Source organism: Phyllostomus hastatus, unplaced genomic scaffold (assembly GCF_019186645.2).
Source record: "Phyllostomus hastatus isolate PE091 unplaced genomic scaffold, TTU_PhHast_1.1 phas_scaffold_397, whole genome shotgun sequence".
Classification (NCBI taxonomy): domain Eukaryota; kingdom Metazoa; phylum Chordata; class Mammalia; order Chiroptera; family Phyllostomidae; genus Phyllostomus; species Phyllostomus hastatus.
The window spans coordinates 6,823,511-6,891,203 of record NW_025334029.1 but is presented as its reverse complement, the minus strand read 5'-3'; the positions used below and the strand labels follow the sequence as shown (position 1 = coordinate 6,891,203).

General features: G+C 43.7%; 2 protein-coding genes across 2 annotated transcripts; one reads left to right on the top strand and one right to left on the bottom strand.

Moving 5' to 3' along the window:
- Nucleotides 1-11,318: 11,318 nt before the first annotated feature.
- Nucleotides 11,319-13,301, top strand: LOC123807053 (protein EOLA1). The gene is made up of 2 exons (XM_045820508.1): nt 11,319-11,590; nt 12,430-13,301. Exons 1-2 carry the CDS (start codon nt 11,338-11,340, stop codon nt 12,681-12,683), a joined length of 507 nt encoding a protein of 168 aa, XP_045676464.1. The 5' UTR covers nt 11,319-11,337; the 3' UTR covers nt 12,684-13,301.
- A 14,326-nt stretch (nt 13,302-27,627) lies between these two features.
- GABRQ (gamma-aminobutyric acid type A receptor subunit theta) lies at nt 27,628-48,906 on the bottom strand. Its single transcript, XM_045820528.1, has 9 exons — nt 48,499-48,906; nt 46,371-46,459; nt 40,590-40,657; nt 38,521-38,741; nt 36,685-36,767; nt 36,037-36,174; nt 35,306-35,458; nt 33,788-34,023; nt 27,628-33,216 (listed from the first exon to the last, which is right to left on the bottom strand). The coding sequence occupies exons 1-9, from the start codon at nt 48,645-48,647 to the stop codon at nt 32,434-32,436; spliced, it is 1,920 nt and encodes a 639-aa protein (XP_045676484.1). The 5' UTR covers nt 48,648-48,906; the 3' UTR covers nt 27,628-32,433.
- Between the last annotated feature and the right edge of the window lie 18,787 nt (nt 48,907-67,693).

The following is a 67,693-nucleotide window of genomic DNA, read 5'->3' as shown; positions in this document are numbered from 1 at the left end:
CCTGATCTAGGTGACCAGGGATCCAGGCTGCGTCTCAACATGGAGCCACCATATTTGCTGGTGAATCGAGGGAGAGAGCATGGAACTGGCATACTGGCTGTCAAATGTGTGGATGTGATAAACGATGCTTCCGATCATGTCTCAGTGGCAAAGGGTTGTCACATGGCCCTTCCTAACTACAAGTGGACTGGCAATGTAGCATGCACCTTGTTCAGGAAGGAGAGCAAGAGAAGAAATGGGTGGGCACTGAAGTCCCTCCCATGCACTGTCACATTGTCGGTGCTCATAAGAAAGCAACCATCGTAATTGGTTCTGACGACAACCATCCTATTGCTTGGAGGACTTCCTGTGGTCAGATTTCTCTTGAAAGTCTCTGAGTTTTTAAGTGCCTACTATGTGACAGATGCCTTCAAATACAGAACCACATCTAACTGTAAGAGGGTCATGTAAATCTCCTCAGGGAGGGTTCCCCTTCTTCATTCAATAGTGCCTTTCTTCACTTCCCTTTGCAATACTGTAATATTGTCTATAGTATCAGTTGGCTGAGAATGCTCTCCTCCCTTCGGATGCATGGGTAACTTTTTAACCTGTGAGTCTCTGCTACCCTCCATATGAGTGAATTGCCCAAACACCTGCACAGGTGCATTTAGACTCACTGAAAAAGACACAACTTTCCTGTGGGGCAGGGACCAGACAAGAGACAGAGGGAGGGTGGCTAATTATTTTTTTTTCTTTTTAAATTTCACCTAACAAGTCCACCAAGGAACCATTTCTCACCTCCTAGGAGGATTCCGTGGTGGGGGGGGGCGATGTTAAATATTTTTAGAAGAAATTATGTTTCAGTCCATGTTTGCTCCTCATCTACCATTTATATTGAGGCATTAATTTCTGGCCAGCTAAATAAGCTCTTTCATCTGTGCACATGTTCAGCTCCCAGCTTCAGATAAGAATCCCATTAAACTCCTACTACAAGCACTGGGGTGGCTTCATAAATCCTCTGTGTATCTTCAGGGTTCTATCCAAAGGCCCAGTAGAATATAGGCACAATCAAACTGTGCTCACAGCCCATCTGGAAAACAGAGACTGCATTGGAAGAGTCCCAAGGAGGGATGACAAGGTATCTAAATATCAGGTTCTAAAGTAACACTTTCCACTTAAAGGGCTGTGGCTACCAGACAGGATCGAGGGTGAGCTATGGGAGAGCAGGGGGCTCCTGCAGGGAGTAGGAAGCCTCTGTGTCAGGGCGAGGGCAGGAGACCTGTGCAGCCTTCAGAGGAGATGGCAGGGATGAGCATGTCGGCATACCAGGTTCCAGTGTTGGACAGGAGGGGACATGGGGAAAGGCCAGGAGAAAGGTGCTGTCGTGAGGGAAAGTGCCAGGACTGGTCAGAAATGCCGGCACCTGGCAGACTCACCTCTCAACATGCCTCAGACAATCCCCCAAATTGTGTTTGATTCTCATTGCCACCTTCCTTCCTTAGGCCTGCTTTTACTACCTGGGCCTCAGGGTCCTGCTATTTGTTTGTCTTGAGAGATGTCATGCATAGTACTGAGAAGAGAAATGATCTGTGACGTAGAAGGTGGGCCATGGGCTGGGAAGAGCGGGGATATCATGGACTTAGGGGACACCCCATCACTTTCCTTATATGACTGTGGCTCCCACACTGTCATTCTGTAGGTGGGTATGTCCTGCTTATGCTTGTGTCACCACTACTTGCACAGGGCCTTCAGAGGACAGAGGTTCACTGAATGTCTGGGGAGTGAATGAACCACTGAGCAGGGGTCATCTTTATTCAGATGAAATGTCTCCACTTTCTTTCTTTCTTTTCTTTTTAACTAACTAACTAACAACTAGTTAATTTTATTGTTGACACTATTGCGGAAGTCTCACATTTCCCACCCCACCATGAATGAACCAAGCAAATCCAAGGATACTTAAATAATGTCTCATAGTATGACAGACGAGAAGGGATAAGAAGCAAGAACTAACAACCCTTTGCTTTTATTTCTTTATTTCTTGACTCCATTGACTGAACTGCTGAGTTATTTCATAGTTCCATGGAAATGCTGTTCTAATGCCATGTTATCTCCTTCAGGATCACAAACTTGGACAAACACAAATATATGGTGTGAGCAATGTCATTCACAAACTTTGATGTTGAAGGTTATTAAACCTTCTATTAAAAGGAACGATATATGGAAAGTTCCCAAAGGAAACAAAGATCAAATTCTAAGTTATCACAGAGAACAGAAATCAAATGGTGCTACAGCTCTTATTCCCCCAACTCGCCCTTAGCCTCACTACCTAGAACTCTGACTGCTCACTCCTCAATCACAAAGTGGAGAATGAGCCCCACTTCATACCAAGCGAGCGAAGCTACTGAACATGGGCCTGAAACGCGCCTGTATGCAACTCTGGCTCAGGCCCCCTCTTCCTCATCACTCTCAGTCCCTTCAGACAGAGAAGGGAAGGCACTGGGATCCCTGGCATTAACTCTGACCAAAAATTTGAGGGCTTTCAACTTGCTGGTTTCAGCATGGACCCTGGGACCCCACAGAAACTCGGAACATGCAGGATCGCTTACTGGGCACCTGCCGGTACACCAGGTACTTTTCCTGCACCCACACTTTGGTGACGAGCTCCCTGCGCTCCCCATAGATCCAGTGCTCCTTCCCATCATGCATGCCCATGACATCCAGCGCCTCCCAGACTTCCTCCTCAGTGGCACAGTCGCCCTCCATGGCGATCACCCATGGAAGTGTGACCAGGAGGCCAGTGTTGGGAAATCTGTGCCCATCGCTCACCATCTCATCAAAGGTGAGGTCCAGAGTGCTGACCAGGACAGAGGGGTGCTCATTGGGGCCCACTTCCTTCACTTCGATGGCAAATACAAGCTGCATGCACTTCAAGTCTTGGCTCAGGATCTCAGGGAAGTGGTCCTGGTACTCTCTGATGATGCTACTCAGAATTTCTGCCTCTGTGGTGGGCTTCTTTAAATGACACTTCAGGAGCAGGAACTCTACCATTTCTGTCATCTTCAACTGTGGGGCTTTTTTTTTTGTGCATGGAATTGGCATCTTCTGGGACCTCCCATGTGCTGGGCACCTCCTTTTCTTGGCTACTGGAGCCCTCATCTTCATATTGGTTCCATGGAGGGGCTGCCATGGCACAGAGGGGAGGTCAGGCACCTGGAGGACTCTGGAGAGGACTTGGTGTCTCAGCAGCAGCCACCCCCTCTAGTGCAGGATGGAAACAGGATTGAGGGGGAGGAAGCTAAGGAGGAGGGAGACACAGCCTCCTCTTCTGCATCCCCAAAACAGCTGCTCCTCCACCTGGGCCCCTCTGGGGTCCTGATGGTCTTCCTCAAGCTTGCAGAGCTCACTCATTTGATGGCAACGCATGGTGACTCTTGGTGGGACAGCTATTGGAGTGTGGGAAGAAGGTGGATGATGGGGGCCCACGGGCCTGTGGGAGAGAGGGAGTGAGAGAAGTGTCACCTGAGAAACACACCCTAGGCGGCCCTGACAAAGGCAACTTACAGGCCCCCACTTTACGGTTGCTCTTGGGCCTCACAGGGGTCACTCCTGATCAGCCTGAAGAACTAAAAACCTGAAGTAGGAAGTGAAATGACTGCTCTGTGTACAGAAGGCCGAGCCCACAGTTCTGGGGCTGACGATGGGGCATGGAGGTGTCAGGTGCTGTGGGATCCCCTCTGATCTGGTGTGGGGGGGAAATCCCTGTGTACATAATCATAATCAGGGTGGACACCTCACCTACACTCCTGGCACTGCCGGGCCTTCCACTGCTCTGTGACCTGAGAATATGTAGCCCAGACAAAATTTTTTACCTCCTGGAAGCTGGAACCCCAGTAAGAGGAAACGAAGCAGCACCTCAGCATGCAGATGGCAAGCACAGACCTGGGATCTCAGTGCTGACAGGAGTGGTGGTGGAACTCTGTGCGGTCCCCTCTGTCCTGGGTGGGTGGTCCTTTCCTTGCACACTCAGGATCCTCACCTTTCCCCTGCCAGGGCCTGGCCCCTCACTTGCCTCCCGCTGGCCTGAGACTAAACTCTCAGAACAAGACCACACTTCCCTGACCCCGAAGAGAAGAAAATGAGGGGGCTCCACATCTGGTCACACCTGCCCAGAGCCTCACATGGGATCAAGAAGAAGTGACCAAAGTTTTGGGTCCATCTATCTTGGGCTAAGGTTCCAGTCATTTCCTCACCAGGACACCCTGCAGGGTCTCAGACAACTCACTCTGCTGAGTGAGCTCACTCTACTTAGACTTAGGCTGCACCTCCAATAGATACCAGAAGAGGAAGTGAGTTGAGCCATTCCATGCACCATTCTGAGTTTCCCCATGGCTGACAGAAGGGGTTGGGTAGATCTTGGTTCCCATGTGCTCTGGTTCCCCTCATTCTTCACCTTGATTCTTGGCAAGTCCTGGAATCCTGCCCCAGTTGACCTGAGTCCAGACCTTCAGACCAAAGCCCTCCTCTCCCTGAGAGGACCGATCTGAAAATGAGAAGGGGCTCAGGCTGACAGCACTGCCTGGGGCCTTCAGGGCTAACACTCAGAGCAAGGCAGATTTCTGTGGAGCCCACTCTTGTTCTGAAAATTGGGACACCCCCACTCCCCCTTCTGGGTCCTCACCTTGATTCTTGGCAGAACCTGGGACTCCTCTCTCTGTTGAGCAAGTATACACCCCGAAGACATTGTCCTCTCAGACTAAGGGCCTCACCTTCCTGGGAGCTCTGAGACAAATGTGAACAGGAGGCCCATCTGTTCCCCAGTCTGCACAGGTTCCACCATGACTGACAGCAGGGCCTGGGTCCATCTGTTCTGAGTAGAGTGTCCCCTTAGTCTGTCCTCAAGATGCTTGCCTTTCTTCCTGGCTGGGCATGGACAGAACTCCTGACGACCAGAAATCACCCTGACTAACTACCCTCAGTGAGAACCTGTCAGAAGAAGCAAGCATGTGGAAAGGGAGAGCATGTCACATCCAGGCACCCCTGCTTGGGGACTCCCGATGGTTAGGACAGGGGGACTGATTGATGCTGTGGGGTCTCTTACTTTTTAAAACACAGCATATTTTATTTAAATAAACCCACCAGTGGGAGAATTCATTGCCTTTACTTAGAAGAAGGCTCTGTAACATTATCTGTTAAATCATCTGTGCAGCTCACCAAAATGCCTTTACTTGGAAACATCAATATTTCCTCATCACAGTTCCCAAAAGCACTTTAAAGTCTCAAAATTATGTGTCTCCTTTGGCTTGCTTCTCTCTTGCTTTGAATGTACCCAGGCTTTATTAATGGTACACTTCATATCATCAACTCCATCTTCATAAATTTTCATTAATGTTAAATGTACCTGTGCAGATCACCAAGGAAGGGTTCAGACCCTTCCCGACCCTGGTAAAAACTCAGCCCTTCTTTTCACGAACTGGTCGTCCTTTCTGACCAAAGCTCTCAACTTCCCGAGTGCCCTGGGACAGGATCGAGGTGGAACCACCTCCACAGACCCATGCCAGGGGTTTCCCAAGACTGACGGCAACACAGAGTGGGTTTCAGGCTTCCCTTTTGTTTGAAGGGTGGTAGCCTCAGCCCTCCCCAAGGAAACCATGCTTACTCATGGAGGGCCTGGGACCTTTCCTTTTTGCTGAACTGAGAATGCCTACTGCAAGCCAAGGCCACCCTCTTGCAGACACCCCTTCACAAGGAGAAAGTGGGGGAGGAGTCTCTTCCTGATATCCTCCAGGCCTCCCAGGGCTGACTGCTGGGGTTTTCTGGTGTGTGAGAGTTGGCAACGTTTCTGCCTAGGGTGGAGCCCTCTCAGTCCTCCCTGAGGGTTCTCACCTTGAAGCCCATAGGGCCTTGGACCCCTCCCTCTCATCACCTCAGCTACATCCCCTCAGACCGAATGCCCTCATCTCCCTGAGAACTCCAAGGTGGACTTCAGGACACATCACATCCACTACCATGCCCTGAGCAACCCAGCTAGCTGTGCCAGCAAGGCCTGAGCCAGCTGGTCTCTGTTTTGCTGGGGTGGGAGGTGCCCTCATCTTGCCTCAAAACCCCACAATTTGACTACTGGCACTTGCATCCAGGCCCTTCAGGACAATGCCCTCACCTTCCTTTGCCACTCCTCAGGCAGAAGTCTGGAAGCAACCCACACCAACAGCCCTGCTGTGCGGCTTTCCCTGTGTTGATGGCAGGGAGAGGGAACAGTGGGATCCCTTCAAGGTTTGCTAGGGGTCTTCCTAAGTCCTACCTGGAGTCCTTACCTTGTGTCCTGGCAAAGCCTCGGCTCCATTCCTCTGCCTGCCTGGAGCCTGACCCTTCAGACCTCAGGTGCCAGAGGCCCCTAGTCTTCCCTCGGGGTCCTCACCTTGACTCTCAGCGGGACCTGAACTCTCCCCTCTAATAACCTGAGGGCCTGCTCCTTTTACCAAGTCCTCATTCTTTCACAAACAGATGCCCAAGTCAGGAACAAAGCATGTGGTCATCGGGCCTGGGGGCCTCCCAGGGTTCACAGTAGGGGTTATGCAGGCTCCTCTCTACTGTAGGGTCCAGAGTCCCTCAGTCCTCCCTTTGTATCCTCCTCACCTTGACAATGGCAGGACCTGGGTCCTCCCCTCTGCTGCATGTGTCATTCCTCCCCCTGAATTCCCAAGGCTGACATCAGGTATGGGCTTCTGTGGTGTCTTCTCTGGGTGCTCATTCATCGTTGAGCCTCCGAAGACTTTCAGCAGTGAAGCCTTCTGTGGACTCCTTTCTGTTTAGGGGTCCTTGATCCCCTCAGTTTTCCCTCAGGGTCCCCACCTTGACTCTGGCAGGTCCTGGGCCCACCCCCTGCTCACCTGAGGCTCTGCTCCTTACACCAAACCCCAGAGCCTCTCAGAAACAGATGCAAAAGTGAGGAAGTGCCACGTGACTCCTGGGCAGTACCTCTGTATCCCCTCTGTGGACCTGAGGCCCTACAATTTTCATCAAGTCCCAAGTCTCACTCAGACCTGGATACATACGGAAGTCAGGAAATGCTGCACTTGGTCATTTGCTATGGAGAGCTCCCATGGCTGAGAGCAGAGGTGGGCTTTTATGGGGTCCCCTAGGTTGTGGAGTCCAGGGTCCCCTGAGCTGACCTGTGGCTTTGCTCCTTACACGGGACCCCACAGTCTCTCAGACCTGGATACAGAAGTCAGGAAATGCTACCTGTGGATGCTCCACCCACTCAGCCTCCCAGGACTTCATTCCGGTGTCTAGGGTCACCTATTTTCCCCTCAAGGTCCTCAAGTTGACATCAGCAGGACCTGGGGTCCTCTGCTCTGCTACCTGAAGCCCAGCTCTTTATACCACCGCCCCTCCCCCCGGGTCTCTCAGACCCGATGCAGAAATCAGAAAACACCTTGTGTGGTCATCCCCCCACCCAACCCTCCCACCTTGTCCCCTGAGACCTGCCAGATTGATACCGCTCAGGGGCCCAGGCGCCCGCCGTCTCCCTCAGGGTCTTCACAGTTGACTCTGGTCATGTCCTGGGCACACCCTCTGCAGACCTGAGAGGCTGAGCCCTTACACAGAGCCCCCCGGAGTGTCAGAACCAGAAGACATGGAAGTTATGAATCACCGTTTCTGCTCATCCTGCCCACTGGGCCTCCCAGGACTGACTGTTCTAGGGTTCAGAGTCCCTTTGTCTTCCCTCCCGGTTCTCACCTTGAGCCCTGGCAGGTCCTGGGAACCTCCTTCTGTTAAGCAGGAGGCCGAGCCACTCAGACCTAGGCCCTCAATGCCTTGAGACCCCCAGGTGAAGTGTGGACGTCACATCAGGGCACCAAGCCCAGAGATTCCCAGGACTGCTGGCAGAGACTGAGATGGATTTCGTGGGGTCCTCCAGGCCTCCCTCTGGCTCTCACCTAGATTCCAGGCAGAGTCGGGGCCCTGCCCCCTGCGCCTCTGAGGTTGCTCCCCTCAGACCTTGTCTTGCCCTCCTGAGGAGGTGAGGGCGGGTGGGTTGTGGGAAATAGTACTCAACCAGACAACCCAGCCCCAGGACTCTCAGTGCTGACAGCAGGGGCTAACCTGGGTTCTGCGATGGGGTGGGGGGCGGCTCTCAGTCCTTCTTCAGGGTTCATACTTTCAATCTGTGCCGGACTGGATTCCTTCCCTCTAAGGACCAGAAGTGGGCCTCCCAGAGGCAGCCCTCACCTCTCTCGGACGTCCCATGCAGAACTCACTGGAGGTCACATGCGGAAAACATATCTGAGCCCCCCAGTGCTGAGAGCAGGAGTGGTGCTGGATTGTATGGGGACCAAAGTACTCCCTCTGGTCCTTGCTTTGATCTTGTGGGAACTGTACTCCCAAACTCTGCAGACCTGAGTCTGTGAGCAAGGCTATGACCCCCTACTTCCTTGAGGAAGTGCTCAGGCTTATGGTGTGGTGATGTGAGGGGAGGTGAGAGTTTTCTCCTCTTGAACACAGCGTCTGCTAGGCTGTAAGGACACCACCCGCCTACATGAAATGATTTTCTGTGCAGGCTAGCTGGGCCATCATGTGGTCCGTGACCAGGCAGGGGAGGAGAGAGCCACTGCTCTGATTTGGAGAAACAAACTGTGAGTGAAAGGCCAGGGTCATGTGTGTTTCCCATTAGTTGGAACCCCCTCGGTCCTGATGGTTTCCAATCCCTGCTGTGTAGAAGACTGTTCTGGTATATTAGCCAACATTGCTGTCTTGTTCCTAATGACCTTTTCTCATTATCCCTCTTGCCCTCATGCAGGTGAAGAAGCAGAGACAAGTGGAAGAGTGTTTCTTCCTCAGGCCACTAAGCAGGTTCTCTGCATTGTGTGACAGGAGGGCACTCAGCCCCCTCCGTGCCTTCACTGTTACCTCAGTTCTCCCTGGGGGTGCCACCCACACAGTTCAGGTCTCCTTGTTGTGATTTTGTGGGGTTGGTGAGAAAAGGGCCAAGGGACTCAATGGTGGAAACCAGGCATATATCTCAGCAGAAGAAAAAGAAGCGGCCAGGCCACAGGGGAACATCTGGCCTCCGTCATAAATAATCCAAACCCGATGACTAGGGCAACCTTTGTCACCCGTCAGATGGGCAAAGGTTAAGCACAGTGATGATGCTCAAGGCCGACAAGCATGTGAGGAAATGGCACCAGGCCCATGGTTGGTAGAGCATACATGGGTGAGCTTCGGTGGAAGGCCGTTTGCTGGCATGTATCAGCATCTCAGAAGTGCATGTGTGTGACCCAGGCGTCCTCCCAACAAGTCTTCAGTCAACGAGTGTTTGTGGTAGTGTCCTTTAGAGTGGCAGGAAGTGCAAAGCAGCCTGTGACTCTTTCTTCATCAGTAGGAGAAACTCAGTAAATCGTGGGGCAGCCAACAAGGGGATACCATGCAGGCAGCAAAAAATAGGCTAGAAGAAAATGTACAGAGGTGAAGGAATGTGCTTGAAGTGTTGCCAATGGCAAAACTGTTCTCTGCCCTGTGGAGATATGCAGGAAGAGCCTATGCCTCTGTAGTCATTTGTTGGGCTGGTCACATCAAAGAGCCATGGCTCGAGTGGCTTAAACAACAGACAGGTATTGTCTCACAGTTCCAGAGGCTGGAAGTCCGAGATCAAGGTGTCCACCGAGTTTGCCTCTTCTGGGGACTGAGAGAGAATCTGTCCATCCTGGTCCCCAAGGTTCTGATGGTTTGCAGGCAAGCTTTGGCATCCCTTGCCTTGTAGATCTTGACCTTCATCTTCACAAGGCATTACTCTCCTGAGTGCATGTCTGTCTGTAAATTCCCCCTTCAGATGAAGACACCAGTCATTGGATGAGGGTCTCATTTTAACTTGATTACCTCTGTCAAGCCCTTTTCTTAATGGATAAGGTCTCAGGAACAAGGTCCTTGAGTGCACAAGAGGGGTGGGGTCCAGAACACAGGGGAAGGTGGCCCAGCCAGAGAAAGGGAGGGAAGGCGGAGGAGCTGGGCAAAGGGACTGGCGGGACAGCGGATTGGGACAGGAGTGAACACGAGGCAGCTTTGTCCTCCAGGCCTTGTCTTTGAGAGTGGGTGTGTTTTCATAAACACGAGGACATAATAGCTGAGGTGAGGTTTATGTCCTTTAAAGACAGGAGGGGAGAGACAGACGAGAGTGGGGCTGCTCATGGGTGGAGGGCAGAGCCGAGGCTCAGCCCCATGGTGATGATGGGCAGCCACCAGTTGTGACTGTCCTGTTAGGCAGGTGCCAGGTACTCACAACCCCTTGGAGACCGAGGGTCCAGCAGGTACTCTGACCCCGCTGAGTCTGTGGCCCAGGGCCCTGCTCCTCCCACGACACAGCTTCATCCTCCAGTGAGGAAGAAGGACCCCTTCCCCAGGTACAAGGAAAGGAGTCAAGGACAGGGGGTTCATGCAGTCAGGTTCCCCCATGACTGTGGGTCATCTGTTCATCCCTTGGTGCCACCTTCTTAACTGTAGAGTAGGGTGACGGTGGAGCTACCCCTACCCAGTTATTTGAGGATTGAATTCTAGGATCCGTGGATCATGCTCATTCCAGGGCCAAGCATGGGACCAGGGCATGCATACTGGTGCCAGTTGTTCCTGCTCCTGTTGTTCATTTCTCTAAGCTCTGGTGAGGGCCAGGATGCCTGCTGACAGTGGAAACCAGTGGGGTAGGAAGAGGATGGAGGAGGGTGGTACCCAAAAGGGTCCAGAGGAGACACCTGACAGGATTATCTGAGGTCACATGGTGTCCCCAGGGCCCAGCTCAGGCTGGATCCCAAGGATATGCTCTCTACAGCCCTGGGGGAGGGGCCACCGTGCTTGGGGGACCTGCAGTGCCTTGGGGGGTGGCAAGGCCAAGGAGCTGAGAGTGTTGAGGTGGATGGGGAGAAGAAGCAAAGCCCAGGGTGGTCATTGCTGGGAGAGGACTAGAACCCGCCCACCCGGGGTGAAGCCGAAGGTCCCTCCTTCCCCACTCTGTGCTCCCTTGGCCTCAGTGACCTCCTTTGTAGAACTGACCACACCCTGTCCTGACTTCCTTTCTGGAGCTCTCCCCACCTTCTTCCTTGAGTTCCCCAAAGATTCCATCTGATAGATGAGGCATCCTCATCGCCAGCCCCTTTCCTTGGGCCTGCCAGCTGACTGCTTGGTGATAGGAAGAAAGAGCCAACACTCTCTGCTCCCCCACCATCCCTGTCAGCGGGGTTCCTGGGTCTCCAGGGGACAGTGGGTGCAGGTCAGCCCACAGGCCATGAGCTTGGTGGGCTGGTGCATGATGCTTATTGACATTGGTGCTCTGTGTTTCCGCAGGCCATGTGAGGCCCACGGATCTCTGGGGAGATGAAGTTCTGCTGCCTTTCCTTCCGGCAGCCTTATGCAGGTTTTGTCTTAAATGGGGTCAAAACTCTGGAGACTCGTTGGCGTCCTTTGCTGAGCAGCCACCGTCACTGTACCATCGCCATCCACATTGCTCACAGGGACTGGGAAGATGCCGTCTGGAGGGAACTGCTGCTGCAGAGGCTGGGGAGGAACCCCGCTCAGATTCAGTCCTTGCTTCGGGAAGGGGAGAAGTATGGCCGTGGAGTGATAGCTGGCAAGTGGCCACACCCCCAAGCGCCGCTCAGACACCTCAGAACTCCTGAGGACCTTGCTCAGGAGTTTTGGGGCTTGTTTTCTTTTGAACCTGTTGGTGTGGGGCTGTGGTTTCTTTAAGCAGCACACCTTCAAAGGGGCAGCAGCGGACCCTGGGCTGGGCGTCCGTGGGACAAGTTTCCAGGACCTTGGGCGAACCCTTTTGTCCACTCTGGGCCTCAGGTCTTGTTGGTGGTGTGAGAGGCAGGGACCATTCCAAGGCTGCATGTGGTATTGCCTGTGTGTATACATGTGGGCTTGTGTGCATACACATGTGTGTGTTTGTGTGGCAGGCCACGAGAGGCTGTACAGCACACAGAGAGGGTCGGGTGACCTCCAGACTCAGGCATCACACACCTGCCTCACCCCCACTCTCCATGGGCACCTGAGCAAATTCCTTCACCCCTCAGTGGTTGAGGTCCCACATCAGCTCCTTTCACCTGGTGAAGTGCTTGGGAGCTGATGGTCTGTGGGTTCCCCACAGCAGCCGGGGCCCTTCTGACCTGTACGTGCTGCCCTCAGCAGTCTGGCTGGAACCTGCCCATTCTTGGGTGGAGTTGTTGAGGACAAGGCCCTGTCCTCTTCATTCCTCTCTCTGCCCCGGCCTCACCCAGAATTCCCTGAACGTAGTTGCACACATTGGAAGTGCACACAGTGAGAGGGACCCAGTTCACTCTGTGTCCATTTGGCAATATCAGCTTAGTCCCTAATGGTTATAACGTTGAATAACCATTTTCTCTCATAGGCAGGCCTTGGTTTATGGAAGGAAAAACATCTCTGTGCTTCTCTCTTGGTGCACAGGGCTCGTTGACATTGGGGAAACTTTGCAGTGCCCGGAAAACTTAGTCCCCGATGAGCTTGTGGAACTGGAAAATCAAGCTGTACTGACCAACCTGAAGCAGAAGTACCTGACTGCACTTTCAAACCCCAGGTGGTTACTGGAGCCCATACCCAGGAGAGGTGGAAAGGATATCTTCCAGGTGGACATCCCAGAGCACTTAATCCCCATGGGGCAGGAGGACTCCTCACAGGAAGGTTACCGAGAAACCAGCTGACTCATGACCATCAACACACCATCCTGCCGCAGACACATAAATCAGGCTTAATCTGAATTGGCACCACAGTGGAGAGCGCTACCCACCACCTGCTGTTCACGTAAACAGCCTTCTGCATTCAGATGCACCAGGCTTTCCTCAGGGGATGCCTCCCTGGACTTATTGACAGTCTCAAGGACTTTGACCTTTAGAAAAAAGGCAAAGCTTCCATTAAGTATCTTGGTGTTGTCACTCATTTAGGTCCTGCTCATGCCTGAGTTGTACAAAGAAACGTGTTTTAAGAGAACAGGTTAGTGTTCAGGACTCCCTTACATGTTTTCTCCTCTCTTTGTTCTGGTCAAACTCATAGAATGCTTCAGCAGCATCCAGGGGATGTTGTGGGAGGGCTGGGAGCGGGCCCTGAATGGTTGCCCGAGGGTGACCAGCCAGGGGCGGGACTGCCTCATGCACCATGAAGGGGACATCAGACTTTGAAACACAGCACCTGTCTGCCCTGGCAAGTGACTCTTGCTCTGTTGTAAAAGTGTCCCTTGGCTCATGAAGCCATGTGTTAGACATGTCACATAGCTACTTTGTGACCAAAGAGAGGATCTGAAATAGAGCTCTGATGGAAAAAATGATGAGTATTTTGTTTCTTTGATTGTTTGTGTGTTTTGTGGGCAATCTTTTATTTATTTGGGTTCCTTCTAGGAGAGTTCCTACTGCTTGTTAGCTGTGAGGATGATGGGCTTTCTCCCAGGGGTTGACTGGAATGGCCCGTCTTCTGAGCCAGACTGCCATGGTTGCAGACGGCTGAGCAGATAGGGTGGCCCTCGTTTTAGGTGGGTCTCTCTGGGAGGTCCCTGGAAATTGGGCTGGAGATGCTCAGCTGCTGGTCAGAAACTTCCTGGCATCACTGGGGGACCCGTGAGGAAAGACCCTCCTGTTTTAAGGTACATGACTATTGGAAGGTGATCCACCCAAGGTCAGGAGTCAGGCAGTTCTGTCTCCTGGCCAGCAGGTGAGGCTCAGGGGACCCGATCTTCCTGAGCTTGCTTCAGAGCTCCCTAGCAGGCCCTTGGATGAGTGTGTGAAAATGAATGAGGACAATGGGGACAAACACCTGTGTCGGGCCAGGATAGCTAGCCTCCTAGGGCTCATCTGATGAGGTGTGTGTAGCATGGAAACAAGAGAACACAGACTCACAATTCTCATTGTTAATTTACTACCATGGAGTTGTGCTTTTCTTTATTAAAGCTGAAAATGGATTGGTGGTTACAAAAGTGGTGATTGTTCTCTGTCATTGGGAGCTTGGGGGCCTGTATTGTCCCTGAATTGCTCACAGAGTGCATGGCAGTCATCAGAGGAGCCCTCCTCCTCCTCATCGGGGTCTGTGGGTGAGGCCATGACTGAAAGGGCAGCCATCAGGATGGAATAACAGGTGTTGTACAAAGACATCACCGAATCATACAGTGGGTAATCTGGGTGGCTGGTGGGCAGTTCCCCTGTGCCATTGGTTCTGGCAGGAGCTGTGGGCGCAAACGTGACATTCTCAGATGTGCTCTCCCCACTCGGGCCACCTGGCTCACTTGGGCAATGGACTGTCATGGCACTGCTTGTGGACCACAGACCCGAGAACTTGAATGACCAGGTGCTACTGGGTCCCTGAGCACTTGGGGCTTTCTTCTGGGTCTTTGGGTCAGCTGCTTTGGAGCCTCCTCTATGGTTAATTCTTGGTCAGTGTCCTGTAGGGGCTACCTGCTTCTTTTTCCTCTTTGGAGGTGTTGCGCTGGTCCCTGGCCAAGCAGTAGTAGCCATCCAGTTGCCTTCTCTCCTGAAGTTCTTGACGAGCCAAGTCTTGTCTATTTGAAAGTTGGAATTGTGGTAGATCTGAAACAAAATTAATCATTTTAGTCACTCTGGGAGAAAATGCATCTCTTTGATATTAACTAGCCTCTCAGAGTCTTGTCTTAGGTCATCCCTTCAGGTTAGGAAACAAGAATCTCTAAGGGGGTGATAGTTTTATATGAAAATCTATACTTTCTCATCTTTCAATACAGTCTCATGTGAAAAAAGAGTTATCCCCTGAAATAAAATCCTTTCAATATTGGTCTAATAGAAAGATGTTCAAGTAACAGAGAACATGGGAAACAGGACTTCCTACTTTATCATCAACCTGTTTCCTGGAGAACCAACCGAAGAGTCCATTATGCGTATTTTGCTGAATCCATAGAGGTTCATCAGACAGATGAAACTCTTCAGGCTGTCTGATTTGAAGATTTTTCTCTGTGCCCCTGTGGCAAAGAACCTCCCTCTGGAAAAGATCTTCCTTGATGATCAGGGTGTCTCCATTTTCAGTCCACTGCACAGACATGAAGGTATTGTCCTCCACTATCCTCCAAAGTTTTCTTGGGAAGGACAGCCCAAGAAGAAATGTTGTTTCCTCCTATGTTTGCAGTGACTTGGTTTGGGTTCTGTGGTTGAAAATTGTCTTGGGGGCTTGGATTTTGGCTCTGGGGTTGGTCTCTGTGCTCCTCCAAAGCCTCCCTTCGATCCACATTTGGATCCAGGGATGTATCAGCTTGGACCCTTATTGGTGGTGCTCTATCCTCTGATGGTTCCAGCTTGGCTTTGTCCATCTCATTAATATTTGGACTAGCCATGGATCTGCTCTAGAACAAACAGCATTTGACACACAGATTGTATCACTGAACACTAGGGTCAGAAGTGCCTTTGGTCACAGCAGGGATGCCCAATATATATACAGCCCCCCAAATTCTGGAGTCTCAGTCATGGGGCAAGCAGCTGCTGAAGTCACAGTCCTCTTTATTGGTCATGTGATGTCACAAAGGTGGCTCACAGCTGGTCTGAAGTGGACCCTGGCCAAGTGTGGAGGAGTCTCCAGCTTCTCTCTTTTCAGAAAGTACAGAAAAATAAGGTTTAGATGGCCAGAAAGGGCTCTTCTCTGCTGCTAGGCACATTGTTTCATGTTGCTAGGCATTTGCCAGGTTGAAAAATAATGATCCTACTCTACTCCCACTCCTACAGGTATGGCAGGCCTGCTGATGGCCTCCTTGATTGCTCAAGGGCAAGATCCTAGTTAGTCCCAGCTTGGCTACCACCAGGACTGCCTGGGTCAGATGGGCCCCTGGGAGGCTGTACCTTCCAGAAGATGGTGGTGGGCTTAGTCTCAGTTGGTAGCATCCCCCTCTGTCAATCACCCCACCACCAGTTTCCTGATTTGTTCTCTTCCAGGTGCTCCTGCTGGTTGGTTGGTCCTCTTCAGATGGCCCAAACTAAATCCTGTTTTCTCACCCTGGGTCAAACTGCCCCTAGAGTAGGGCTGGGATCCCCAACTGGTTGGAGCACTCCTCTTGTTCCTGAACCCCAGTGCTACTCCATGCACTTCAGACACAGTGCTTCCTATGATGTTGGTATGTGACTGGATAGTTGTACCCTCCGCTCTCCTGAACAGTCCCTACTGGAGCTCTGCTTGCCCCCAACTCTCACCCCTCTCTGGATCACAACAGCATTGGCTTTAGTTTCCATTTTTTTCTTTAAAAATATATGTATTGATTATACTTTTGCAGTTGTCCCAATTTTCCTTTGTTCCCATCTGCCCAGTACCCCCTTTCCCTCCAGCTTAGTTCCCACCCCCTTAGTTCATGTCCATGGGTCATGCATATAAGTTTTTTGTCTTCTCCATTTCCTACATTATTCTTAACATCCTCCTGTCTATTTGGTACCTACCAATTATGCTTCTTAATCCCTGCACATTTTCCCCTATTCTCCTTCTTTCCCCTCCCAGCTGATAACCCTCCAAATGATCTCCATATCTATGATCCTGTTCATGTTCTTGTTGTTTGCTTACTTTGTTTTTTAGATTCAGTTGTTGATACTTGTGAATTTGTTGCCATTTTAATGTCCATAGTTTTTATATTCTTATTTTTCAAATAAGTCCCTTTAACATTTCATGTAATAATGGCTTGGTGAGGATAAACTCCTTTAGCTTTACCTTGTACCAGAAGAACTTTATATGTCTTTTCATTCTTAATGACAGATTTGCTGGATAGAGTAATCTAGTTTATAGGTCCTTGCCTTTCACCAATTTGAATACTTCTTGACAGTCCCTTCTTGCCTGCAAAGTTTCTTTTGAGAAAGCTGACAGTCTTATGGGAAGTCCTTTGTAGGTAACTCTCTGCTTTTTATCTTGCTGCTTTTAAGAGTCTTTCTTTATTTTTAACCTTTGGCATTTTTATTATGATGTATCTCGGTGTGGTCCTTATTGGGTCCAACTTATTTGGGATTCTCTGTGCTACCTGGGCTTGTATATCTATTTCTTTCACCAAATGAGGGAAGTTTTCTTTCTTATTTTTTCAAATAAGTTTTCAATTTCTTGTTCTTCCTCTTCTCCTTCTAGTATCCCTATGATTTGGATGTTGGTACATTTGGAGATGTCCCAGAGGGTCCTTATACTATCCTTGTTTTTTGAATTCTTTTTTCTCCTTGTTGTTCTGGTTGAATGCTTATTTATTCCTTATGTTCCCAATTGTTCATTTGAATCTCAGCTTCCTCCCCTCCACTGATGGTTCTCTGCAGATTTTTCTTTATTTCACTTAGTGTAACCTTCATTTCTTCCTTTATTTTGTTGCTGTACTCAGTGAGTTATTTGAGCATTCTGATCACCAGTATTTTGAACTCTGCATCTGATAGGTTGGTTATCTTTGTTTCATTTAGTTCTTTTTCTAAGGTTTTGTTCTGTTCTTTCATTTAGGCCATATATCTTTATCTCTTCAATTTGGCAGCCTCCCTGTGTTTGTTTCTGTGTATTAGGTAGAGCTGCTTTGATTCCCTGTCTTAATAGCATGGCCTATTGTAGAAAAGGTACCTATAAATTGTGTGGGGGCAGAGCCTTAGGTAATTGCTAGGGTGGGGCACACTATTTCACTGCTTTATGTCTCTGTGTGGGGAGAGGGCTTGGAGAGGGGACAATGCTGCTACCTAGCTTCTGGTAGTTTACCTGGGAGGAAGCTGTCTCCCAGCATTCACCCTGTTTTCAGTCTCCTCACTTTTCCCCTGTATGCCACTTGTGCCCTTCCAGCTGTTGCCCTGGTGCTGAATCATAGGGTAGGTGGATTTACTCACATTCAGACTCCATGCAGGCCCTTTAAACAGAGTCTCCTGCAAATCTGTCCGTTTCTTCCACTGACCCTACCCCAACTGGTTTTTACAGAAAGAAGTTATGGGGATTTATCTTCCTGGTGCAGGAACCCTGGACTGTGTGGTCTGGCCTGGGGCTGGGATTGCTGGCTCCCAAGGTATCCCTTCCAATTTTTATCTACCACACATGAATGTGGGACAGTGTGTTTAGCCTTTGCTGCTGGCTCTCTGTACCACACTGTGCATCTCTGCCTATCTCTGTGACTCCATCCCTCCTACCCATCTGGATGAATGTGGCTTCTTTAAATATTTGGTTGTCAGACTTCCATACAGCTCACTTTTCTGATTATTTTGGGTTTTATTTGTTTTTAGATCTAGTTCTAATTCTATGGTTGCACAAGGAGGTGAAGTATGTTTACTTATGCCTCCATCTTGACGTGAAGTCTAGTTTCCATTTCTTTCTCATAGGAGCCCTTCTCATTCCATGATATATGCTCACCTTGTGACACCTACATTTGTCTTCTCAAATCACCCTCCTCAGACTCTTGGGTTCAGCTTCCCTTGAGACCTCCTCTATACCTCATTTCCTCTCTTCAGTGAGGTGGTTGGGCTTTTGGTTTTCCAGACTTCTGGCCTCCCACTCCCAAATTGGATCTTCTTCAGGATCGTCATGTTGACTCCAGTCATGTCCTGGACATACCCTCTACTGATCTGAGAGGATGTGCTCTTCCATGGAGCCCCTAGAGTGTCAGAACTGGAAGATATGGAAGTTATAATTCACTGTTTCTGGTCATTCTGCTCTCCTGGCCTCCCAGGACTGACTGTTCTAGGGTCCAGAGTTCCTTTGTCTTTCCTCCCAGTTCTCGCTTTGATTTGAGGCAGAGTCAGGGCCCTGCCCCCTGTGGACCTGAGGTTGCTCCTTTCAGACCTTGTCCTGAGCTCCCAAGTTCCCTGAGGAGGTTGGGGGATGGTTTGGGGGTACTTAGCCTGAGAGTCTTGCCTGGGATTCCCCAAAGCTGACAGTAATGTCCAGAGTTGGCTTCTGTAGTGCCTTCTGTTATGAGGCAGGTAGATCCCTTGGGTCTCAGGAGTCTCCTCACAACCCTTGAAAAGATCACTGCAGTAATGAGCCAGACAAATGCTAGACAGGGAGCTGTGGCATCCAGGACCTTGGGGGAAAGTCAGAAAAGAAGTCCTGTTTCCCATGACATCTCTTCACCAGCCTGACTGACACTTTGGAAACCCTGTGTTGTAAAAGTTTTGTTTTTACTGAAGTTGCTGAATAGCAGCAGGAATTTGAGGAAATTCTGCCAGTTTGTGATTATCTGCCTTTGCCTTGCTTAGTACTGGTGTTTTCACTTTTTGACACTAATTCATAGAAGTAATACATTTTACATCTCTACCTAGTATATTTTTAGAATATAATTTTAAAATATATATATATATATGTATGTGTGTGTATATATATTTTTTTCATGGAAGAATACCTATTCCCACTATGTGCAGTTCACTAGTTATTCTATTTCTAGTCCATTTTTATATTAGGTTTACATAATAATTTTTTTTACAAACCAGTCCTTACACACTAAGGCAGTTTCAGATAGCTATAGCACAGATTCCAGAATCACATGCCTCAAATCAACAGCATCTTTGTCCATGTGTGGTCTGAGGGCCTCAGAATTGTGCAATGAAGCAGGAAAGGAGTTTAAATATTTTTGTCTACTCACTCTGTCATCTTCATCTATGCAGGCTAGAGTCTATCCCTATGCCACTGCTTCCCAAGCCTCCATCCCAAACATAAGTCTTCAGTTTCCACAGGACAGCTCACTACAGTCTTTAGTCTCCCCCAGGGCTTTCTCATGAGTTTTTCAAAAAGATTTCCTTGTTGATTTCCACCCCTCTCTGCTTCCTTCTATAGTTTTTCAGGTTTGATTTGGAGAGCAGAAGTTAGCAGTGTGAGCTTAGTTGTCATCTTGGCAGTTATAGGTAAGGCATTAAATTTGTAAATCATTAAAGCAGAATCTACATGTTTACAATATTCTGGTCCACATCAATGAATATGATATACTGATTCATTTATTTGGGACTACATTTACCCAAACCTATCAGTAAACTTGCATATATATATATTTACACAGATATATAAAAGTATCCTGGGTCTGGCAGAAGTAAGACTTGCCTGAGTGTGGTTGATAGGGTATGTGAATGTCTCACATGAGATGAACAGCAATTTGAATATTTCACCTAAAATATATGGTGTGATTGAGCATGATATTTTTATGTTACAGAATTACATGCTTATGGTTTTGTAATAAAATATTTTGTAATAAAAAGTGGCATTATTTGTTCCAGACCCTGTAAACCACATACACGAGGTCTGTCCAGAAAAATTCCAGCCATTGTTGATATAAAAAGAATAGTTTGTGTGACATCGATGTAGCCTGAGAGCCAAGAAGAGTGGATGGAAATAACATGCATGAACAATGACAACTTCACTGTACTAGTCAGTGGGGGCAGTAGATGCCATAGAGTGAGTAAGTGCAGCTGTCGCATGCAAAATGACTGAGCAAGTAGAGCAATGGATCTGCATCAAATTTGGCAGTAAGCCTGAACATTTCTCCACAATAACTATTCAGATGATTCAGAAGGCTGTAGCTATGGGCAACTGGTGATTGGAAGCTTCATCATGACAATACCCCTGCTCATCCATCACTTCTCATGCAGTTTTTTGGTGAAACATCAAATCACCCAGGGGACTTAGCCCCTCTACAGCCCAGATTTGGTGCCCTGTGACTTCTGGCTTTTCCCAAAACTAAAATCACCTTTTAGAGGGAAGAAATCTCAGACCATTAATTGAGATTCAGGTAAATATGGCAGGGCAGCTGATGGTGAATGAAAGAACTGTGTGAGGTCCCAAGGTGCCTACTTTGAAGGGGACTGAGGTGTCATTGTCCTATGTATGATGTTTCTTGTATCTTGAATCTTCTTCAATAAATGTCTCTACTTTTCATAGTACATGGCTGGATACCTTCTGGACAGGCCTCGTAAGATGTGATATGCAAATAAATGATATATTAGATATGTCAGATATAATATATTATATAGCTTATACATGTCATACATTTTATAATATACATAATTATATGTACAGTAGTTATATAGTTTTTTATATAGCTACATAGATCTCGTACATTTTTGGTAGGATTTTTCATAGGTGATTTTTTGATATTGTTGCTGTTGTAAATTTGGTGTTTTCTGTTACGTGTTCTCATTAGTTACTGAATTAGTGGCAGAGCTCTTTATTTTGTTATAGTAATCTTTCATATACTATCTGGTCTCATTCACTCAAATATCTCATGTGCCTACTATACCTTTGAATTTTCAAAATAGATAATGAGATTGTCACCAAACACTATTTTCAACACTATTTCTTTATTTTCAATATTTATACATCTTACTTCTGTGACATCCAGAGCTCTGGTGTTGTGTTTCAGTACAGTTATGAATGGTAGGGGTGAGCATATACATCTGTGTGTAGTTTCTGATTCTAATGGAGCTGCCTCTAACATTTCACATTTAAGTGTGTTTCTTGTTTTAAGAATTGAAAGTTACTATAATCTTAGTTTATACTGTGAACTCATCTTGGATTTCTTTAAAAGACTTTTTCTTTATCTATTGACATGATCAAGTATTTTTTATTTCCTCTAATTTGTTAATGTAGGGAATTACAATTGAAAGGGTTTTTTAAAAAAAATTTATTTTAATCATTGCTCAAGTACAGTTTTCTGTCCTTTACTCCCATCCCAGCCCACATACCCCATACCTCTGCACCTCCTTCCCATTTCTACCCACCCTAGTTTTTGTCCATGTGTTCTTTATGCTTGTTCCTGTAAACCCTTCCCCTTTTTCCCTGAAATTCCCTCCCCTCTCCTCCCTGGTCACTGTCAGCCTGTTCTCTATTTCAGTGTCTTAGGTTTTATTTTGCTTGTTTGTTTGTTTTGTTGTTTAGGTTCCTGTTAAAGGTGAGATCCTATGGTATTTGTCTTTCACTGCCTGGCTTATTTCACTTAGCACAATGCTTTCCAGTTCCATCCATGCTGTCACAAAGGGTAGGAGCTCCTTCTGAAAGGAGTTTCTAATGTTAAATCAAATTTTTATTCCTTACAAACTGTTCATTAAATTCACCACTCTATTGAATATGCTAATAATCAGAAAAATTTTGAGTGGCATCCTACAATATGTCTGACTGGTACTCCTTAAAACTGTCAAAGTCATAAAAAATAATGAATGCCTGTGCAACTGTCACAGCCAAGAGTATCCTAAGGAGGCATGATGAGTAAATGTAATGTGAGATCCTTCATGGGATCTTGAAACAAAAAAAGAACACTAGATAAAAGGTATAGAAATCTGAACAAAGTGTGGACTTTTGTTAGTAATATTGTAACAATATTACTTTATTAATTATGACAAGGGTACCATAATATAACATGTTAATAGAGGAAATGAATGTGGAGCATATGGTAACTTATTGTACTATCTTTGCAAAAACTTTTGTAAATGTAAAACCATTCTAAAATTAAAAGTTTATTTAAAAATTTAAAAAGGGAAAATTTAACAAACTAGATAAAGAATATGTGTGAAAAAACCTACAGCAAACATTCTACTTATATCAGGAAAAGTTGAAAGCTTTTAAGTTGAAATTGAGAACTAGAAAAGGATATCTGTTATCACCAATTCTATTCAATATTTTGATAGAGATACTATCCAGTGCAGTAGTAGAAGCAGAAAAATATAAGAAACAAAGCTGCCACAATAGATGATTAGATTGTGTGTGAAGAAAATTCAAAAGAGCTAAAGTTAAACTATTGAATCAATGACAGTGTATATAGAGGTTGCTGGGTTTAACATTAATATACAAAAGGTAAACTTTGTTTTAATAACAACAACAAACAGTATGAAAGTGAAAGTAAACAAAATGTGCCCTGGCTGGTGTGGCTTAGTGGATTGAGTGCTGGCCGGCCTGCAAATCAAAAGGTCACTGATTCGATTCTCAGTCATGGTGCCTGCCTGGTTGTTGGCAAGGTCCCCAGTGGGGGGCATGTGAGAGGCAACCACACATTGATGCTTCTCTCCCTCTCTTTCTCTCTCCCTTCCCCTCTCTAAAAAATAAAAAATAAATAAAATTTTAAAAAAGAAAGTGAACAAAATGTAATCTGTAACATATCATACCAAAATATCAAGAATAATTTTAGCCAAACATTTTAACATTTATATTTTAACATTTAATAACTTAAATGTAAAAAGTTATTTAGATAAATTAATGAATTTATCTAATTAATGAATTTATCTAAATAAATTACATAAATATAAAATATAATACAATTGTGGATGTAAAGAGTCAATATTGTAAATGTTAGTTCTTCCTAAAATTAATCTATAGATTGACTGCAATTCCAATAAAAAGTCCAAAAGGTTTTGTGGGTGAATGTATGTAGTTATGGACATTTGTGTATACAACATAACACAGTGTTTCTAAAATTTAAATTGATATCAATTAGGCCAATGCACTCTTGAGCTATTAGAAGATAAGAGAAGTTGTGTTACTAGATAAGAATTGTGAAAATGCTATAGTTAGTAAGTTTGTGGTATGGATGCATAGGTTAACAAGTGGATCGACAGAGCTGAATAAACCCCTGAAATAGACATGGTTATATGTGGGCCCTTGATTTATGAAAAGGGTGCAATTTCAGGCCAGTGGGGAAAAGACAGTCTTTAATGAATGACAGTCAAACAACTGGAAATCCATATAGAAAACAAAATACAACTGAAGCCCTCCTGTCACTATACAAAAATCAACTACAGAGGGAGTAAAAACCTACTTTTTAAATTATTATAAAAATGATTGCCCTGGCTGGCATAGGTCAGTGGATTGAGCGTGGGCTGCGAACCAAACTGTTGCAGGTTCGATTCCCAGTCAGGGCACATGCCTGGGTTGCAGGCCACGGCCCCCAGCAACCGCACATTGACGTGTCTCTCTCTCTCTCTCTCTCTCTCTCTCTCTCCTCCCCTTCCCTCTCTAAAAATAAATAAATAAATTTAAAAAATATTCATATAAAAAATCAACCATACATATAAGTATACAGAACAGTAAAATGAACCTTCATATATTCTATCATCTAGAGCAGAGATTTCCAACTTTTTTCATCTCATGGCACGTGTAAACTACTTTCTAAAAGTCTGCAGTTGAAAATCGCTGATCTGGGTCAAGTAGAGCATGAATAATGCTGCAGGGGAAAGGACTGAAAGAAGCTGGGGACATTGGTGGGATCAGTAACAAAAAGGATGAAGATTATATGAATTGAGGAGGATAGGAAATGGTAGCTCCCTCTCCTCCTTTGTCTCCAACATTGATGGCCTTGCTACCTTCATGGGCCTTTGTTTTCAAAGAGCAGGACCTGGTACTTAGCCATGGCTTAGGAGAAAGCTACCTGGGCCACGGATCTGTTCGTTTCATCTCCCACCACACTCACCTTTGTGATGACCTCTGGAGCTCTGGAGAGTACGTCTTGATGTACCTGTAGATGTATGACTTGACAGTATGATTCCAGAGACTCATGACAAGGGGGTGTTTTGCTCTGGAGATGTCCTGAAGATCCTGCTGTCCTGCAGAAAACCCTTTACATAGATCCCCACTACTGGGGCTTGGGTTACTTAATGGAGAAACAGAGGGGTCTCTTCCTTCCTGAGGTCAGAGGTACTTTAAATGGTGAGAGGATAGGACTCACAGAGTGATTCCACAGTGGTCAAGGAGCTTCCTGAGATGTCAGTGGAAGGCCTCCTCCTCTAGCACATGAACTACCACCAATCTGGGCAGGATGTGTCATGGAAGTGTCTTAATGAAGTTCCTGAACCATCAAAATGGGATTTGAAAATCCTGATTTAGAAAGGCTGCAGTCTCATTCTCTGAATGAAATTTGGGCTACCCATAAATAAGGCCACAAGTTCATTGGCTGAGAGGTCCCTGCAGGAGGAAAGAGTCCATACCATCTCATCCACCCATTGGGAGTTGCTAGCTTAGAAATTGGCCCACCCCTGTCTCTGGTCCACACACTTCTTTTCAGCTGTTCCCACTATTGACAGGAGTCTCAGAAGAATTCAGAAAACCTGAGATTCTAAAAGAAGTTTACTTTTTTTGCAGAGATTTCATTGAAGGACTGGGGCATCTTCAGTTCCAGTTTGTCCAGTACCAATTCAGCTATAGTAGGACTTGCTTTCTTCCTCAGTTTTTGTTTTAGTGTTTCAAACTCAGTTAGCCTCTACTTGTAGCCAGAACTGGATGCTAAATCTTCAGTGCTAAAGGTGGAAAGCTCAGGTAAGAAAGCCCAAACCTGGACATAGCTAGGGGCCAGGTTTCAGCTCTTGGCCCCAAGACCTCTGGGATTTTGGTAGTGCAGACGTTTGAAATAGTAAAGGACTGTCTTTCCTTTTTTCTGGGAGGAATGGATGAGGGGAATGATTGCCTGCCTTAAGCTCCTATTGAACACTGAACCCACACCCACACACCATGAAGGTGTGATTTTCAGCTACTGCAACTGCTCCAGATGGGAGTAGTGGTGATTGGCTCACAGTGGTTGGAAGGACAAATTGGAAGGCACAATTTCCCCCCCAAACCAGAAAGCCCTCCTTCAAAAATAGCAAACACTCTCAGTGATGAATGGAAGCATTTTGGTATTTTAATGTATGTTGCTGACTCATGTGTCAAAGTTAAAGGTGAGAAGTCTACAACAAAAGGAACCAATGAGTACCTCTGACTGGGAAGAGGAGCAAATAACTTCCCTGCAAAGATCACCTCTCCTTATAGTTGGGTTGGGCTACAAGTTCTAGTTAATGTGTTATCAATGTGAGTTATATGTATCCTTTCCAACCACTGCAATGTTTAATCACTGGTGTGAGATGTCCCCTTCCCACTTTCTCTTCCCCCTGCTACAAAGATTGGAGAAGCTTGACATGTGACATGTCAATTGAAGCCTGTGTCAGTATGTCCCTGAGTGGTTACCAGAAGCAGAAACTTCCTTGATGACCTGCATCGGACACAGAGTGTGAGAAGGAAATAAAGATGTTTTGGGGTTAAGTCTTGGATTTCAGGCTACCTACTAGGGACCTGTGTGCCTTGACTGGGAATCAAACCAGTGACCCTTTGCTTCACAGTCTTGTGCTCAGTCCACTGAGCCACACCAGCCAGGGCCAGGTGGAGCTCACAGTGGTACACCATGTCTAGAGTGAGAATGGGCTGGCTAGTTAGTCAGGGACTGGGAAAAGAGAAGACTGGAAGAGGGTCCAAATGAACAGGGTCTTGCCCAAGAGAAACAGGGTATTCAAGGCAGAAGTAGGGGCTGGGTTCCACTACCTCCAATAAATTTTTAACCTCCATTCTCCCAATGTGATATTAAAGGGAGACTTTGTAACAAGCTGATTTATAATTGAAATTTAGAAATCTAGAGCTGAGGATTCAGAAATGCATCTTGTTGTAAGTCTTAGCCTTGCTATTGGAAGAGTTCATATTCAAATTCTGGCACTTGTTCACTGTGCAGTCTCTGAGCTGCTTCCAGACCACCAGACAGAAACTTCTTTGAGTATCATGATGAGTAGGTCCTTATCTCCTTTTGCTCTTAAACATATCAGTATAAAATGTAATTAAGGTTATTAAAAATAAAACAGACTTGCCTTAATTCTGTATACTTTACTAATTTCCTTGAGATTCTGATCAGGAGGAGAGTTTGGGAGACCTAGACTGGGTAAGCAGCACCATAGCAGTACAAGGGATCCCTGAGAGACCCTGTCATGGCTTAGAGGAAGCTAGGCCAATGTGGAAGGCTGGAAAGAGAGGCCTTCTTGAAAGCCTGGAGTGGTTGTGGCAAGAGCTCTTTCACCATCAGAGTTAGGGAAGCCATAAAGGGGGAGGGATACCACATCCTCCTTCTCTCACCCTATACCTTAGGGTAGTTGTATAATACCCTAAGTGGATAGTAAGTGACAGTTGGACCACTCAAGGTGCACAGGCTCCACCTGGGGCTGCAGGTCAAGTTCAGACTTGCCGACTTGTCAGAGAGAACTTAACTAGCAGAAAAGAACTCAGCAGCTAATAGCAGGCTCCAAATATACTGTGACAACTGCCCTTGCCCCAACTGCATTTTCTCCTGTATGTACCTGTGACAACACTAGCTTCCCCCATCCAATGGGAAGATCAGCAAAGCAGCCCCTGCAGGGTGTGAATGCATAGCTCTATCCTGGCCTGCTTTGGTCACAAAAGAGACCACATAGGAGCCATTAGGTTAGGAGTTCTGTTGCAACTGCAAGGTCTCCATCAAAAGGTACTTGGAGGTGGGTGCTCTGACAAATGTAGGCTGCAGCATGATGTCCTCACCCTTCCTTCACAGGGCTTTCTTGCTCTCTGTTCTGCACACCCACATGGGCAAAGGAGATTTTTTAAATGTTTTTTTTATTAAGACCCTTCCAATGAAAATAAATGTGAACACATTTTGGCACCAAAATGGCTTGCTATGTTTTAAAATATTTTGTTTCAAATGGCTTGTGCAAAAATGGAAACTAATTTCAAATGTGATGTTATCATTTCCCATCTGTTTGAAAACCATGGATTCAAATGTGCCAGGGTAATGAGGAGGGCAATACCCAAAGCCGAGGGCAGGGAAGGTGAAGGTGAGCAATGGAAGCCAAAAGTTTCCTGGGCTCAGACAAAGCTCCCTCCCAACTCAACAGAGAAGAAACACAATGACCCATAAAGATATTTGCTATTATATATATTTATTTTCTCCTTTTGGCTATTTACAAAACTTTATTTCAGCATATTTTTCAGAAGCATAATTTTATGTTTCTTCATGTTATCCTTCTTTGAAGTCAGAACTGGTCAAGTCTTTTTCATGCAAGAATTTACATTTAATATGAACAAAGGGCACTGGTTATTTTGTGGGGTCTTTGCTGCTCTGCACACTTTTGTGGGTCAGGCCATCCAGGGCACGGGGGTCTTGTTCCTCCTCCTTTCTTGGTGTTTGCTGCCTGGGCCCAGCACCTGTCCTGGAGACGTACATGTGTGCGTGTAGTTTTACTTTATTCCATCTGCCTCCAGAATGACACTGCCTTGGCTGCCTTTGGAAGATTTCTTTGGCACTGTGGTCAGTTGCACCACACCTGGTCACCTTCAATTCTGCTGATGACTATTGACCCCAGGGACACAATCTGGCAAGATGGTGGGTGCAAAGTCTCACACGTGTTGAATCAGCAAAGGTGAACCTGACCAACTGGGGCTATTTCATAATTGAAATATATGAGAGAGAAACTATAACACCCTCACCCTCCCAACCCTGAAAACCCAACACTGATAATAAAGATTTTATATTGATCACAGGACACTATACAACAAACATGAACACACTGCACTTTGTAGGACAAATCACAATTTCTTTGATGTGCAGCACCACAGTAGGGTACCATGCAGGTGGATAACTTAACAAATGCATTCATTAGTTAATAGTTCAGAGGGTTAGCTCTTTTATGTACAGAATAAGGAATGGCCACAGTCTCAGCAAAACAGCTCTAAATATGCAAAGAGTTTGCAGCCTTGCTATTAACAAGATGACATGGATTGTACGAATACATTTGACAAGCTCTGGTATGACCCAACAGATCATCTGTTATCTCTGCAAAGGCACCCCACAATGGCAGATGGAATGGGTGAGAATTTGGAAGGAAACATGTCACATGTCCCTACAACAAAATGACGCTTTGGGAAAATAGACAGTATCTTTCCCATAGTAGTGATGGAGAGGGGATTCTAGGGAGAAAGTTAATATGATAGTCCATGTGAGGAAAAGAAAGGGAAGGTGGGTAGAGAAGTAAAGTGGGGGTTGCTTCATCCCACACTCAGCAACACTCTTCCCTCTTCCACAACTCCAAATATCACCACAAGCACTCTCTGATTGGCTGGGGCTGACAAAAGCTCCATGGGCTGAACCCCAGGAGTGCCTTACTAGATGCTCTGGATTTCCAGAGTTACTTGGTGTGAGGGGTGGAGTGGGAGGGGATATAGGCAGCCAGTTAGAGGAGGGTGTGCCTGTACCACTGGGGACAGCTGAGGAGGGAGCTCAATGACAATGCTGAAGACAGAACATACATAGAACATGACAAGAGAAGATCTGGCAATTTTCAGGCTAAAACGGCCAACTCCATGGTAAACTCAGAAGGTTCAACTTTCTGAAAAGGTGTCATTGCCAGACCTCCACCTCACCTTGACACTTAACCTCACACAGTATGAGTTGCAGTAGAGTTCAACACATTGCAGCACATTAGGGCAAGATATTCTTTTTAAGGTATACTAATATATCTAGCTACATGGATCTATAAGATATTTACAACTGGCCTCTGTACCCTTCTTCAGGGTTTGAGGTCTTCCTGTGTGTTGCTGCCAGACATATCTTAAAACCCCTTTTTTGTCCCCCACTGCTTCAGTCTTTTTCACCAGTATGACCTCACCCTAAATGAGCTGCTTATCTCCTACAGGGCTCAAAGGCCTTCCAGGATCCTGGAAACCCAAACCCAAACCAATCAACCAATGTTTAAGCTTTTGTGTAGTCATGGTAGGAGCTTCATATGTAGGGTCTTTGCTTTCCCTCCAACCTGGATCTCTCTGTGAGGGGTGTCCAAAAAGAAGCAGTCTTAGACATTCCAGTGGCAACTTTCTTGTTCTTATCTGTCTTACAAGGTTTGTTGGTGTGTGTGTGTGTGCATGTAAGTATAAATGCATGTGATTGTGTTTGTGAACATACGTGTGGCTGTGTTTGTGCATGTCTGTGTGTGTATGTATATACTGATGAAGGTGAGTGCCCAATGTGTGTATACATGTATGTGTGACTGTGTAGGTCTCTGTGGGTGTGAACATGTAGGAGGCTATATTTATATGATGCCTGTATAGAAAAGAAGAGAAGAGATGACAAGCTGGGCTGAACTAGGCAGTCAGTCCCTGGCGCTCTTTGTATTTCTCTCCTTGGTTAGACTTCTCACCCCTTTGACTATCTCTTTCCTTTACTTTTGGAGGAGGTGGAAAGAGGAAGTTCCAAATCCAAGGCTGAAGTTCAGCCAACAACCATCCCAGGGTGATTACTAAAGCGCCCCTGCCCTAAATGGGCCCACCATCACAGTCCATGCCTGCAGCCATCTCCCAGGCACCTTTGGTTCTCTGCATCCAGTTGCTAGCAGCCAATTCCCTGGGCCATTTCCTCACATCACCCACCTGCTTGGGGCTGCCTCCAAGGTCAGGCTTACAAGGTGACTGGAATAAAGGGATGAGTCATAAAGGCAGTAATATAACCATCTCTTCAGTTCTTTAGCTCTCTATATAATACTTTTGTTCTCAATGCATCTTCAAGGTATCCCAAACATATCCTTCCAGGACAATGCAAAATGCTCTTCACTCCCAGCTCATCCCACAATTGAGCACTCCTACCTCAAGGCACTAAATTATCACTTCCTAGGACTCTAGGACTACATTCACTTTTTCTGTGTCTTCTATCCAGGAGATAGCACAGATGGGTGGAGGGAGAAAGACAGGAGTGGATGGGGACTGGGAGATGCTGCTCCTTGGAATAGGAATTGAAATGAAACAGTTAATCAGCCTGGCCAAAGAGCTCCCCGCTCCTTATGTGGGAACAGGCCAAGGGAATTCTGGTGGTTCTAGAAGAGCCAGCAATAAGAAATACATATGCTTTCAGGTATATTTCCTTTCATACCCATTCAAATCAGATAAATAAACATAGGTATGCACACATGCACTTGGACACACAGATTACACTCGTGTATATGCGCAAGCACATACATACATAACTGACAAGTTTACACACTCTTTCATAGGGGTGTGCACAAGCATATATGTATCCACACATTGTTATATATACACTCTTATACACACCAATAGAGATTTACACTGATATACATATAGCTATACAGCTTCTTAAATAGTTGTATGTGCACACAGAACCACCTTGATGCACACACACACACCCTGTTATACACAGAAACACAGTTAAAAGGGGAGGTGGCTGAGGGGTTTTAGGGCAGGCTGCCTAGGGAGGAAGGAGGCCCATAGGCTGAGTGCTTGGCAAATTTTGTTCTCCGTGGCCTCCATCAATGAGGGGAGTTGCTTGGCAAGTTGAAGCACAAGCTAATTTCTAGTTCCCTTAGGAGACCCACTGCGTGGGCAGTGATCATATTCCATATGTTCAGTTTACACTGGTCACCAGCCTATTCCTGCAGACATGCTCCAGGTGTTATAGAGTTAGGTCTGGTGCATGGCAGAACCTTATGGAGCACCCCAATTTTAAAGGGGAGGGGAGAAAAAGGGAGCACCTCAATTGGGAGAGTTGAGGACAAGAAGAAGGAAGAGTAAGTGGGGTGGCTCTACCACTCACTGGCTGCACATCCTTAAACTCCATTTTTTCCCCTTGGAACACTGAGGACAATGTGCTTTGCCTTTCCCTGGCTCACAGGGCCTCTGTGAGGGTCTGACAATGTGATGGATCAGTGAGCTCATTGACACTATGCACTGGACAAATAGAAAGGATTAGTATAGCGATTCACAACAGTTGTTCATTTGCTCTTCTAGATCAGATGGTGAAGTAGCAGGTCAGAACTTTCTTAACCCTAGTCTTGTTTTACCAAGTACTTGCTCTGACCAGTGATCAACTTAGCATCTGACCTATACAGATGTACTAAATTACCTATTGCCAAGAGTTCTGAAGCAGAAATATAGACAGGAGAAGTTTCAATTCCTCCAAAGATGCCAGTTCAATTTGGGTAATCCCCAAAACGACATCACTCACCTTCTGCAAGCTCCTGCTAGGAAAATGCTCTCACTTATCCTGACATCTTGCTAACATCTTGACTACCCACCTACATTCCACTTCTAACCCTGTGCTACAACAACACACTCTCAAAATACAACAGAAAAATAGTAGGGAAAGTCACTTTCAAAATTCTTCAATTACCCTAGAGCTAGTCCCCTGCACTTCCAAACCAGAGCTGCCCACCTCCCGTGCACCCTAGCCCAATCAAGCTTGACTTTCTTCCCTAAAACCCTAAGCAGTAGGTGAGCAAGGATCATAATCCCTATCAGGAAAAAGAAGAAAAAAATTAATGAAAAAAATCAACACTTCAGGGGGACAGAACAGCCCCCAGAAATGTTTGTGTGCAAGGCTCAGCTCCTTCTTCTGTCCCTCAATCTGGCACCTCTCTGTCCTCTCAACATTTCCAGGGGCTTTTCTATGCTGATTAGATGTTAGAAGTCTTTGAAAAGGTGACAGTCTTTTAACAGAAAAGGAGAACCAATGAGCTATTTACCCTCAACTCCTCCTCAATCCCTTTCTTTCAAGCCAGAACACATTCTTTCCAACTACTCTCCACCTTATGTTTATAGAAAGGTAGAACTGATTCGACTGCCCAAATAACAAAAAATAAAACAAAGAAAAGAAGGCAAAAATAAAACCAAAAGAAACTGTGAAAGTAGCACAGCACAGTGTCCCTGCTGCTCTGGGGCATTATGGGACTAAATGGCATTGTATGGCCAGTAAACAACATTGAACACCACAAAGGCAATAGGGAAGATGATCCGGGACCACTTATCAACCTTAGAGACATAGTCAGGGTCAAAGAGATCATACAGAAACCTTTCACTGAAGGAGTACCCAGGGCTCGGGGGGCAACTATCACCAGACTCTGAATTACTGTCCTCGTCTTGATCGAAGCCCATGAAATTGTCACCATCAGGGCTCCAAGTAGGGTCATCATCATGCTGGAATTGCATCCTAAGGTCAGGGTAGCCACATTCAACTTTGACATCATTAGGCATGCTAAGGAACTCCTCAGATCTTCTAGATATCTTACCAGGGTTGCAGCATGCTTCTTGCACACACCTCCGGTTGTGGACATGCAGGGCCTGCTCTGAGGTGGAGGAGAGATCATTCAGGCTTTCTCTGATGGCCAGCCAGGACTGGCCTGAGAAAGAAGACAGTGAGCTGAGGCTTTCTGAGGTGGCCAGTGGGGCCTGCTCTGGAATAAAGGTCAAAGAGTTGAGGCTTGCTGGGCTTGCCTGGCAAGCGTGCAGTGATCTAGAGGGAGGAGAGCCACCTTCATCTTTGATGTTAACCCGATTACCCTTTGAGGAGACAGTAGATAGACTCAAGAAGTCAGTAGACTCAAATCCTACATGTATAAGCACTTTTGGGGAGGGAGGAGGGACGGGTCCTTCTTCATCAGCACTTGTAATGTGATTGTTGATCTCTTCCACTGACAGAATCTCCTCTTCCTGGGGTCTCTGGTGTACATGGGGCTGAGGAACAGGACCAAGAGGCTGTTAGCATGCAAGAGAAGTCCCTGGTGGCTGCCAAACCTGTGTTACCCTGGGGCAGCTGCTCCCTCTGGAGTGTTGTGGGGGAGACAAAGACAAAGCTTCCTCAGGCAGGTGAGATTGGGTTCCTGGTACAGGAAGGGGTGGTGCTTGAAATTAAGGTAATGCCAGCAGCAAAAGCTTCACCATGGCTTTGGGAGTCAAAAGATCAAGGGGTAGGCCAGCCACTATGGTGTCTGTTTCTTTCTTTCAGCCTACCTGTGCTCCCTTTCCCTCTGGCTTCATTGCTTACCCTTGGAAGTATGCTAAGTAGACCGGATTTGAAGGCCAAAGGTCTGGGTAAATCTAGCCCTCCACTTACTAGCCTTGTGACTTTAGACAATGACTCAACTTATAGAGATGATAAATTTTTCTATGTCTTTGTTATCTGGTATGTGTATGTGTGTATTAAAGGAATTACTAAAAATGGGAAAGGATCAAGTGCTAAGCTTAGGCTAAAGTATTCAGAGAAAGCTGATTATTAGTCAAAATATCAAACCTGCAGACTCAATACCTGGTAGCGATAGCGGTTCATAATTCTTCGGGCTCTCCTATGTTGCCTATGATGGCGCCGAGTTCCTCCTCGGCTGTAGAAAAGATAGTTGATGAAGACATATTCCAGCAAGGACAGGAACACGAAGAAGAAGCATGCAACCATATAGATGTCGATGGCCTTGATACAAGAAAATTGGGGGAGTTTATCCCGCAGATGTGAATTGATGGCATTTAGGATGAGCATTGAGGTCAGACCTATAAACAACATGGCACAGGTGAGTGAAGTTCTTGGCAAGCCATTGGGCCCACATCATATAGAAAGGGAGGAAAGGCCAATATGGGCTGGGGAGGGCTCTCAGCAAAAAAGTCCTTCAGTTCTCTAGGCTTGAGGGCCTTTGCCTTTTGTTCCTGCTGCCCCATCGTTACACCCAGACTGTGCTTTGATGGTTCAGTGACTTTCCATTGCTCTTAGGATCAAGTTAAAAATCTCCAGCTATGGTTTCATGGTGATTTACATCCCCAGCCCCATTTTGCCCTATAATGGCCTTTTCCTCTTTTGCCTTCTAGTCCATAGGCATTTCTTTATTCCCTCAATAGTAACTGAGGTCATGTCCCTAGAAGGTTTTGTGAATCCTAAAATATTACAGGAATATAAAGTTTTAGTGTGGCATGTGCTCCTAAGGAAGGAGGCTGAGGACTCTGCTTCAAAGATGGTGAGTGAGAAACTAGACAGGGATCTGAGGCACTATTCTTTAGGATGGGGCTAGATAAACTTAGGAGCTGATTTCTTAGGCCCCTCCATGGTACTGCCCAGAAACCTTTGATCCTCCCCATTGCTTAGCCATGAAATCCCAACTGCTTAAACTATTTTTAAGGTCATCCCAAGCCATCCTAGGCTTTTTTTTCTGCTAGTTTCTCCACTTCCCCAGGTCCTGCCCCAAGTAATCTATAATTTAGCCCCCTTTTAGGGCTTCTGTGCCTTTAGTCGAGCTATTTCCTCTTTTAAGGAATGCCAAGTCTTGTGTCTCTGCCTCCTACAAGTCTTGAAAACCCAGTTTGTGCAACACTTTCCTGGTGCAGTTTTAGCCAAGACCTATGTCATTTCCTCCTGGACTCCAATATCATCTGTGTAAGCATTCCACTAGATATTCATTGAATGCAACTCTTCTGGGAGCTGTCTGCTGCCTAGTAGGGCATTTTGATATGTTGCTTAATCACTGTTGTATTGCATTTCTGATCTGTATTTATGACTTGTCCATTCATTTATGTATCCAGAAAATAATGAATTCTGGTACTTTGGGCCCAACATATGAAGATCCCAGCCCTGATTTTTTTCACACCTGTCTCCAGTGTTGGTCTCCCTGCTGAGGATTGGCTAAGTAACTGTACAGATGCCTGTTGGGTAGGACCTATCTTGTTTCCTTTCGTGTGCAGTCACATACTATTCCTAATACTCTTCCCTTACTCTCAACATTTTTCTGAGTGAGATGACCCAAATGCCTCTCTGGGACTGGGAGCCAGGGAGGATAGTACCTACCCACTGTCACCCTGGTTACAGAGAATTTATAGTTCATCCAAAACGTTATCCAAGAGCCAGTGGTGATGAGGACAGTAGGCCAATAGATTTGCACAAGGTAGCTGAGAATTCCCCTCTGGACCAGAAACCGCAGTATCAGGCGTACATAGGAACCTGGCAGGGAGACATACTGATATCAAGGTGGCAAGGTTAAGGGGATTTTCAGGGTAATGTAGAGAATGGAGGAAGAGAAACCAATGGGCAGTTCAGCCTCTAATACTCCAGCCTGAGCAGTCTGCCAAACTGACCACACTTGCTGCCTTTAGGCCACTGGCAATGGCATGTGTCAGTAGACTGCTATGGCAGAGCAAGCCTGCTTTCTCCTCCTTACTTCCTTGCTCCATGTCAACTGAAGTTTTGAAATGGGAGAGACATGACATGTTCCAAAGCTTCAAAGAGATGGAGGGTGAGGGGCTGGCCCTGAAAGGAGGCCTGTTTTTTATCAACAAGAGCAAGAATCCTTTACACCTGTAGAGTGTTAAATCTGACCAAGTGTTTCCATACCCATTTCCTTATTTACAGAGGGTAAGCAACTTGGACTTTATGAAAGGATTTTGGAAGCTTCCAGAAGCAGAAGGAAATAATAAAAGAGGCAGTGCAGAGTGCAGAGGTCTGAGGCAAAGGTCTCAAGGAGTTTACTAGGGTAAAATAAAAAGACAAGAGACAGGAGGCAGGAAAGGGGTCACACCCACCTGTGTAGAAGCGTTCCTGTTTGCTAGTTACTGTCTTTCCCAGGAGGGTGAACTGAGGGATGTGTAGCTTCTCAGTCCCCTGGACGGCATTATCATCACCTTCCCAGTATAACATGATGTCTTCAACTGTGTAGCCATCTGGGAGATGGAGAGAAACAAAGTCAGTCAATCTCAGAAAACAGGCATAGGCAGATTTCACATCAGAGCAGTCTGTGGAATCCAAAAAATGGTCAGAACCTGCACTTTTAGGGCTTCCTTTGTGTTTTGCTGACTCTGAGCATGGACAAGGGAGGCACTTGGAAATAAAATTATCAGTTTGGAGATTTTTAGCCAGGAAGGAAAGCACAGCAAAGATATGTGCTCCTACCCACTAGCTGGTGCACAATTTCCCAATAGCAGGGCACAATTTTCCCATTGGACTATTTACACCTTAGAGGCCACCTTCTCCCAGATACCATATCTATCTATCTATCTATCTATCTATCTATCTATCTATCATCTATCTATATCTGTCTATCTAGTAGAAGAGAAAGGGAGAGGGAGGGAGTAGGGGAGATATGCCATCCCTCTCACTATCAAGTCTGTCTTTGGTTTCTTGATGGTCACAACCACAGGTAGGGAAGAAGGGGCCACAGAAGATAGACATACAGCTCTCCACCTCCAGCTTGCAGGTCTGCTTGTCCAGAGGGAAGTTCTGAAGATTCATAGAACAAGCTGCTGTGGTAGTGAGTCTGCAAAGAAAAAGCAAAAGGAAGGAAAAAGTGAGTCTAGCCCAGTCAAGCAACCATTCCTGAGAATACTGCAGAGGTGAAAAGGAAGAGTTATCCCAAGGACTGACCCATACCAACACCTTCCTATATTGACTGCATTAGAGCTGGGCCCTCCTTCTCTCTCTACATCTCTTCTTTTTTTCTTTCCTTCCTTCCTAGAGGAAATCTGAGTGGCAGTTGTATAGGGAGAAGAGAGGAAAATTTTATGTGACCAAGAAACCAAGAGATACAGCAGCACTTGAACAAAGAATACATGTATGGCATGTCAGGACACCTCAGGGTGTCAGAAAGAAAAGGGCCCTTGAGGAAACTGAATGCAGAAAAAGAAAGATGGCTCTCTTGCTAAAGAAGCAGTAAGGCTGTTAAGAACAGCTCCACATCTGCTGTGCAGTGGTCATATGCAGTCCTCAGGTATGGATGTGAGCAGTGGCCCAGGCCCATCTTTGGCCATGGAAGCTGCTCCCACCCCACAGTGCTCTCATCTCTGTGTATCTGTCTATGAGGATACTGTGGACTAGCACAGTGCCAGTGAGTATAATTGGATAGGAAGGATTGGCATATCTCAGGGATGGGCCATGAAGTATTGGACAGGGGCTACAAATTGCCATGTGTTGGGTTTGTGAGAGGAATCTGAGGAGAGGTCTTGGAGAAGCCAGGGAAATGGGAGGAGTCACTGGTGCAAAGAGGGTAATTTTAAAAGCTCTCTGCAGCCTCAGTTGGGTGGCTCTGCCCCATCCCTCATCCTGTCCTCCCCAGCTGTTAACCCCAGCCTAGTGCCTTTCAACCCTTGAAGTGATTTCCATTTTGCACAGTGGGTATGGTGTGTGTATGTGTGTCCCTTCTGTGAATCCTCCTTGCAGTAGTAATCAGGTGAGGTCCCCTTTAAGTGAAACAAGTGTGACCACTGTCCTGTTCCCTGCAAACTTTGTTGTTCTCTGGCTCCAGTGCCTTGGTCCATGGGAAAGTGGATGGAGAAGGAAGAGGGAAACAAGAGACAGAGCAGGAGCATCCTAGAGAAAGAGACCCCCAGAGATAGAGCTGAACCCTGGTAGCTACCTGTTGGAGAAATTTTCTGAGCTAAATTTCTGCCATCCTTGTCTTAAGAAATGGTTTGTAAGAGATGATGCTATGAGGAGAGCCACGGTGGCCATCTGCTATGCTATAAATAGGTCAGTGAGGAGTTCCAGCATGCACACATTCTGTGTGTACAGGGCCACAGACAAAAGACCCATTTGGCACACCCCTGGGCCCCTACATGATGCAAATATGAGCAGTGGCAGAGGTCAGTCCCCCTCCCCCTTTCATGGGCTTCAGAATTTATCTGTCTCTTTCCCTCACTTCATGGGGGAGAAAAGACACAAAGATAAATAACAGAATGTATTAAGTGCTAAGGCAGAGGGAGAGCTCTTCCAGTTGAGAGAATCAAGAAGGAATTTTTGATGAAGAGGCATTTCAGTTAGCAATTGAATGATGGCCAAGATTTAGATTCACAGAAAGGGCATTTCTAGACAGAAGCAACAGCAGAAGCCAAGGTGTGGGGACAGAACAGCCAATGATGTGTGTAGGAAGCTGGGCAGGATGAGTATGGAAACAGTGTAAGACAGGTTTGAAAAGCAATGGGATCCTCTGTGTGTCCCTTAGAGTGCATTTGTGGGTTTCTTAGTGGGAAGGAGGGAACCTGCCAGGAGGGTCCTTAGACCCCTGGGGAACTCACCGGAGGCCATACTGAACCGTTCCATCTGGATGAAGCTGAAACATCCGATTTTCCACAGTCATTTCATGCACAAAGGCATCCTTGCTATTTAGAAAGTAGCAGTCAGGGACCCACAACTTCTCAAGCATCCGATAGTCCAGAGTCAGGTTCAGGTTAGTTTCATAGTATGCTAAACGTGGATCTTTCCAGGTCTGATGAAAAAATACTGTGATAGTATAGTCCTAGGGAGAGAAAGGTAAATCTCAATTGTAATCGAGGTTATTCAGCTCCCTGTTTTCAGAGAGTGTGTGTATGTATGTAGATGTAAGAAATACATTATAACTACAGATGAGTAATGAGTGGCATGTGTAATGAAACATATGTAAGTATGTTAAATGTCAGCTATTTTTAAGTTGTTGTTCAATTACAATTGTCCCCATTTCCCTCCATTACTCTGCCTTACCCTACCCACCCCCACCTCCCACATTCAATCCTCCCCCACCCCGTTGTCCTTGTCCATGGGTCCTTTATACATGTTCCTTGACTTGACCCTTCCCCTTCTTCCTCCTCTTATCCCCTTCCCCTCTGGTCACTGTCAGTTTGTTCTTTATTTCCTTCCATATCTCTGATTATATTTTGCTCACTGGTTTTGTTGATTAGGTTCCACTTAAAGGTGAGATCATATGGTATTTGTCTTTCACTAACTGGCTTATTATACTTAGCATAATGCTCTACAGTTCCATCCACGCTTTTGCTCCTTCTTTCTTTCTTCTGCGTAGTATTCCATTGTGTAAATGTACCATAGTTTTTTGATCCATTCATTTACTTATGGGTACCTAGGCTGCTTCCAGCACTTGGCTATTGTGAATAACACTGTTATGAACAGTGGGGTGCATAGGTTCTTTTGAATTGGTGTTTCGAGATTCTTAGGGTATAATCCCAGAAATGGAATAATAAAATGAACCTCTGGTAATTGAAATTTAGGTTAAGTAATAGAACATTACCAAGAACTTTCAAGCTTCAATGAGTCTCTTCCAGAACATATTTCCCACACCTCCCAACAGTAACCATTTAAATCTTATATTTAAATGACAATTCCCTTGCTTTTTGTTAAAAGTTTATTGTCTATGCATGTATTTCTAGGAAACATATTGCTTAGTTGGACCTATTTTAAGATTTTTTCCCAATGGAATCATCCTATGTATATTCACAATTTTCTTTCATTCAACATTGTATTTGTGATATTCATTCAGATTGATGTATATAAATAAAATTTGTTCACTTGCACTGCCTGCATATTAGATAATATTTCCTTATGTAAATATACTATATGAACACACTATTCATACCAAAATCATAATAAGAACTATGAAGTGAAAGTTCCACGTTACACCTGCCTCCAAGAGCAGATGGGAGTTTCCAATTGGTGTTGTCCGACTTTTGATTTTTGTCAGTCTGGTAGATGTGTAATAGGGTCTCATTGTGGTCTTATTTTGCATTTCACCGATTAATAACAAATTCAAGCATCTTTTCATATGTTTGTCTGCTACTTGATTATCTTCACAAAAGTGAAGTTTCTGTTCAAATGCTCTGATCATTTTTATTTGTTTTTTAATATCCTTATTAATCCACAGGAATTATGTATATTTCCCTTATCAGCCCTTTGTGTTGCAAATACCTTAGTCCACTCTGACATCATTGCACATTTGTTATACTGGTTTTGTTTGTTTTATAAAAGAGAAGTCCCACAAATTTTGGCGAAACAGAATTTTAATTTAGTTGAAGTTATCAGTGTTTATTTTTATGTTTTGTGTTTCCTGTGTTTCTTTTAAAGTTCTTAGCTACCATAAAGGCACAAAGTCAGTATCCTATATTATCTTTTAGAGACTTTATAAGCCTTTATTAATTTAGGTCTAGAATCTATCTGGGTTTATTCATTTTTTATTCCAGGTGGTTTCAGTTTCCAAAACCTACTGTGTTTTTCCATGTGAGCTCTGTTGCAGGTCAGAACAATTGGAGTTGGCTTATGACCCTGCCCCTTGTCCCATGTAATTTGTCCCCAGTCTTATGGATGGAGTTGACACACTTACCATAGTCATTTCTGAGATATGGTCAATACTGGAGATATACATAGATATTCCCACAGGCACAGGAGCACCTACAATACAGGAAGACCACTATTACATGCAGGGTAGGTAAAGGGTAAAAGTATGGGCTCAGGAGCCATGCTGCCTGGGTTTGAACCCCATTTTTGACACTTACTAGCTGTGTGACCTTAAATAAATTATCTAACTGCTCTGAGCCTTAGATTCCTCATGGGTAAAATGGGGATCATTTACAGCACTGATCTCATAGTTAATGCAGGCCAAGTACTTAAAGCAGGGCCTGACCTTTGACACACTAAAAGGAAGAAATTAGGGCAATATAAACAGAAAATAAGGTGATGAAGCATTTTAGTTATAAATGTTTTCCTGATTGGAACTCAGGAGTAATGAGCCCCAAAACAAGAGCTAAGATTTTTGGGTGTATATGAGCATATTTGTGTACGTACATGTGGGTGTCAATGTTTGAGGCAATGTGTTTCTGTGTGAATGAGTGTGTGAGCTGTGTACATGAATTTATGTGAGCATGTTCACATGTATGAATCAAAACGTGTTCATGTGTAGGTGACCGTCTCAGTGTGTATATAAGTATATGTGAGCATGTCTGTGTGTGAAAGAATGCATGAGCATGATTGTGTCTTTCAGTAGTAAATGTGAGCACATGTACAAGTGTGTAGGCATGTTGTGTGAGAGTGAATCTATGAGTGGGTTCATGTGCAAATGAATGTGTTTGTGTGTTAGTGAGTGAATGTGAGACTATGCGTGAGTGTATGTGAGCTTGTTAACATGCAAAGAAGTGTGTGAGTATGAGTGTATTTGGGAGTTTATCTCTGTGTGTGAATGTGTGTGTATACATGTCACGTATATCAGCAAATCTACATGTATTCATATGAGTGAATTCATGAACATATTTCTGGGCTTACATAGATAGCATGTTAATGAATATTTAAGCATATGAAATCATGTAGGCATGTTGGTGTGTGGAAGTGAATATAGGAATGTGTTCATGTGCAAATGAATATGTGAGCATTTCTGTATTTGTGACCTTGCCTGTGAGCAAATTTGTATGTTCATGCATGTGAGCATGTTTGTATGGGAGTGAATGTGTGACCATGTACATATATGAGTGGATAGGAGTATGTTTGCATGTATGGTTACTTAAATATTACATATTTTAATGTTTTTGAGAGAGTGCATGTGTGAGTATCTCCACAAGTGTATTCACATGGATATGTGAGTGAGGGTATGTTTGTTTGTGAGCCAGTGAGTCTATGAGCACCTTTCTGGGTGAGTGAATGTGTGACATGTGCATGCATTAGAGTGTACTGTGTGGGAGTGAATATGTGTGTTGTCTGTATAAGCCTATTCATGTGTTAGCATATTTGTCAGCATGCCATATGTGAGCAAATACATGGTTATGTCTGTGTGTGTAAAGTTGTGTTTACATGAGTGTATGTATGTGTTGAGTCGATGTATCTGTGTGTTCATATGCATGAACATGCTCATGTGTGTCTGTGTGGGCATGTTATGTGCATGTTTGAGGGAATGTGTGTGCTTGTGTGAACATTTTTGCATATGTGAGTTGATTGGTGTTTATGTGAGTGAATGTTTGGGAATGTAGGTGAACTTATGAGTATGTGACTATATGTGTTTGTGTGAGTGAGCATGTTCATTATTGAATATGTGAGTTTATTTGTGTGTGGCCTTGTTCATATGCAAGAGATCAGTGTAATAAGTGATCACACTTATACACTCAGACTCCTCACATATATGTGAGTGTATGTAAGCATGTTTATGTACTTGAGTGAATGTGAGCATGTCTGTGTAAGTGCATGCATGTTTATGTGTGAGTAAATGTGTGACCATGCCAATATGCAAGTGATTCTATGAACATATTCATGTGTGTTAGTATGTTACTGTGCAGGTATGAGTGAAATATGAACATGCTGATGTGTGCAAATTGGTAAATATGTGGACATGTTTGTGTGTATGAATGAGTGTGTTTGTATATGAGTGAATGCATGAGCTTGTGTGCAAGCATGTTAATGTGGGAGCGTGTGCATTTGAATGCGTGAGTTCCTAAATGTGAATGTCTAAACATGCATGTAAGTTTGTGAGTGTGATTGTGGATGTGAACATGTGTGTGTATAAATGTGTGAGCATATATTAATTGTGAGCATGTGCATGTGAGTGGATGTTGGTGTGTACATATGTGTGAGTAAATCTATGAGTGTGTTGAAGGGTGTTTGTGTGTATTAATATATGTGTGTTTCTGTATCCTGGCTTTCTTTTTCAGGCCTAGGTGTGAGTGCTGCCCACTCAAATGTGAACAGGGAGGTGAAAATATGAACTAAACTATAAGGTGCTGTGGAAAAACACATTTTTATTGTTTCCTCATTTGCTTAAAGCTGCCTTCACTAAGCTTCACAGCTAAGCCATTATTCTATGTGCATTACATCACACTACTGCCATGGAAACATGCATGACACTTGCAATTCAGCCTGCTGGCTTCACTGCAGGCTGACTGCCCCAGAAGCTGAGCACCAAAGTGGGAAATGTGTAATTCCTATTCCACTGCTTCAAAAAGCAAAGTGCTATTGGGAATGAGTGTATGAATGGCAGCTGAGAAGTCAATGGGCCTCTGTGTGAGGGCATAGCCCAGACTCCAGCATTCAGGATTATTGTGAATAATCCCTAGCAGAATGCTCTGTAGTGACAGGGGTTTCTAGAAACAAAGTTATTTATTATAGACTTTCAGGTTTCCTACATGCCTTCAGAGGATGAAAGCTGTGTTAGGCAGGTATCAAGCCCCAGAGTGGCCAGGCAGCCATCCCCTCACCACCTCACTGTACTGTCAGACTTCTCATCTTAGACTATTAGTGCCACTCAGGCAATGCTAACCCTTAAAGAGCATAGCCCTGTCCAAGGGTGCCCAGTTAAAGGGGCAAGTGGGAGCTGAAATGCAGTCACCAAGTCTTGTGTCCTGGCTCAAGGATGTAGCTCTGTAAGGAGGGGACCAGGGACCTCTTTTAAGTTTATCAACATAGAGGGGATACCTTATGTGCTATCAGGGGCTCAAGATGATAACTTAGCTAAAGTATCCCACATCCCTGAAAACATAACATAAGGGAGCAAGAAGCTTCCAGATAAAGTGTCTAAATGCTCTCTCTGGGTTGATGGCTTCAGCCCCATATCCCATTGCTGTCCCTCCTGATGGGCTCAGGAAGTCAGGAATAGTGGGAGAGGGTAACCACTTCTCTCACCTGGGAAATTGTGCTGCCCTAACTCCTCTTTCTCCCTAGAATCCATCAGAATGCCAGAGGAAGACAAATAAAGGAATGATGATGATGTCCCATTTGTTCCTTCACTCCACACCTATGTAATGCCAGGTTCTGGGCTAGATGAAGTCCTCAGGGACCTGCCTTTGGCAACACTGTGGGGTCAATTTCTCTTGCCCAGAAAGAAGCAACTTTGTAAACTTTTCCTGGCTCCTCCTCTTCTCAAAGGCATAATATGGCTCCCTATTGAAACTGACCACAGTTAGGTGTGGCCTCTGCATGCGGCAGGTGTGTGTGGCCTTGAAACCCGATTTCACTTCAGATACAGAAGGGAGTCTGACTCTGTCTAGTGGGAGGCTCTATAGGTTGTCCTGGGTTTCTCCACCCTGAATCCCCTGACCCAGCTATCCCATTGATTGCTTCCTCCCACAATATAACAGCCCTAGACTTAGAGCCTATAATGTCTCCTTTTGTGTAAATGCTAGAAGGTCCTGTGTTGTTCTGGTCCTCTTACCTTCATCTACTGCTTCGCCAAATCAGGGGCCCATCTTTTCTCATATGGCACAGTCTGCATGCTTATAAGCTAAGTGTAGCCCAAAAGGCTAGGCATCAGATATAAACAAATCCTAATTAGCTCAAAATATGGTTGTTGGGGGCCTTGGAGATATTGTGAACAAGGCACACCTGACAATCCTCAGAGGTTCCTCCTTGCCCTTGCTCCCTCCCCTTGGCCCTGGGTGTTTTCGGAGATGGCATCTTGAAACAGTTTGGTATACTTAAATGACTGTTGATCAGCCTTTATTGAGAAACAAGAAAACAAGGAAAAGAGAAAATGTGGTAACTACTCCCTGACACCCACTGGTGTTTGTTGTGACTGATTCAAAACCAGCATCATGCAATGGGATGCTGACTGTGCCTTAACACCTGAATTCCCATATTGAAAGAGCTTGCCTTCTGCTCTCTCCACTTCTGCTTCCCAGTCCCAGTTCACACTCACCTTGGATCCTGGAGCTGTACCTTTTGTCCTCATGGAAGGAGCACACAGCAAAGGGGACACTAGTGAAGTATCCCCACTCTAAGCTTAGCCCAGGGTGACCATGTTGGTTTTCAACATGTCTTCCCAGGCAAATCACAGCTACACCCCTAGCACTGCCCCCCACCCCCACTGGTCTACTACTACAAGGGAAAGTCCCCACAGTTGAGTGCCCTTTATGGTGGAGGCTTTGTGTATTCAGAAGACCTCTATTCATATGTATAAATGTGACCCATTAGCATTTATTAACCTACTGCAGTGTGAGGAGTCTATTTCTACCACCTGTAAGAAGTAGAGTGCTCTGACTTAGCCATTCTGTTTTTTAGCTCCTTCTCTGTTCCTTTTAGAAGAAATGTGACTAACCTCTATTTAATGCACCCTTTCTTTTGTTTGTCCTTGGTTTAGGTTTCCTGGGTGTTCCCTGGGCCAGAAGATACTACTCCAGTTATGTGGGTTGCCTGTAGCTTAAAAGCCCTGTGATCTAGGTCAGTTGCCCTTTCCAAGGTGGTAGGTTAGGTAGAGACATAGGGAGAAACTGATATATTGGCATCCTGGAGGTTCACTTTTTTTGTCATTTCTTATCTCTGTGCTTGAAATCTGAGTGCTAGGCTAAGGAGTTTAGATTTTATTTGGCAGTTAAATAAAGGCATCAAAAGTTCCTGTGGTGAGTCCTGGCTAGGTAGTTCAGTTAGAGTGTTATCCAAATATGTCAGGTTGTGGGTTCGATCCCTGGTCAGGGCACTTAGGAGAAACAACCAATAAATGCATAGATAAGTGGAACAGCAAATCAATGTTTCACTCCCCCCCTTCTCTTTAAAATCGGCAAATAAAAAAATTAAAAACGTTTCTGAGGTGTTTAGGCTGAATTTCTAAAACTCACACTGACTGCAGTGTGCTAAATGAAATGAACTTGGTAGGAGCTAAAGGTTTGGGGAGGAGGAGCAGAGGCAGCAGTGCCCAAGACTGGGTGGGTGGGTGAAGTAGACAAGACAGAGAAGACCATGCCCTTAGTTTTGAACTAGCTGAATAGGGAGTATCCAGGGTGCCCAGAATATGTGCTCAAGCAGAAGAATTTGTGCCTTCCCCATATATGGGGCAGAAAACTCTAGTCTGAGAAGCATGGCCTATGTTTTGTCTGGCAAACCCATTCCTGGGGTTAGCATTTTTCAGCCAAAGCAGGAAGTGCGCTTCAAGCTTGCTCTGTGCCATTGTAATGGAATGTGTGTGTGTGGTGGTGGGGGGCAGAAGTCCTCTTGCATAAGAAGGTAGAGAAGTGGGGAAAATTCCAGGAGTAGAGCAAAAGGCCTGGAGTTCTCCCAGTAGGTCTCCAAAGGGGAGGGATATTAAGTGTTGAGCCAGAAGAGTGCCACTGATCAGCTTACTAAGTGGGGCTGGCTTATTGTATCTCAGCTCTGTTACACCTAACATGAAGGCTTCCAGTGTCTGGATGTGTCTTACCTCCAAAATTTGGTCTCAGACGGGCATCATATTGCGATAACACCCTGTCCAAAATCTTGTGAACCACAGCTTCATTTGCACAATTTTTGCTAAAACAGAGAAGTCATCAGTAAATGTCTTGTTGCTTCTCAGAGAACAAAGACCAAAGAACATGCCAGGCATCAACTTGCCAGGGCCTTCCCTTTTCCTACACACATGCAGACATGTACAGTCATACATGTATGCAGCTCTCCCTGCTTCCCTCCCTCTCCACAGTGAGTCAGCCAGAAGAGAAGCAGTGACGCAGACTCCTCTTTCCCCCTCCCCCTCCATAGTTTTCATCCAGAGGATGGGGCACTCAGATTGGATCCCTGTTACCAGGCAGGATTCTGGGTGGGGAATAGAGGAGCCTATAGGAGATGTGAAGAGGGGATGGAGTAGGGAGGTAGAAGCTCTCAGATAAATGCATTACTTCAACCCCCTAAGGAGCCTCACCTTAACATCAGCCTGGATACAGCTTTCTGGGTTGGTGGGAATCCTCCCAGGGACACCCAATTGCCCCAGGAAATGTCATATTCTACTCTCACTGCCCTCTTGAGCTGAGCCAACCAGTTTACATTCTTTGGGTCAGTCATATTATTCCTACCTAGGCTAGGACTGGGCATTTTGTTATCATATCTATGTGAGCCTTCTTTTTGTACACTTGTTTTTAAGACTTGGCGTATAGCATATGACACAGAGACAGGGTCTGGCTAATGTAGCCAGATTTATGACCCTCACCCAATGAAACCATTTCAGATTCTTGAGGCTCAGGTCTGTCTTCCAAAAGACTTGTATTCTGGGAGCCGGTATTTCTCTGGCTAAGCATATGCTTCTAGCCTAGATGTGTTTGGGGTGAACATATGTAAATGAACCCAGCTCAGCCCCACAAAGCTGGCCTTTCCAGAAGTCTCTGTTGTGCTCACCCAATTCACCTAGATTTTTGGTGGGTCTCTTTTTCCCAAGAGGAACTTGTGAATTAGAAAAGTCCTAGGTATCACTCTGACTATTAGAATCCGTGATGCAATGACCAGGGAATGTCAGCCCCTGTAAATCTCAGTGCGCGTGTGCATGTGTGTGTGTGAGCATATTCAGTAGCACAGTCTGGTATGTTGGGTGGGGGGATGAGGCCACTGCAGAGTTGTCTGCTGGAGCCTTTCCCAACTACCCCCCTTTTTTTCTGAATACATGTTCATTTCTGGTTTGCCATTAAAAATTATTTCCAATCACCTTTAATGACAAAATTTCATTTTGTATCATTCTAAAGTGGACACATAAATTATTCCTGAATTAAAGTAATGCATTCCCACCTGTTTAGGATCACACATTACCTATATGCCCCACTCAGGTTTCTTGGCCACTGCAAATACACATTTCTGTGTGATCTACATGTAAAGGTTGACTGTTTAATATCTCTTCACATATCTGCATACCCAAACAAACTTGAAATCAAACAGAAAAAAAACCTTGAATCTTCAGATGTTTTCACAGGAGTATGTACAAAAGTGCATCCATCTTAGACCACCCAGTTATACCGCTATACAGCCACCGATCGCATTGTCTGGGCTTCTGTGAGGTCGAGTCAATCATTTCTGTCTGCGGCGTCAGAAAAGCTCCTCATCGCTCAACATGCACACGCAAGGGCACACACGCGCGCGCCTCAGGGAACAGACTAAAATGCGCACTCAAACAGGTGTCTCTACTGTGTATGTTTTGAGAATTGCCCATCACCCTGTACTACGTCCATTCCAATCCCACAGCTGCCAAAAAAACATGACTGGGAAAAAGCTGCCCATGGCTTTAGTCCCTGGGGATGGATGGCAGACTCTGGGTTGAGGGCATCCTGTCCCCACCCCCGGGGCTTCAGTTTGGGCACACGCAGGGCTCTGTCAGGCACTACAAAAACAGATGGGCTCTAGCAGAGGCCTCTATTTCAATCTGTCACCCCCACTCCCACCTAACTCCCCTCCGGGGACCGGCAGGCAGGGCCTAAGCGCCAGAGCTCTGGGATCCTGGGTCCAAGTCTCCCCCAGCCCGCTCTGTCCAAGAGGCTTGAGGTTCCCCGCCTGACTCTGTTGCCGCCCTGCCCGCCCTGGTGGCATTGGCTTACCAATTAAAGACATTCTGGACGACTTCAGGCACAGTAGAGGAGAGCTCAAAGTGGAATTCCGGGAGAGGAGTAGTGTCATGGCCCTCTGAGAGCCAGGTCCTGATGAGCAGCAGGAGCACGGCTGCTCGCAGCATCCCTCGGATACCCATGGCCGCAGAGCTCTGGCGGCCCGAGAGCGCGCGCAAGAGCCAACTGCCGCCAGGGACTGCGAGGGAGTGGGGACTGTGCAGTGCGAGAGGAAGCTCTGGGGTCGCTCGGAGTCGCCTCTACGGAAAAAGTAACGAGTGTACGGGGAGCAGGGATGGAGGGAGGAGCAGCCCCCGCAGCTCTGCGGCAAGCAGCGCCCCTCGGACGCGCCTGGCAGCAGAGAGGGAACCCTCCTCCGCCCGCTTCTGGCTGCGACTGGGCACCCAGCAGGAAGCTCAACTGGCTCCACCCACTCAGACGGCAAGGCCGAACCAATCCGGCAAGTTCCTGGAGCCGCACTAAAAGGCGCGCACTCATTCCTCCACCCGCAGCTTGCGCGCCGCCGGCCTTCACCCCTTTCCCCCGCCCCTTCAGGCCTCTGCAGTCTTCCCTAGGGCAGCCTTTGACAGAAAGGGGCGGAACCGGGACGGGGGAGAGGGAGAGCTGGGTACTGATCTGCGGCTAGGGGCAAGGGCCTGGTCCTGCTTTTCCTCTCTGCAAAAATGTAAAATGTGCGTTTGTTTTGGAAAAGCGCGCGCGCGTGTGTGTGTGTGTGTGAGAGAGAGAGAGAGAGAGAGAGAGAGAGAGAGAGAGAGAGAGAGAGAGAGAGAGAATAAGGTGATTTGACTGCTGTGGCTGAATATACGTTCTGAAAGAGCTGGACACATTTGGGAATCAGTAGGTATCTGACTGATGTTCATTCCCAGCGTGGCTTGCCTCTGTGGAGCCTACGGGTGATCACCAATGGATTTTATGACACAGCTCTGGCCATAACGGGAGTGCCCCTCTATAAGGATGGAAACTGAGCTCCAGGAACCTGAGAGTTTCTTGAAGACTTTAATTTCCCAAAGTACTCTTGACCCCAAGTTTGAGTCCTAGGGACAAAGCTCAGGGAATGGGAAGGGTTTACCAACTGGGATTGCCCTAATTTGTGACTCTGTCCCATAGCCAGGGCATATAGAGTTGAAGTGAGAGTCCATGGCTAATACCATGGAAGGAGAAAGAAGACAAAGGCCAGTAGTATTTAGGATGTTCAAGGGAGTTAGACCCTGGGGAGCAGGCCATAACAATGCTCCTAAATTCTGGCTCCATTATGTGGAAAAGCTCTTAATCTTTCCACTACCTCGAATACTGTCCTATGAAACAGAAGGATCTCTGAGGATAAGGAAAATTCCCCACCCAGTCCCCTCTGTCTTTTCCATCTCAGACCCATGACAAAGCAAACTCAGAAAGAGGTCCCTCAGAGCCCACATGGACCAGAAGGGCAATGAAAAAATAGACCTCCATCGTGCTCGCTAGTGCTGAACTTCCTAAGGCAATGAGAAGGATTGCAATGAAAATAAGTTTCTAGTTAACTCTTGGTTAATTAGAACATTCACACAGAAATATAGCCTTCTTCCCCTTTCCCTCAGTATTTGGCGAAGTGAATTGGGATTGCTTGTGGCCAGCAGAGATACAGTTGCCTGGTTGGCTGTGGTTCCCCACAGCTAAGGGTTTAACTCTTTATCCCTGCTTTCTAAACCATTTTAGAATCAAACTTAAAGTCTTAAAGTTCTCTGCCTTCTTTTAATGAGCAGAGCATCCTCACATCTTCTTTTCCCTCTCTTTCCCCTGCCATTGCAGCAAATACTATCTTTCCCACATGGATGTAGAAATAAAAGGGATGGTGGGACCTATATGTCACTTACTATCATATACAGGAGTTGATCAGTCAAACACACTCTTGTTGCTATTAGTTCTGTCCCCATTGTCCCTGGTCACACAGGCATCTTTGTAGAGACAATCCTTACTTTATAAAAGTGGAAGGGCTACTCCAAGTCATTTCCCCCAAACATCTGGATTATAATATGAGGAAACTGAGGCCTAAAGAAGGAAAAAGGGATAAACCAAATACAGAAAGGTCACATAACCCTAGGAGTCCAAACTAGAATTCCCATTTCCAGGTTTGCCTATTTCCATATATTATTTTTTCATAAAAATTTATAAGTTAATTTGAGCCAAAGTGATGGCATATGCTGGGGAGCAAGATTTAAAATGTTACCCCCATTAAAATTTAAAAAAAATATTGGATTTTTCCATTACCATTTAGTCCCCTTCTATCTATCTCCCCCCAGCAATCACCACACTGTTGTCCATGACCATGAGTCCTTTTTCCTTTTTACTCAATCCCTCCATCCACTGATCTCCTCCACACTAGCTGTCATCTTCTCTCCATCTATGAGTTTGTCTCCATTTTCCTTGTTAATTCACTTTATTTATTAGATTTCACACATGAGTGAAATCATATGGTATTTATTTTTCTCTGGTTGGCTTATTTCACTTAGCAAAATGTTCCCCAGGTCCATCCATACTGTCACAGTTAAATTTTCTTCTTTTTTTTACAGCTGAGTAGTGTTCCATTGAGTAAATGTCCTATAGTTGTTTTATCCACTCATTTATTGATGGACACTTGGGCTGCTTCCATATCTTGGTGATTGTAAATAATGCTGCAATGAATTAGTTTTTGGGGGTTCCTTTGGATATATTGCCAGAAGTGGGATCGCTGGGTCAAAAGACAGACCCATTTTTATTTTTTGAGATATCTCCATACTGCTTTCCACAATGGCTGCACCAATCTGCATTCCCACCAACAGTGCAAAAGGCGTTCCCCTTTCTCCACATCCTTGCCAGCACTTGCTGTTTGTTGATTTATTGATGATAGCCATTCTGATAGGTGTGTAGTTTTAATTTACATTTCTCTGATGATTAGTGATCAGAGAAATGATCACTAATCATTTCTCTGATCACTAAGCATCTTTTCATATGTCTATTGGCCATCTGTATGTCCTCTTTGGAGAAGTGTCTATTCAGGCCCTTTGCCCATTTTTTAAATTGGGTTGTTTGTTTGTTTTTTTGTATTGAGTTTTGTCAGTACTTTATAAATTTTGCATATTAACCCTTTATCAGATATATCAGTGAGTATGTTTTCCCATTCTGTGAGTTGTCTCTTTATTTTGTTGATGATTTCCTTTGCTGTGCAAAAATTTTTTAGTTTGATGTAGTCCTATTTGTTTATTTTTTCTTTTCTTTCCTTGGGCTGAGGAGATATATCTGATAAAAATTTGCTACCAGCAATGTCCAAAATTGTAGAAGAAAACATAAGTAGCAAAATTTCAGACCCTGAATTGTTTTTTCAAAGTGTGATTCAGCTTTGACTGGAAGTTCAGGCAACTGCCAGCAGGTGGGAGTAGATTTATTTAGATGCAGGATGTTCTGGCACTTTGGAATCAAATTCCACAGGCAATGGGTCATTCATTTGTTAGGGAAAACAAGCCTGAAGCTTAAAGTTTTATTCTTAGGTACCCTCGAGACTACAGAGGTTGCCAAAAAGTTGATGATGATAATTTCACTTCCAGACCTTACATCCCAGAGGGCCCTGAGAAGAAATACAGCCCAACAAAAACAACAGCAAAACAAAAATGTATTTATTGAACTTTTGTCTAGTTAATGTATTAGAATACCCACAAATATCCAAATTGAATGGGCTTAAACCTGGATATGGGATTATGGTGTGGGGGAAAGATCATTGATCTGGAGCTTAGCCCATCTGTCTTCTGGATCCAGGTCTACCACATGACAGTGAATATACCAGTTTGGCTGCAGTGTAGGGTAAGTTTGGAGTTAAACAAGAGGTAAGAGAGGTAAGAGGCAGGCTATCAGGCAGAATATGGGCTAGTGAGCACCACACACACACACACACACGCACACACACACACACACACACACACACACAGTGTGTAATAAATAAATAAAGAAAGGAAGAGAGTTTTGTACTTAATTGTCTAAAGTAAGAAATTTGGATTTTATTTTAGAGTAAACCATAAGCTTTTGAAATGTTTGTTCAGGGAATGATTTAATCAGTGTGGTGTCTTGGAGGAATCCCTGGTTACTTTGGAAAGAAGAACTGGAAGGGAGACAGGATAATGAAAGTAGGTAGAAGCATATCATATAACTCTGCTTCTGGTAATGGCAGCCTAGGTAATTTGTACTAACTGCCTCAATGAGTTCAGAGAGATAAACTGGATGAAATATAGGAAGTAATTGTCTTCATAAAAAGCTAAAAATAATGAGGATAACCTATAGATTCAACAAAATGCCCATCAAAATTCCAAAGGCATTCTTTTTGTAGAAGTAGAACAATCTTAAAATTCATATAGAACCACAAAAGACCTCCAAATAGCCAAAACAATCCTGAAAAAGAAGAATAAAGCTGTAGGCATCAAAATTCCTGGTTTCAAACTTTATTTTAAAGCTATAATAAGCAAAACAGTACTGTTCTGGCATAAAAATAGACACAGAGAACAGAATCGAGAGCCCAGGAAAAAGCTAAGCATATAAAGTCAACTAATATTTGACAAGGGACCCAAGAAGACTCAGTGGAGAAAGGACAGTATCTTTAATAAATGGTGTTGGGAAAACTGGTTAACCACATGCAGAAGATGAAATTGGACCCCATCTTATACCAAGTACAAAAACTCACTCAAAAAGAATTAAAGATTTAAATATAAGACTTGAAACTGTAAAACTACTAGAAGAAAATATAGGGGAAAAAGGTCCTTGGCATTGGTCTTGGCAACTATTTTTTTGATATGGCACTAAAATTATAAGCAACAAGAACAAAAATAAAAAATGACTACATAAAACTAGAAACTTCTGCATAGCAAAAGGAACAATCAGCAAGATGAAGAGACAAGCTACAGAATGGGAGAAAATATTTGCAAACCATATATCTGATGTGTTAATATGCAAAATATATAAGGAACCCATACAATTCACTAGCAAATCATCAATTATCTGATTTAAAAATGTGCAGAGGAACTGAATAGATACTTTTTCCAAAGAAGACACACAAATGGCCAACAGGTTTATGAAAAGATGGGCCATATCACTAATCATTAGGGGAATGCAAATCAAAACCTCAGGGATTTATCACTTCATACTTACTGGAATGGCTATTATCAAAAGTACAAGAGACAATAAATGTTGGTGAGGCTGTGGAGAGACGGGTACCATTGTGTACTTGCTAGAAGTGTACAATGATGCAGCCACTATTGAGAACAGTATGGAAGTTCCTCAAAATATTAAAAACAGGACTACTATATGATCCAGGAATTCCACTTTTGGGTATATATGTGAAGGAAATTAAATCAAGATTTCAAGAGATATCTGTACTTCCACACTAGTTGCAGCATTATTTACAAAGTTAAAATACAGAAGCAGCCTAAGTGTTTTCATTTATGGATGAATGGATAAAGATGACATTATATGAAGGATGGGGCATAGTAGGTTTACAGTTGTTCATGTGGAAAATAATACAATAATTCATAAATAAAAATACAAGAATAAACTGTTTTGCATGTTCACAACTGTAAACCTACTTTTACCCCACTTTGTATGATGTATATACATATATATTAGAATATTATTCAGCCACAAAAAGAAAACCCTGTTATTTGCAACAACATGGATGGATCTTGAGGAAATTCTGCTAAGTGCAATAAGTCAGACAGAGAAAGACATTTATTGTATGTTTTTACTTACATGTGGACTCTAAAAAAACTGAACTCAAAGAAATAGAGAATAGAATGGTGGTTGGCAGGGCTGGAGAGTGGGGGAAATGTGAAGATGTTGGCCAAAGGGCACAAACTTTTACCTATAAGATGAATAAATTTTGGGGATCTAATGTACAGCATGATGACTATAATTAACAATAATGCATTATGTACTTAGAAGTTGTTAAGAGGATATTGCCATACACACAAATGGTAATTATATATATAGGAAATCATCATGTTGTATACCTTAAACCTACATATATGTCAATAAAACCTCAATAAAGCTGAAAAAACCCCCCAAAATAATGGAGCTAAAGTCTAAAAGACAAGAATCCAGAAAGGGAAGTCCAGCACTAGAAGCCACTTTTTCCCTGAGGGCATTTGATGAATCAGAAGAGAGTTGTGAAACTGAGCTCTGTTTTTGGTGGCCTCATGAACAAAGGAGACAAAGTTGAAGCCTAAGGCCCAGACAGGTAGAAGATTTGACAAGCTTTTCTGCCACTTTAAACAGAGACTTTGAGTAGTCACCTTTCACCTGAAGTAACCAGCCCTTGTATGGACTTGTAGCCTAGGTATCAATCATTTGTGTGTCCCAGGAACCTGAAGCTCTAAGCTTAAAATGACCTGAAATTAAAGTGGCTTTTGGTAGGCACTGTCATCAGGTATTTGTCAGAAGCAAATGGACGTACTCTCTACAGGAAGACACTGTTTTGCTAGGCCTGAAATTGTTCTTACAAATATTTTTTTCAACAGCATGTCAGCACATAGTAAAAAATAAGTAGACATTCAAGAAACATATATTGTGAGTTACAGCCAGCAGAAAAATAGGTGGGGGAAACAAATTCACAAATATTTCAGATATCAGAGTTGAGATACGGACTATAACTATGATTCACCATATTAAAAAAAAAACTTGAAAATATCTTCAGGGAACAGAAAATGTGATATAACCAATTTAAAAAATAACCAAGTAGAGAACTAAAACAAAAAAATGTAACAATGAAAACTGAGCCCCGACTGGTGTGGCTCAGCTGAGCGTTGTCCTGCAAAGCAAAAGGTCACCAGTTTGATTTCCAGTGAGGGCACATGCCTGGGTTGTGGGCCAGTCCTGGTTGGGGCACATGCAAAAGGCAACTGATCAATGTCTTTCTCTCACACATTGATGTTTCTCTCCCTCCCTCTCTCCTTCCCTTCCCCACTCCTTTAAAAAAATAAATATTTTTACAAAAACAATGAAAATTGATAATTTAATAGATGGATGGATTTAACAAAAGGCAAAGTACAACTGAAGAGAGAGTTATTGAATTGAAAGATAGGTCACAAGATATTGCTCATAATTTTGCCTGGAAAAACAAATTATATGAAAAAAAAGTGGAAAAGAGATACAAGGAATAGAATGAGAAGATCTAACATACATTTAATTGAAGTTCCAGAAGGAGAGGTGAGAGAAAAGAAGATGAAGATGATGGCTGAAAATTTGAATCCACAAGTTTCAGAAGCCCAGTGAATCTTATATAGGACAAATAAAAATAATTCCAGTCCTAGAGATATCATAGTGAAAGTGTGGAAGATCAGAGATAAAGAAAACTATGATAATGGTCCAGGTTAGAGGTTATGCATAATCCCAATTGAGGGCACACGCAGGAGAGATTGAGACAAGGGGATGGGAGCTAGACTCTGGCCTTTAAAATGTTTTTTATTCATTTTTTCCATGAAATGCAATTTAATAAAGATGCTATCTGTTTCATTCTCAATTAATAAAATGCATTTATTAAAAATCAGATTAGTTAGAGCAACCTGACATGTAGGAGCCTTTCCCAGTTGTCATACTTGGAAGACCATCTTCCTATAAGTATATTTCCCATATCTCATGGGCTATGAAAGAGGCAAGTCTTCTTCATGGGTCTGAAATGCTAGTTGCAGCTGAATTCTAAGGCTGGAGAAATGTTCTTATATAAGGTTTTTTAAGGGTAAGCAGAATGAAAGTGAATTTTTGTAGAAAACCTTCCTTCTGTTTACCTTCTCCTCACAAACTTTCACTCTGTTTCTAAGGAAAAGTATATAAAATAAATAACTCCACGTTTTGCAAGCTGTCTTACTACACCCTTCAGGCTTGACCATCTATACTCACTCACTGGGATATCTAGTGCGGGACTGCAGTTAAATTCTGGAAGTGGTTTATATTTGTGACACACAGAGATAAACATACACTGAACTGTATTTTGAGAGCATGAACTTCTTACTTGTTACTGGAGCTGTTCGTACAAAGACTGACTAACTGAAGACCAACTATCCTAAGCTGAAAACATCCGTCTATAATGTCTTCTAAGAGGAATTTCAAGTGTCTTTGATCAAACTCCTTCCTGCATTTCTTGTATTTGAGGGACAAACATTCTTATTAAACCTTCTGGAGCCCTTCTAAAAATGGTCTCTCCAAGAGAAGATACTGTTAGGATATGAAAGCTTTCTCTATTGCCTAATCCCAAGCCAATCAGAAAGTTGTCCAGCTTCATTTGTGGCATGCAATATGTCAACACCAATTTTGACCAAATGTTATTGAGAGGTAAGTTGCTGGAGTTTTGATTCTGAGTTTTCAGGGTGTCTCTGCACTTTTTTTTTGGCAGTTACAGTTTGTGTAGGCCACAGATTTCCCCCCAAATCTGCAGAAAACTGCCCTTTAATATATGGCTTCTTCAAACAGTATCTCCCTCCCTTAGCTTGACAGGACAGGAATAGGAAGAATGCCTCACTAACTCTAAAGGTTTTCTCCCAGGTACTGGTTGTAGCATAGTGTGGTAAAAGGGCATTTGATGACAAATCTGAAGATCTAGATTGAACATCATCACCAGCTACCTAGACCTGTGTTACTGCTTCTGAACCTTAATTGTCTCATATGAAATATGGGGTGATAATAATTCCTACTTGTTAACGGAACAATTGGGACAGAGAAGAATCCCTGTCCATTCCAATTTCCTAGCTCTGGAGCTTAACCTCACTTGTTCCCTCTACCCCATCAGGTTTCTCATAAACACCATCTGGAAAGACTGCTGTCATTACCACTGCTAGCCACAAGGTGCCCTCAGCTTTCTTTGTTTAATTGTGGACTGACCTGTTCTATTTATCTAATTGTTTACCTGAATCCAGGAAAGCCAGGTTGACATTTATGAAAAGAATCTTTTTCAGAAGCTCAGTAAAACATAGGGGAATAAGCACAGGGAGCAGAGATCTTTCCAGGGAGGAGATTTTAGTGCACAAATGGATGGACCTACGCTTCTGCACTGTACTCCTAGCTGCCAATAACTACTCTGCTCCCCAGTGAGGCTGCAGCTGGCTGGCCTTGGGCACCCCTGCTTCTGTTCCCAGGGGGCTTATTAAGCAGGGATCCTGTGCAAATGGTGAATGGATAGCTACTGGAATTGTGCAGGGTGCAGTCTGTGTGATCATATGAGGTGCCCCTAGTGAGAAGAGCTCCTTTCTTATGTGTCTCTCAGAGCCCTTCTGAGTGTCAGAGAGCCTGTACTAGTCTTGAACCAGTCCTCAATTCCTTTTCAGTTCCACTCTCCTCATCCCCACATTTGGCTCCCAATTATTGTATGCTTGTGTCCTTAGCCGTGTTCTCTCTGCTCCTCCCTTGAGTTAAGTTCTACCAGACCAGAAGGGTTTTCTTTTATGATTTCTTTATATTTATGGTAACAGTAATTATTCATAATAAGGCATTTAAACTGTCAGAAGCTCTCTCAGCAACCCTTAGTTCCCCAAATTGCTCAGAACAGTACCTTTCTACATGATCTCTGAGACAGTTGGTAGAGCTCACCAAACATTGCAAATCCCAACTCTGCTACTCACAATCTTATGACCTTAGCCAAGTCACTTTCCCTATCTGATTTTTAGTTTTTTCATCTGTAAAATTTGAGGATTAAGTGAAATCAACATGGTAAAGCACCTAGAGTACTTACTGACACAGTAATTATTATGAAAAGTAGTTAAACGAGAGACAGTATTCAGGGAAAGCAAAAGATGTATCATGCTCTCCATTACAGGAGATTTCCAAGGACAGGCTACATGACCATTTTGTGGCACTATTATGAGGAGAATACTAACTTAGATCGAACCGAATGAAAATTGAGGTCCTTCCTAGTCTTCAGTTTTATAATTCTAAGAATAGCAAACAATAAAATCACAGACACAAAGGATAAGTTACTGAGACTACTTGGTTAATAGTAGAGTGCTCATGCCCAGATAGGGTCTTTCTGGAGCAATTGGCCTAAAGGTACATGACATCCAGGGGCTTCTGTGTGTCCAGCAGAGTTTTTTTTTGGAAGGGGGAGAAGGGGTGCTGGTACTGTTTCAGATTTGAGAGTACATTGCCAGCTGTGCTGCCTGCTGCTGCATGCATGGCATCTTCCCTCAGTACTATATTTTCCTTCCAGTAATCAAATAAGCCCCTGAAGTGACTGTATGTTCATTTTACTCCTTGACTCAGTCATCTGGGGCTTTCCATACTAATCTCTCATTTACTGTCTTGCAGTTTTGACTCCTGTTTGGAAGACAATATTGCAGGAACTGGTACAGGGAGAATATTTCTTGATTATCTTGGCTTTTCTGTGTGGCTCACCATATCTTCTTCAATTTGACCTTTGAAACTATCTCCATGATGCTTTTTCCCACTGTGTCATCCTCATGTCACTGCTTCCACCCCAGTTCTTGCTTCCATGCCTGACTTGGAGTCTTACAATAGGCTTCTAATTGCTTTTCCACTTTGACATTTATTCCCTCTTTAATCTGCTCTGCATTCAAACCACTCACTATATGATTTCAACCTACCCTTCTAGCTCTCCCCTCCCCATCATTCTTGTTATGCATACCCAACTTCCATCTGCTATTGGCCTTTCCCTGTGCAACCCCATCTTGGTAGATACTCAATTTACCACCTTCATCTGTCAAAATCCAATATATCTTTTAAGCCCAAGACCATCTGCCCTTCTTCCCAAAGCCACCTATGAGGGCTCTGACTATGTGAACCCTGTGTGCTTTCACTGTGTCCTAATCACACAGTGCCCTTTATTAGAGCTCTGTATATGTATGGCTTATTCCTCTCAAAGTCTATGAGCTTCATTTCTCTCGTCATTACCTTCATTCTCTACATCTCTCTTCTCATTTTAAAAAGAAACTCTTTTTGCCCACCATGATTTCTCTCCTGAGTCCCTATCTCATAACAAACAATTAAACCCAGGACTTGTGTGGGTTGTGCTGAAAAGTAATTTTAACATCCTACATACTAAAAACACAAATTATATAGGTTATTTTAGGTAATAATTGACAATGTAGAAGTCTGAGTGGATAAAAAGCTCAGGCTACTAATGATTTATTCCACTGAATATTGCCTAAGTGTTCTTAATTAATTGAAAAAAGCCACATTTTCTGCCCCAGTACCCCCTTCTCTCTTTTAGAAATGTGAAACCCAAGAAAAGATTGATTAAATTATTTATTTGATTTATTTCTTAGTTTCTGAGTTTGACTAGCTTAAGCCTTTGGTTTGTTCTTGGGGATTATGGGGTTTTTAAGAATTGAGCCATTCTCTAGTTTGCTTTTCAGTATATGGGCATATTGCATTCATTTAATCCCTTGAATTTACAGAGCATAGACACCAGAGGTGAGCAAGCATTATTTGGGTGGCATGTGTTTCCATAAAAGAAGATGACAGAAACCCACTGCAGTCTTCTGACAGATCTCATATTTCTGATGTTGTTTATGGCAACACTGCCTGTTATAGTGGATTGGTTCCTTTAGATGTTTCTTTCATGTAGAGCCTATTGAATTGAAATGTAGCATTAAGGGCTAACATGCCTTAATAGATGAACAGCCACCAAGGCTATGTTTGGTAACATCAACATTAAAGTAGGACAAAAGACTCTCAGAACAGGGTATGCACATATTCAAGTTAATGACATTATTCCACAAGTTATTAATTAGGTCTGTAAAAGCTTTTCTGTGAAGCTGAAGATGCTACTTAGGATTCAGCTTTGGCATAAAGTCAAGGTGACCCTGTGTTCCATTAAATGTGAACATGTTAATAGAGCTTCTTTCCAACAAAATTCATTATTATGGAACTTTGCTTATGCAGAACTTCACTTTGGGTTCACTTAGGTTTTTAAAATAAATGGAAATGCATGTTCCAGACCATGTCTGGAACTTAGTTTGCAAAATGTGCTCTTAATTCCAGCCCACTGGCTACCTTACCTGCAGAAAACAGCTACCTTACTCCAGAAAAATAATAGTAATTCAATACATCTCTGTAAGCTAGATACTGTTTCTCAGTCAGGAATGGAAAGGATAAGTTGGGGGTCAGAACTTGAACTGTGAAGCTAGACTGCCTGGGTGTGAACCTCAGCTATGACATTCACTAGCTGTATGAACTTAAGCAAGTTACCTAACTTTTCTGTGTCTTCATTTCCTTATCTCTAAAGAGGGATAGTAGGATTTCCTCATAGGGTAAAATGAATTAATATGTGGAAAATACCTAAAACAATTGATGAACACATGTTCAATGTATAAGCAATAGAAAATCTTCTTCTGGAGTTTGGTGGCTATTTCCTGGCTAGCCAGTTGGACAAGTGAGATAAAGGGAAGGAAAAATGTGAGTCACTGGAGCAGGCCGACCTTATCCACAGTTCTTCAGATGAGCTATGTGACTGTTGTAGGGGGCAGGAACAGCTGTACTGAGGGTTGCAGGATGCACCCCAGAGGAAGCCAGAGCCTGGAATATGTCCCAAATATGTCTGGCCCCTGCCTGAAGCTTCTGGAGCTCAGGAGATAAGAAAAGGCCTTTTCCCTACACAGACCAGACTCCAGGAAGAGTTTAGAACCTCAGGTAATAAACTATTAAGCTCAATAAATCACAGTTCATTTTTTAAAATTTTATTTTTCAGTTACAGTTTATATTCAATAATATTTTGTTTTATTTCCAGATTTACAACATAGTGGTTAGACAATAATATGCACTTTAAAAACTGTTCCCCCTAATATTTCCAGTGCTCATCTGGCATCATACATAGTTAATATGATATTACTGACTATATTTCCTATGTTGTACTTTACATTCCCAAATCACAGTTCATTTTTAAACTACTAATTTATCTTCTCAATTTAGATGTAGCAATTTGCAAAGCAAATGACCACTCATCATAGGTTTGTTTTGTTGGAACTGGAACACAGTTGCTGGTTTATCCATTAGAGTTGTCAGAACCCTGAGTCACGTGAGACTTGCCAGATTACCCTGGAATTTGTAATGTTTTGCTGCCATTATACAATTTACATGTTTCAAATATAGTTTTGTTCCAAGCTTTCAGTCCACAAAGAACTAACTAATGCCTTCTCTTAACTTTCTAGAAGCATTTTCAGGGAAGCTTCTACATAAGCAGCTTTAGCATTTATATCTTATGTTGTCAGCAGCTTCATCTCAAGTACAAATGGAAACATGGCTCCGGTTCACAATGGAGCACAAGGGCAAAATACAGGATTTCTTCATTTTCTGGTTTGGTATAATGAGGAATAGTATACTTTAAAAGACCAAACATGACCCTGGACAGCAAAGGAGAAACTCAGCCCAACATAGTGTTTCAGAGCTTTAGTAAGCCCAGATCACATGACTTTCACGTAGAATCGAATTTTAGTTTCTGACTACCCTTTGATGGACAAAGGATTTCACAATGTACATTGGAAGATGCAACCACACCTAGCAACACTGGCAATGAGTGAGAAGTCATAAAGGCCCCATAATACAGAGAGATTGATCAGGGCACTTAATAGATGGACTTAAGGTGATATGGTATTCCTTCAACTCTTTTCTTTCTTCCTTCCTTTCTCCCTTCCTTTCTCCCTCCCTCCCTCCCTCCTTCCCTCCCTCCCTCCCTTCCTTCCTTCCTCCCTTCCTTCCTTCCTTCCTTCCTTCCTCTTTCTTTTTTTCTTTCTTCCATAGCAGCTTTATTAGGATACAATTGACATACCACACAACTCTTTTAAACTGTACAATTGAATGGATTTTACTATATTTACAGTATTATGCAATCATCTCTCCATCTAGCTACACTTTTTTTAATCACTCTCAAAAGATACCTCATAACCATTAATAGTTCCCGTTCTCCCTCTCCCACCTTCTGGTTCTGTCAATTACTTACTAAACTGCTTTCTGATTCTATGCATTTGTGTATTCTGGACATTTTGTATAAACAGAATCATACCATATGTGGTCTTTTGTGACTAACTTCTTTCACTTAGTATATTGTTTTCAAAGTTCATTCATATTGTACATTGTATCAATACTTCATTTCTATTCAAAGCTGAATAATATTCCATTGTATAGATATATTCCATTTTGTTTATGCATTCATCAGTTGATGGACATTTGGGTGGTGTCCACCTTTTGGTTAGTGTAAAAAGTGCTGCTATGAACATTCTTTTATTATTATTATTTTTAAATTTTATTTTAATTATTGTTCAAGTACAATTTTCTATCTTTTACTCCCATCCCAGCCCACCCACCCAGCCCTCCCTACCTCCTTCCCATTTCCACCCACCCCTAGTTTTTGTCCATGTGTCCTTTATACTTGCTCCTGTAAACCCTTCCCCTTTTTCCCTGAAATTCCCTCCCATCTCCCCTCTGAACACTGTCAGCCTGTTCTCTATTTCAGTGTCTTTGGTTATATTTTCCTTGTTTCTCGGTTTTGTTGATTAGGTTCCTGTTAAAGGTGAGATCATATGGTATTTGTCTTTCACCGCTTGGCCTATGTGTCTTCACCTTGTATATATACCTTGTGAAAATGTCTGTTTTTAGTTCTCTTGAGTATATACCTAAGGAGTGGAATTGATTGGTCATATTTTACATTTAATTTATTGAAGAACCACGACCCTTGAATTCATGGGATAAATGACACTTGGTCATGATATATACTCCTTTTAATATGCTGCTGGATTCAGCTTGTTAGTATTTTTTTTTTGAAGACTTTTACATCTATGTTCATAAGGGATCATGAATGACCTATGGTTTTTTTTCTTGTCTGGCTTTGGTGTCAGGGTAATACTGACCTCATAGAATGAGTTAGAAAGTTTTCCTTACTTTTCTGTTTTTTGGAAGCATTTGAGAAAGATTAGTGATAATTCTTTTTTAAAAAATTATTTTAATCATTGTTCAAGTACAGCTTTCTATCTTTTACTCCCATCCCAGCCCACCCACCCAACCCTCCCCACTTCCTTCCCATTACCACCCTCCCCCTAGTTTTTGTCCATGTGTCCTTTAAATTTGCTCCTGTAAAACCTTCCCATTCTCCCCTGAAATTCCCTCTTCTCTCCCCTCTGGTCACTGTCAGTATGTCCTCTATTTCAGTGTCTTTGGTTATATTTTGCTTGTTTCTTTGTTTTGTTGTTTAGGTTCCCATTAAAGGTGAGACCGTATGGTATTTGTCTTTCACTGCCTGGCTTATTTCACTTAGCATAATGCTTTCCAGCTCCATCCAAGCTGATGCAAAGGGTAGGAGCTCCTTCTTTCTTTCTGCTGCATAGAATTCCATTGTGTAAATGTACCATAGTTTTTTTGATTCATTCATTTACTGATGGGCATCTAGGTTGCTTCCAGCACCTAGCTATTGTAAATTGTGCTGCTATGAACATCAGGGTGCAAAGGTTCTTTTGTATTGGTGTTTTAGTGTTCTTAGGATATAGTCCCAGCAGTGGAATTGCTGGGTCAAAAGGCAGATCCAGCTTTACTTTTCTGAGGAAGTTACATACTGCTTTCCATAGTGGTTATACCAGTCTGCAGTCCCACCAACAGTGCACTAGGGTCTCCTTTTCTCCACAACCTCTCTAACACTTCTTGTTTGTTGCTCTGTTTATGATGACCATTCTGACTGGTGTGAGGTGGTATCTCATTGTGGTTTTAATTTGCATCTCTCTGATAGCCAGCGATATTGAACATCGTTTCATGTGTCTTTGGATTTTTCTGTATGTCTTCCTTGGAGAAGTGTCTGTTCAAGTCCTTTGCCCATTTTTTAATTGGGTTGCTTGTCTTCTTAGAGTGTAGTAATGTAAGTTCTTTATATATTTTGGAGATTAAATCCTTGTCTGAGGTATCATTGGCAAATATGTTTTTCCATACAGTTGATTCTCTTTTTATTTTGATACTGTTTTCTTTAGCCATGCAGAAACCTTTTATTTTGATGAGGTACCATTTGTTTATTCTTTCTTTTATGTCCCTTGCTCTTAGGGACATGTCAAAAATGTTTCTGCATGAAATATCTGAGATTTTCCTACCTACGTTCTCCGCTAGGACTTTAATGATGTCACGGTTTGTATTTAAGTCTTTTATCCATCTTAAGTTTATTTTTGTGTAAGGTATAAGTTGGTGCTGGAGTTTAATTTTTTTTTCATGAAGCTGTCCAGTTCTCTCAACATCATTTGTTGAAGAGGCTATTTTTACTTCATTTTATGTTGCTGCCTCCTATGTCAAATATTAATTGACTGTAGGGGCTTGAGTTTGTTTCTGGGCTCTCTGTTCTGTTCCATTGCTCCATGTACCTGTTTTTATGCCAGTATCAGGCTGTTTTGATTACAGTGTACTTTTAGTATAGTTTAGTGTCAGGTATTGGGATCCCTCCTACTTTACTCTTCTTTCTCAAAATTGCAGCAGCTGTTCAGGGTTGTTTATGATTCCATATAAATTTTTGAAGTGTTTGTTCTATGTCTGTGAAATAAGCCATTGGTACTTTAATAGGAATTGCATTGAATGTGTAAATTGCTTTGGATAATATGGACATTTTGATGATATTAGTTATTTCAATCCATGAACATGGTATATGTATCCATTTGTTTGTGTCTTCCCTGGTTTCTTTCCTTAGTGTTATATAGTTTTCTGAATACAGGTCTTTTACCTCTTTGGTTAGGTTTATTCCTAGATATTTTATTTTTCTTTTTGCTATTTCAAATGGGATTTTTTTCTTGATTTCTGCTTCTGCTGTTTCATTGTTGGTGTACAGAAATGCCTTTGTTTTCTGGATATTGACTTTGTACCCCGCTGTTTTGCCAAATTTATTTATTAGGTCAAGCAGATTTTTGTGGAGTCTACAGGATTTTCTATGTACACTATCATGTCATCTGCAAACAGTGACAGTTTTGTTTCCTCCTTTCCGATTTGGATGCCTTTTATTTCTTTTTCTTGTCTGATCGCTGTGGCTAAAACTTCCAGTACTATACTGAATAGAAGTGGTGAAAGTGGACAGCCTTGTCTTGTTCCTGATCTTAGTGGAAAAGATTTTAATTTTTGCCCATTGAGTATGATGTTGGCTGTAGGTCTCTCATATATGGCCTTTATTATGTTGAGGAATGTTCCTTCTATTCCCACTTTGCTCAGTGTTTTTATCTTAAATGGGTGCTGTACCTTATCAAATGCCTTTTCTGCATCTATTGATATGATCATGTGGTTTTTGTCTTTGCTTTAGTTTATGTGATGTATAACATTTACTGATTTGCTAATAGTCTACCATCCTTGCATCCCTGGAATGAATCCGACTTGGTCATGGTGTATGATCTTTTTAATGTATTGTTGGATGCGGTTTGCCAGTATTTTGTTGAGGATTTTAGTGTCAATGTTCATCAGTGATATTGGCCTGAAGTTTTCTTTCTTTGTTGTGTCTTTATCTGGTTTTGGAATTAGGATGATGTTGGCCTCATAAAAAGAGTTTGGGAGTCTTCCATCTTTTTGGATTTTTTGGAATAGTCTGTGAAGGATAGGGGTTAGCTCTTCCTTAAATGCTTTGTAGAATTCTCCTGTGAAACCATCTGGTCCAGGGCTTTTGTGTGTTGGGAGTTTTTTGATTACTGCTTCAATTTCTTTTGCTGTTATTGGTTTGTTCAGGCTTTCTGCTTCTTTTTTCATTGAGTTTTGGAAGATTATATTTTTCTAGAAAGTTGTCCATTTCACCTAGGTTTTCAAATTTCTTGGCATACAGTTCTTCGTAGTAATTTCTTACAATCCTTTGTATTTCTGTGGTATCTGTTGTAATCTCTCCTCTTTCATTTCTGATTGTGTTTATTTGGGTCTTCTCTCTTTTTTTCTTGGTGAGTCTGCCTAAAGGCTTGTTGATTTTGTTTATCTTTTCAAAGAACCAGCTCTTGGATTCATTGATCCTTAGAATTGTGCTTTTAGTCTCTATGTCATTTAATTCTGCTCTGATCCTGGTTATTTCCTTCCTTCTGCTTGCTCTGGGCTGTCTTTGTTGTTGTTCCTCGAGTTCTTGTAGACGTAGAGTTAGGTTGTTTGTTTGAAATGTTTGTAACTTTTTTAGGTGGGCCTGTATTGCTATGAACTTCCCTCTCAGGACTGCCTTGGCTGTGGCCCATAAGTTTTGTGTTGTTGTGAGTTCATTTTCATTTGTTTCCAGAAACCTCTTGATTTCTTCCCTAATTTCCTTCTTGACCCATTCATTGTTTAATAGCATGCTATTTAATCTCCATGATTTTGAGTGTTTTTGGTTTTTTTCCTTGGGGTTGGTTTCTAGCTTCAGTCCCTTGTGATCCGATAAAATGCATGGTATGAGTTCAATTATTTTGTAATTGTTGAGGCTTGTTTTGTTCCTATCATGTGGTCAATCTTTGAAAATGTTCCGTGTACATTTGAAAAGAATGTATATTTAGCTTCTTTGGGATGGAGGGCTCTGTATATATCAGTAAAGTCCATTTCATCAAGGGTATTATTCAATGCCACAATATCTTTGTTGATATTTTGTTTGGAAGATCTGTCCATTTTCAAGTGTGGAGTGTTAAAATCCCCCACTATAATTGTGTTGCTGTCCATATCTTTCTTGAAATCCTTTAAGATTTTCTTTATGTATTTGGGTGCTCCTATGTTGGGTGCATATATATTTACAATGTTTATGTCTTCTTGGTGCATTCTTTCCTTGAGTATTATGAAGTTACCTTCTGGGTCTCTCTTTATGGCCCTTTTTTGGAAGTCTTTTTTGTCTGATATGAGTCTTGCTACCCCAGCTTTTTTCTCCTGTCCATTTGTCTGGAAGATTTGTTTGCAGCCCTTCACTTTCAGCCTGTGCAGGTCTTTTATCATGAGGTGGGTCTCTTGTAGGCAGCATATGTGTGGGTCATTTTTTCTTATCTATTCAGCTGTTCTATGTCTTTTGATTGGAGCATTTAATCCATTTACATTTAAGGTTATTATTGATAGGTACTTATTCATTGTCTTTTATGTACGTGTGTTCCTCTCTCTCTCTTTTCCTTCCCTTCCTTAAAGCAGTCCCTTTAGAATCTCTTGCAGAGCTGGTTTGGTGGAGGTGTATTCTTTTAGACTTCTTTTGTCTGGGAAGCTTCTTATTTGGCCTTCTATCTTGATTGAGAGCCTTTCTGGATATAGT

Coding starts and splice junctions, on each gene's coding strand:
- GABRQ (XM_045820528.1), bottom strand. CDS start 48,647: ATGGGTATCCGAGGGATGCTGCGAGCAGCCGTGCTCCTGCTGCTCATC. Junction 40,658..46,370: donor TCTGAGACCAAATTTTGGAG/GTAAGACACATC, acceptor CCTGTATTGTAG/GTGCTCCTGTGCCTGTGGGA. Junction 34,024..35,305: donor TGTAACCAGGGTGACAGTGG/GTAGGTACTATC, acceptor TGTTGTTTATAG/GTCTGACCTCAATGCTCATC.
- LOC123807053 (XM_045820508.1), top strand. CDS start 11,338: ATGAAGTTCTGCTGCCTTTCCTTCCGGCAGCCTTATGCAGGTTTTGTC. Junction 11,591..12,429: donor TGGCCGTGGAGTGATAGCTG/GCAAGTGGCCAC, acceptor CTTGGTGCACAG/GGCTCGTTGACATTGGGGAA.